This window comes from Antechinus flavipes, chromosome 6, assembly GCF_016432865.1.
Source record: "Antechinus flavipes isolate AdamAnt ecotype Samford, QLD, Australia chromosome 6, AdamAnt_v2, whole genome shotgun sequence".
NCBI classification, from domain to species: Eukaryota; Metazoa; Chordata; class Mammalia; order Dasyuromorphia; family Dasyuridae; genus Antechinus; species Antechinus flavipes.
Window position 1 is genome coordinate 263,263,739 of NC_067403.1, and position 69,996 is coordinate 263,333,734.

The 69,996-nt window shown below is 53.9% G+C and overlaps 1 protein-coding gene across 1 annotated transcript; it reads right to left on the reverse strand.

Annotated features, from left to right (window-relative positions):
• Positions 1–17,390: 17,390 nt before the first annotated feature.
• Positions 17,391–58,323, reverse strand: MUC2 (mucin 2, oligomeric mucus/gel-forming). Its single transcript, XM_051967100.1, is given in 51 exon segments — positions 17,391–17,767; positions 18,009–18,135; positions 18,634–18,673; positions 19,164–19,292; positions 19,750–19,845; positions 20,027–20,149; positions 20,434–20,474; positions 21,075–21,179; positions 21,678–21,855; positions 22,436–22,467; positions 22,556–22,656; positions 22,958–23,027; positions 23,279–23,457; positions 23,964–24,186; positions 24,841–25,024; positions 25,529–25,776; positions 26,192–26,366; positions 27,243–27,469; positions 27,711–27,869; positions 29,735–29,819; positions 29,922–30,041; positions 32,718–34,156; positions 34,159–35,715; positions 36,209–36,418; positions 37,027–37,070; positions 38,402–38,549; positions 38,870–39,001; positions 39,215–39,371; positions 40,119–40,358; positions 40,890–41,069; positions 41,480–41,590; positions 41,853–41,991; positions 42,591–42,742; positions 43,183–43,283; positions 43,820–43,872; positions 44,229–44,484; positions 45,153–45,279; positions 45,639–45,733; positions 46,428–46,592; positions 46,694–46,831; positions 47,073–47,142; positions 47,754–47,864; positions 49,524–49,662; positions 49,787–49,904; positions 50,410–50,535; positions 52,293–52,506; positions 53,050–53,156; positions 53,266–53,356; positions 53,635–53,749; positions 55,743–56,007; positions 58,232–58,323. Coding segments are annotated over 51 exon segments (9,750 nt in total). The 5' UTR covers positions 58,308–58,323; the 3' UTR covers positions 17,391–17,535.
• Positions 58,324–69,996: the final 11,673 nt, after the last annotated feature.

The following is a 69,996-nucleotide window of genomic DNA, read 5'->3' on the forward strand; positions in this document are numbered from 1 at the left end:
ATGATCAGATATTCAGACTAGAATACAGCATTGTCCAGAAAACCACACAAAGAGTGATTGTGGAGGACAAGAGAGTGACCAAGAGTGTTGAATGCAGCACATAGGTTCAGAAGGCTGAAGACAGAGAAAGACTATCGGATTCAGCAATTAGATCACTGGCAACACTGAAGAAGACAATGATAGCTGCATGGGAAGGTCAGATGCTATATAACAAAGGGTTGAAGAATGAGTGAGAGAAACAGAAGTAGAGAAAGCAAACGTAAACAGATTTTTCAAGTTTGTCTGAGATATTAAGGAGAGATATCAGGTGATACATTGACAGGGGAAAGACAAAATTGGAGCAAGGGACAGAAGAAGGATAGTAGCCCATGTATGGAAGCTGTATGAAAATCCAGGCATCTCAATGATACCCTATTCCCTGGAAGCAAAAGATTCCAAGATGCCTTGGAAAATGTGGTTGCTGGCTTGAGCACCTATTGATTTAGGGTGACTCAGAACTCAGAATTTCCCAAAGACGTCTTACTCATTGTTCCTAAATCTCAATATCAGGTCAATGTTTGGATGCCCTTCCGATGGGAACCGGATAGAAAGCAGTTGCCAAGGTGGGTGGTGTTCTGATAATTAGCTCAGTTTCCCAACTCCACCAGGCTATGGCTTAAAGGCTGCCCACTGCCTGCTTCCCAGCCTTGCCATATTTCCTCTCCCCTTCTCCAATACACACACCTGGTTTTCAACTTTACAGCCTCCGGTGGCACATCTTATGTAATGATTCTGTGGCCCTAGTCAGACTTGAGCAAATGTTTCCCCAGATGGAGGAATATCAGAGGCCAAAATAACCTGCTTTGCATCCTTGTTAGCTGGGTTGAATGGCATGGCCTGGAACTATAGAAGAACTAGATGTTTCAGAATCATTGTTTCCAGAGACTCCTGTAATCCTTCAGTTTACTGCTACCTTTTCTGATACAGAGCACATGCAACGAAGTTAGTTATGAAAGGGTTTGAACACCAGGAGACTTTATATGTGATCATGAAGGTCATAGGGATCACAGACGTTGATTGAATGAGGGACTGACAAAGTCAGATCTGCACTTCCGAATAAATCACTCAGGCAGAGAGACCAATGAAAAAGCCATTGAAATAGGTTACATTGTGAGGTGATGAGAGCCTACATCAGGGTGGGAGCAGTGTCAGAATAGAGGAGGGGACAGATTTGAGAGATGCTGCAGAGGTGAAATCGACCAGAGAAGTTGCAGAGGTAAAAGACCAGAAATGCTGCAGAGGTGAAATTAATCAGAGAAGCTGCAGAGGTAAAACTGACCAGAAATACTATAGAGGTGAAATTGACCAGAGAAGTTGCAAAGTTGAAATCATCCAGAGACACTGCAGAAGTGAAACAGACCAGAGATGCTGCACAAGTGACCTGAATCAGAAATGTCATAGGGAGGGAATAGAAGAGAGATGCTACAGAGGTGAAATCGACCAGAAATGCTGCAGAGGTGAAATTTACCGGAGAAGCTGCAGAAGTGGATATGGAGGAAGTAAGACTGGGAGCCTGAAAGATTGAAGATGATAATTCCCAATTATACTAAGCTCTCTAGGGGTCATCTATACTTGAATCAAAGGCATTTTATTGAGACCATATCAGCAGGGAATAGTGGGTTTTTACAAGTGATATTCTGGTGCTGTGTAGCCTGCAGATATTCTTGGACAACAAGGTGGTGAAGAACAGTAATACAGGACTGGGACAGACAGTCCCCCAAGGTTAGGGCTATAGATTCAGAGTCTCAAAATCAAAACCACATATCTCAAGTCAAAAGGAATTCAGTGGATTCCCCAGCTCACACAGTAAGCTAATCAAAATCACCTGATAACTCTAAAAGGGTCTCACATTCATGATGGCAGCTTCATTTGACTCAACTTTGATAGTGTCAGTATTTGATCAGAATCCTGACATTGGTAGGACCTACTTTGATAGAAAATCATGACCATTCTCAGGTGAACAGAGTGACAAGAACAAAATCGGGTGTTGTTTGGAACTTCTTAAAGAAAGGTTCCTTGAGTGAGTTCCTCCTCCTATTTGTGACTGTAGAAATAATAATAATAACTAGTATATATATATATATATCAGGCACTGTGCTAAGAGCTTTGCAATTATTTCATTTAATTCTCACAGCAACCATGGATGGAACATAGGCACTATCATTATCCTTATTTTACAGAGGAGGAAACTGAAGCAAACAGGATGACTTGCCCAGGAAAACACAGATAGTGCCTGATGCCAGATTTGAATTAAAATTTACCTGATTCTATCCACTGTGTCATCTAGCTGCCCACATGGGGTCTGCCTCCTCATCCATCCCACCATTTCAGCTGCTTCTTTGCTGGGTCCTAAGCAAAACTGGCATCCCTGAAAGTGGGCATGGGAAATAGAACTTTCCACAGGTGACCCATGATCAGGAGCATGGCTAGACAGCTGAATTTTCTTGATTACTGGAGAAGCCATGGGACAAACTTGATGGTTAGGACAGGACTGAGAGGATAGGAATGATTTCAGGGTTGATTGCAGAAGGCTAGAGCAATTGGGATTATTTATCTGGAGAAGAAAAGCCACTCTTTTGGTTAAGGCGAGAATACTTTCAACAGAGTTATTGCTTGGTTTGACTAAGAAAGATATGAGCTGATACCCATTAAATCTCCTTTTCACAGTACACAAAGCAGGGCTATTAAATAGAAGATAACCACTAAGCTCAGAACAAAAGACTTCTGTTGAATTCATCCAACGTTTATTGAGCACTTGCCATATCAGGCACTTACCCAGTGCAAGGTCCTGGGAATGGGAGGACACATATAGTAACCTTGATCTGGGCTTATCTTCTGATAATGAGTCAAGGCTTCCCTTCTCTCCCCTGATCTTAAACCTCTTGCTGTCTTGTTCTTCATCAGTCATACCTCACTAAATCCTACCCTTTAATTAGCTCTATCATCTGCCTGAAGCAGCTGGAGTGTGGGGGCACAAAGTAAGGGTTATAGACTAGGAGAACAGAGAGGGATAGAAAGAAGGCAGGCCACAATCCTTGACTGAGCTTTCCCTTACTCATGTTTTCCTCTCCTTGGTTTCATTCTCAGATACCCTTGGTAGGATTTTTCCCTAGTCATGTCTCTTGGGAAGTTTTTTGAAAACTTATTTTCCCACTTGTACTTCTTCAACACTTTGCCAAAAATTGTGCATGAGAGGTGATGTGGAGGGCAACATCAGAAAAGTATATCATCAAAAAAGATTAACTGGTCATAGTGAAAGGAAGGAACAACCAGAATCAGCATTCAGACTCCATCAATTCTTTCTCTGGACGTGGATTGCTTTTTTTCATTATGAGTTCTTTGGAATTGTCTTGGATCTTTGTGTTTCTGAGAATAGCTAAGTCATTCACAATTGATCACTATATAGTACTGCTGTTACTTGTGTACAATATTCAATTCACTTTGCATCAGTTCATATAAGTCTTTCCAGGTTTTTCTGAAATCAGCCTGCTCATCATTTCTTAAAATACAATAATATCCCATTACAATCATATACCACAACTTGTTTAGTTATTATCTAATGGATAGTCAATCTCTCAATTTGCATTTCTCAAATCAATCATGATTTAGAATATCTTCATATGATTATAGATAATGTTGATTTCTTCTTCTGAAAACTGTCTGTTCACATCTTTTGACCATTTATGCATTAGGGAATGACTTCTATTCTTATAAATTTTTATAAATCTGATTTCCCCACATGTTTGAGAAATGAGGCCTTTATCAGACACACTGGCTCTAAAAATGGTTTCCTAGCTTTCTGTTTCCCTTTCAATCTTGATTGTATTGATTTTGTTTGTGTAAAACTTTTAAATTTAATATAATCAAAATTGTCTTTTTAAAATCTAATAATATCTTTTTTTTCTTCTTTTGTCATAAATTCTTCCCTTCTTCATAGAGCTAAAGATAAACTATTCCTTGCTCTCCTAGTTTTCTTTTGGTATTATTCTTTTTTATAGCTTTTTATTTACAAGATATATGCATAGGTAATTTTTCAGCATTGACCCTTGCAAAACCTTTTGTTCCAATTTTTCCCCTCCTTCCCCCCACTCTCTCCCCCAGATGACAGGTAGACCAATACATGTTAAATATGTTAAAGTAGATGTTAAATACAACATATGTATACAGTCCATACAGTTATTTGGACTTTGAAATAATATGCAATTAATCTGTGAAGGAAATCAAAAATGTAAGCGGACAAAAACAGAGGGATTGGAAATGCTTTGTAGTGATTCACACTCATTTTCCAGAGTTCTTTCACTAGGTGTAGCTGGTTCTATTCATTATTGTACAAATGGAACTGATTTGGTTCATCTCATTGTTGAAGAGAGCCATGTCCCTCAGAATTGATCATCATATAGTATTTTTTTTAAGTATATAATGATCTCCTGGTCCTGCTCATTTCATTCAGCATCAGTCCAAGTAAGTTTCTCCAGGTCTTTCTGAAATCATCCTGTTGGTCATTTCTTACAAAACAATAATATTTCATAATATTCATATACCACAATTTATTCAGCCATTCTCCAAATGATGGGCATCCACTCAGTTTCTAGTCACTACAAAGAGACCTGCCACAAACATTTTTACACATACAGGTTCTTTTCCCTTCTTTAAAATCACTTTGGGATATAAGCTCAATAGAAACACTGCTGAGTCAAAGGGTATGCATAGTTTGATAACTTTTTGAGCATAGTTCCAACTCGTTCTCCAGAATGGCTGGATATATTCACAATTCCACCAACAATGTACCAGTATCCCACATCCCCTCCAACATTCACCATTATCTTTCCCTGTCATCCTAGCCAATCTGAGAGGTATGTGGTGGTATCTCAGAGTTGTTTTAATTTGCATTTTTCTGATTAATAATGACTTGGAGCATCTTTTCATATGGCTAGAAATAGTTTCAATTTCTTCATCTGAAAATTGTCTGTTCATATCCTTTGACCATTTATCAATTGGAGAATGGTTTGATTTCTTATAAATTGGAGTCAATTCTCTCTATATTTTGAAAAATGAGGCCTTTATCAGAACCTTTAACTATAAAAGATGTTTTCCCAGTTTATTGTTTCCCTTCTAATCTTGTCTGCATTCGTTTTGTTTGTACAAAAGCTTTGCAATTTGATATAATCAAAATTTTCTATTTTGTGATCAATAATGCTCTCTAAACCTTCTTTGGTCACAAATTCCTTCCTCCTCCACAGGTCCGAGAGGCAAACCATCCTATGTTCTTCTAATTTGTTTATAATATTCTTTATGCCTAGATCATGAACCCATTTTGAACTTATCTTGGTGTATGATGTTAAGTGTGGGTCAATGCCTAGTTTCTGCCATACTCATTTTATGGTATCATTCTTTATGCTTAATTCATATACCCATTTTGAGTTTATCTTGGTAGACTATGTAAGATTTTAATCTATACCTAATTTCCATTTTCCAGCTTTCCCAGCAGTTTTTGCTAAATAGTGAGTTCTTGTCCCAAAAGTTGGGCTCTTTGAGTTTATCAAATATTGGATTACTATGGTCATTTTCTACTGACTCTTATGTATCTAATCTAGTGCACTGATCTACCACTCTATTTCTTAGTACCAAATAGTTTTGATGATGGCCACTTTATAATTCAGTTAAAGATCTGATGTGGCTTGGTCACCTTCCTTCACATTTGGTTACATTAATTTCCTTGATATTCTTGATCTTTTGTTCTTCCAGATAAATTTTATTATGATTTTTTCTAGCTCTATAAAATAATTTTTGATATTTTGGTTGGTATGACGCTGAACAAGTAAGTTAATTTAGGTAGTATTGTCATCTTTATTACATTGACTTAACTTATCCCACCTTGCCTTCATCATCTTAGCTCCCAGACCTGGGAGTTGTATTTTTAACAACAGACCTGTATTTTTAACAAAATCATTGTCCTGTGATTACTGCATGGCTTTGAGACATAGAGTATAACAATATGGAAATTCAGAGATGAATAATGAGAAGCTATGTAATGAGGAGGCACACAAAAGGTGTGATCAAACTATCATATTAGCAACAAGGAACTGCAAGGAACAAGAGTCAAAGATGTCATCCAGGAATTTTGTGGCACAAAATTGTTAATTGGTCACATGGCAATGACCAGGGAAGACAGGCGGCTGGTGGTCAATCCTCTGTGCCCTATTCCAAGCTACCCCTTGCCTCTTAAACCCTTGTAATCTGGCTTCTGACCTGACCATTCACCTGAAACTGCTCTCTCTCATGTTATCAGTGATCTCTTAATTGTTAAATCTGATGGCCTTTTCTCATTCACAATACTCTTGGGGAAAAAACTTTTTCTGCAGCTTTTACACTGTCAACCACCTACTCTTTCATATGCCTTCCTCCCTCAGCTTCCATGACCCTCTCTCCTGCTCTTCTTCAGTCTCCTTTGCTGAATCATAGCCTGTCTTCCACTCATTAAACATGTATATCCCCCAAGATCTGCTCTATGCCTTCTTCTCTTAACTCTCTTAACACCATTTCAGCAGCTCCCTCATCTTTCTGTCTCCTCCTTCTTTCTCCTTATGAACTCTTAGAAGGTAAAGGCTGTCTTTTGCTTCTTTTTGCATCCCTAACACTTAGCATAGTGCCTGGCACAGAGTAAGCACTCAAATGTTTATTGACTCCCTTCTCCCTTTCTTTTCTCTCCTCTACCCTCTTCTCCTTTCTCCCTCTTTCTTCCTCTCCCCTTTTCCCTCTCCATTTTTTATTCTCTTCTCCCCTCTCCTCTAACTTGACCTGTATCATTCATATATCCAACTCTAATATTTCTCCTGAACTCCAGTCTAGCATCCCCACTGAACAACTGGATATTTCTGATGTCTCAGCTCCTCACATCTAACACGAGCTCGTGCTCTTCCCCTCCTCCAAGCTTGCCTATTTCTGCTAAGCCACTGACAACTCTCCATTCACCCCAGTTCACTCCCTTGGAATCCTGCTCATCCCTTCTCTCTCCCTCATTCCCCTCTCCCCTACCTCCCCTCCTTAAAGCCCAGTGAATGGTGGGCTTGATCAATTCTATCTCTGCAGCATCTTGCCTGCCCTTCTTCTCCCTCACCCCATTCCAGTGTCATGGGATCATGGCTCTAGAATTGGAAAACATTTCAGAGGCCATCTAACTCAACCACTGTATTTCACAGAAGAGGAAGCTGGGGTACAGGGAGGCAATGGGGTCCACAAATAATAAGCACCCAAGGTAGAATTTGAACTCAAATCCTGTGCCTCGAGTCTTTTCACCATGCTACATCTTAAGTCATCACATCTGTCTTTAGCCATTATAAAAATGGACGTCCTTTTCCCAGTTTCCCCCTCTCTTCGTTCCATCCTTTACACAAGGGGCAAAATAAGTGTTTAAAATACAAGTCTCCCCACTTAAAACTCTTCACTGGCACTTTATTGGTGCTGGGATAAAATTCTAACTCCTTATTCAAGAGCTTCAATTCCCGTTACAATGTGATTCTAGCCAACCTTTCCAGTCTTGGAGTGCCCTGCACATGATTGCCCTTCTCCATAGGCTTGATGGCCCATGCAAACTGGCCAGGAAGCTCTTCCTCAGACTCTTCCATCTTGGTGTTCTTGCACAAGCCTGGACTTCACTCCATCCCCAAAAGCCTTGTCTTCTTTTGAGTCTCAGTTCATGTGCTGCTCCATACAGAAAGCTTTGCCTGATTCTGCCCTCATTCAATCAAATTACTCTGCATTTACTTATCTCTTGCATATTCAATTCTTCCCTCTTTCACAGAAGATTTTCAGGGGAAGGAACTTTGTCTCATCTTTGTGTTCCCGCCATTCCCAACATGCCTTGCGCAGAGTAGGCACTAAAAGAATGATTGTGGAACGGAATGGAAGTGAATTATTTTCTATCGCTCTAAGAGATTTCCCAAGCAAGATTATATCCTAAAGCAGTCCTGCCCTTGGCTGCCCTATCTTTCCCCTTGGCAAAGAGAAGAGGTATTGCTGACTCAGGCGGCTTCTCGGTCCTTTTGGTCTCCTTGTTATGCCAACATATTTATATCTGTTAAACATCCTTCGGAAATGAAGATAATTGGTTCTTTGGTCCTTTGACTACTTCTGACATCAATAACTTATGTAAATAGATCAGATTTGAATTGTTTCATTGCACACCCTATTTCTCCATTTTAATCTTCTAACTTGGCATTAAGCTCTGTCTTTGCTCTGAGTCAGTGGTACCAAATGGCTCCCCCATCAACAGCCTCCAAGTCGCTGGCTTCCTTGATTTCTTGGACCTAAGCAGTACTTTCTAAGATGTTTTTTCATGTTGTTAGTTTTCAAGAATGTTTGAATTTCTTTTGGAGTCCTTCATACAGAATGTTTTTTTTCATTCTCTCCAGTAATTTGGCAATAAGATGGCTTTATCTTCCTGGTGGACTTTTGATGTATTTTCATCATGAGTTCTGCAGATGAAGTCACCAAATATCCCATGAAAATGCTTTGGATGTTGTACAACATCCAGTTTTGCCAAAAAGGACCTGGGAGACATCTTCCTTTTTAACTGAAGCCTCTCTATACCTTCTGATTTGCTTCACTGGGATAATTTCAAGATTGGAAGTAAAATTATTTTCATTGAAAAGAAAATCTGGTGTCTCATTGATGTTCAAAAATTCAGCTTTGCTATGATTCAGTTCTTTAGTAGGATATTCTGTCACTGGTAATTGAACAAGGACCTCACAGATAAAAAACATCAGTAGTTTAAAGTATTCTAAGAGCTGCATGACATCTTTCACCCCTTTTCTACCACCATCACTGAAGGAGAAAGGATCAACGGCCATTTGGCATTTATTTCGTAGGTTGTCATGGACATAGATCCTAAGACATGGAGGTAAATTTGACCCTGTGGGTGCTGGTCACACTTTGTAGGATGAGACTCAAATCTGGTCTGCCTGAAGAATCATGGAATCGCAGGGACTGAAATCTACTTCTCTCAGTATCTATCCTCAGTTCCAATCCCTCTGGAACCAAACATAATGTCTCCGACATGACTGCACTTCAAATATTTCTTTCATCTATCATGTTCTGTCCCCTTTCCCACACATATTCACAATTTCTTCAGACTAAATAGCCTCAGTGTTTTCAACAAGCCCTAACACAGCATGTGTTCTAAGCTCATAGGACTAATTTTCCAAGTCTAGAAAGGTTTTTTGCTTTCTTCTGTTTGTTTTCTACCATTTAACAGTAAATGCTCTCTATGTGGATGGTTATAGAATGTCTGCCAACGAGAGAGGAGTGAAAAGGTAACTTCCACACGATCTTACACAGCCTAATGGGGTTTACTGAAGGATATAAGCACAGTCTCCTGGGGCTCAGAAAAAAGAAAGAGAGCTGAAAACACAGCTACTTTGTTCCTGCCAGATGTGATCATCTGAGAGACATATTTTTGTCTAGTCCTAGAACCCCAGTACATGAAGGACCAATGAGTGGTCCTGCGGTTTCTGCTTGAAGGTCACAAGGGAAGGGGATCCAATGGGCATCTCCTAAGGCAGGCTCCTTCCCGGTCTCCAGCCCTCAATCTGCCTCTTTGCACCTTCAGTTGCCCAAATCACAACTGAAAAATTGAAAAGTTATTAACAACCACCAAAAGCAGAAATGAACCCTAGAGATTGTCAAGTAAAGGAGTGATCAGTCTCATTTTATTTAGCCCAAGAGGACAGAACTAGCCATTGTCAAGGACAGTGAGACTGCTACTTTTCCCAGGTCTCAGTTTCCTCCTTTGTAAAATGAAGGGACCGGGCTAGAGGAACACTAAAACCTCTCCCATATTAATACATTGTTGGTGAAGTTATGAACTGATTCGACCATCTGGAGACCAATTTTAAACTCTGCCCAAAGGGCTCTCAAAGTGTATCTTTGACCCAGCAGTGTCACTACTAGGCTTGTATCCCAAAGAGATCTTAAAAGAGGGAAAGGGACCCACAAGTACAAAAATGTTTGTGGCAGCAAGGAACTGGAAGCTGAGTAGATGCCCATCAGCTGGAGAATGGCTGCATAAATTGTGGTATATGAATGTTATGGAATATTGTTGTTCTGTAAGAAACGACCAGAGGGACGATTTCAGAGAGACCTGGAGAGACTGGCAGGAACTGATGCTGAGGGAAATGAGCAGAACCAGATCATTGTACACGGCAACAGCAAGACTATCCAATGAGCAATTCTGAGGGACGTGGCTCTCTTCAACAATGAGCTGATTCAGCCACTTCCAATGATCTTGTGATGAAGAGAGAGGATTGCGGAAGCTAAATGTGGATCACAACATAGCATTTTCACTCTTTTTGTTGTCGTTTGCTTTCAATTTGTTTTCCTTCTCATTTTTCCCCATCTTCATCTGATTTTTCTTGTGCAGCGTGATATTTGTAGAAATAATATAGAGGAATTGCACATGTTTAACAAATATTAGACACTTGCCAGCTTGGGGAAAGGTGGGAGGAAGGGAGGGGGGAAATTAGAACATAGGGTTTTGTAGGGGTGAATGTTGCAAGTTATTCATGTGAAAATAAAGAGCTATAATTAAAAGAAAATCTCTCACTCTTAAATTTATGTTCTCCTATTCTTAAGGGGAGACATCAGAAAACTGGAAGTGTGGTTGGTCTGATGCTAGTCTGTGGGCTGGCTGCGGGGAGTCTGGTGATAATCCACACTCGTTTTCTCCTTTTTTCTCTCTCTTGGTTTATTGGCAGACTGACATCAACTCTCAGGACTTTATTAGAAGGTAACTGGGGGGAAGGGAGACCAGATAGTGCCATAGTGGACAGAGGGCTAAGCCTGGAGCCAGGAAGACTCACTGTCCTGAGTTCAAATCTGACCTCAGATGCTTCCTGGCTGGATGGCATTTAATCCTGTTTGCCTTAGTTTCTTCATGTATAAACTGAACAGAAGAAGGAAATGGCCAACACTCCAGTAGCTTTGCCGAGAATCCCGAATGGGGTCACAAAGAATCAAACATGAGCGAAAATGACACAACAGCAGTGTTTTGCTTTTAATTTTTGGTCTTGTTGTCACTCAGGAAATTGCTCTGCACAAAGGAAGTACTTAATAAACTACACTAATCGTAGACAACTTCCCTATTTCCTCCTTCTCAAAGTTGTTTCTATTTGAGCCCTCAGAAGGTGATTTCAGGAGCTCTTCATCTTACCTCAACTGATCTCCCCTGTAGGATTTTCATCCTTTCTATGAACCCATTAAAATCTGCCCTTCCCAGATCTGGGCCATGTGTCATATTGTGCACAATTTCTTCTCATGAACTTCAAAGTGTAACAGCTGTTTCCACATCATTTCTGTACCAGCAGCGAAGTCCTCGATCTTCATGAGAATCAGATCCATAACAGAATATTCTCTCGCTGATTTCTTAGTGTTGGAAGAAAAGTTACTGTTAAAGGAATCAAGAAATTATTAGCTGCTCTGCTTTTTAAAAAGCGCTGCTTTGTAATCACTTAAACTTCCCAACTGTCCCAGAGAACCATTCCATGTTTTTTAACTTTTTTTTTAATTTATGGGAAAAACCCCAAGCATTTCCTTAACATTGTAGTACAACAAAAAATGATTGCATGTGAAACTGAAAATTTACCGTGCACAGCTTGCTATTCATTTTTGATTTTTAAGAAGATTGGGAAAAATAGAGTTTGGCAAAACTAGCTACAATATGAACGCAGTTCAACATCAGGAGGGGTTCCGTTTCTGCCATCCAGCCCCCCACTTCTGCTTAAAAGGGTGGGGGGAGTACGCTTCTGATTCAGGAGCCAACCCCCTGGGGGCCTGTCCACGAAGGGCGCCACTGCCCCGAAGACGGCGGCTCCTCTGCACCCAAGCAGAGGGATCGGTGCCGGGGGCTTGCCTTTTAGGTCTCCCTTCACCGAACAGCAGCAATATGAAGGAGAATTCAAATAGCCATGAGATCTCCTGAAGGTTCGGCTCCCAGGCAGCCCCCACTGGGGCTCCCTGGCTCTCCTGCGGAACCCGGACCCCCGGCCCTCAGGCCTCCCCTTCCTCAGGATGCCAGCCTCTTGAGAGCAGGGGCCACCACACTGGCTCTGTGCGTGTCCCTGGCGCCTCGCACAGTGCCCAATACACGTGGGAGCCTGATGGTCCTGGTCTCCTTGGCCAAAGACTGCCCCGACTCTGCAATTCCTGTCGTGGGCTCAGAGCTTCCTATTACTCCTCCTCCCTCCCCTCTGAGGTTCCGTCCGGGCTCAGGGGGCCTCCCTCTCCAGGTCCCCCCTCTCCTTCCCTGGTGACAGGTCTGTCTGTCCTGGCAGCCCCGAACCCCCTCAATCTGTACAGCCCCCGGACCTACCCCCCGGCCTGGGATGGAGGCCACAGATTCAGTGACCAGGGCTCTGCCATTCTTCTGGGCCCACCTGCTCCAAAGGCCTGGGTCTGGGGCCCTGTCTGTTCTGTGCTGGGGGACCGGCCCTCCCAGGGTGGGATGCCCCCACCCTCCCCTCCCCATTCCAGTTCTTCCACCTCGTCAGCCATGCTTTGGACCCTGGGAGCCAACGGCTCTCGCCCAGCCTTCCTGCCAGGCTGGCCCCGAAAGTGGGGGGATTACAAGCCCTCATCGTTGTCACAAGGGACAGGGCCAGCGGCTCCCACCTGGGAGCTCCTCCCAGAGGCCACCTGTGCATTCCCAGGGGGCCGAGTGTTTGTCACCAGGTCCCTGCCCTAATCCCCATTGTTGTGTGATTAAGCCCTGAAGCAGGATTCCAGGAAGGCTTAACAACAGGGGGAAAGGCCCCGGGTCCGGCTGCCAGGGGAAGGGCCGGCTCTGGCAGCCCAGCCTCTGAGCTCGCACATTTAGACAAGGGAAGCCCCAGGTCCCTGGCTTCCTGGGATAAAAAAGGCCATTTACTGCTTCCTCTCTCCCCATAGGAGAGGTTTCTGAGTGCAGAGTCAGGAGGAAATACAGACATGGGGGTGCAGACCCAGGGGGTGGGCCCTTGGAGTCGGTGCCGAGTTCCAGTCCTGCCTCAAGCTGCAAGTGTGATCTTGGCCCAGTCACTTAACATCAATCAGTTGTTAAAAAAAAAATGGGGGCAATAAGGGCAAGTCCCCAACTGAGAACCAGAAGGGGCCCATCCCGTGCTAGCTGATGCTGCTGTTATTGCCAGGAAGGCCTCGGGGACTGACAAAACCCACCCAAACCAGAAGCCCCGTATCCCCCCCAACCCTGTGGGAGCCCCCTCAGCCTCGCCCACTCCGTGGAACCTTCCTCCTGGCTTATGTGGGCAGAGGGAGGGTCAGGGGGCACCTGCGGGCCGAGGGCCGCAATGAGAAATGTGGCTCCTCCCGTTGTCCTGAGACCCCGCCCCATTCAGGGAACTTTTCCCAGGGGATCACCCCCCCCAGCCCTGCCCTCCCCTCCTGCAGAGAATAAGCAACTGCTTCTGCTTCCCAGAAGAGCAGCCTCTCCCCTGCTTCTGATCTCACCTTCCTGCGCCCAGGCTTGCTTTGTCTTTTCTCTGCCCAGACCAGATGATGGACAGTCAGGACTGTCCTGTGATAGCCCAGACCCTATAGAGCAGAGGCCGTCTGTGGCAGCAGAGCGGAGGCTGTCCATGGCACTATGGCTCTAGAACGGAGGCTGTCCGTGGCACCAGAGCGGAGGCTGTCCATGGCACTATAGCTCTAGAACGGAGGCTGTCCATGGTACCAGAGCGGAGGCTGTCCATGGCACTATAGCTCTAGAACGGAGGCTGTCCATGGCACTATAGCTCTAGAACAGAGGCTGTCCATGGCACTATAGCTCTAGAACGGAGGCTGTCCGTGGCACCAGAGCGGAGGCTGTCCATGGCACTATAGCTCTAGAACGGAGGCTGTCCATGGCACTAAAGCTCTAGAACAGAGGCTGTCCATGGCATCAGAGCGGAGGCTGTCCGTGGTACCATGGCTCTAGAATGGAGGCCATTTGTGGCACCAGAGCGGAGGCTGCCTCTGGCTCCAGAGCAGAGGCCGTCCAAGAAGCTGCTTGGACAGATGTAGGGGGACAACTTGCTCTTTCTTCACCAGGCACTAATTAAGCCCTTTTATATTCAGAGCCTAATGCTAGGACTGGGGGTACCAAAGTCAGTCCCCCTTTGTGCCCTCAGTAACTGCCGGGGGCTGATGCTGAGATGGGGAGCAGTGAAAGGGGCTGCTCTGGCCGGGGACCCAGAAGGCTTGAGGAGCAGCAGCTCCCTCTGCCCCGGAGGGCGGAGGCTCCCGGGCCATGGCCAGGAAAGCTCTGCAGGGAGTGAGGCTCTGGGACTCCCAGTGTTGCAGGCGTCGGGGTGGCCGATGACATGGAGTGGGGGGCGGTGACTGACCCAGTCCCTGCTAAAAAGGAACGGCTCCTTCTTGGGGGGAGAGCCTGCAGCCCTCGTGTTCCCCCGGCCCGGCCCCCACTTCCCAGGCCCTCTGGGTCCGAGCACGGGCTGCCAGGGTTGGAACCCACGGCGCACACGCCCCAGGACTTTCTGCTCCTTGCAGCTGCTCGGCCCGGCCCTTTTCCACAGGACAAACAGGGCCCGGGCAGCCGCTGTCCCGGACTCCCAGGGCCGGCCCAGCATTGTTTGCCTTTGAGATTTGTGGGTGTTTGCCCCCGGGAAGGCTAGAAAGCAGAAGGCACGGGAGCGAGCAGGATGCCCACGGACGAGGGCTCCGCCGGGCAGGCCCCCCTGGGGTCAGCTCAGAGAGGGAGCCAGGGGGCTTCCCAACACCCCCCAGGCCCCTGCTGTGGGCAAGCCAGGCCTGGAGCCTCTGACAGCCTTTCCTGCACCAGGGATGGGCAAGACCTTGTGGGGAGGCAGTTAGCAGGGGCCAGCCAAGAGTCTGAAGGCACATGTGGAGAAGACGAGGAGGCCGGGCCAGAGGAGGCCAGAGGAGGCCAGGGGAGGTGGGATCACGTCCAGTCCAAAAACCCTACTCCCGGCCTACCCAGCCTGCCCGGCCCTGATGGGAATCTGGTCAAGGAGATGGATGGACTTTTTCTCTTATATCTCTCTGTCTCTGTTTCTGTCTCTCTTTCTCTGTCTCTTATTTTCTCTCTTTCTCTCCCTTTTCTTCCCTCCCTCCTCCCCTCCCTCCTCCCTTCTCCTCTGTCTCTCTCTCTCTCCCTCCCTCTCCTATCTCTCCCTCCCTCCTCCCTTCCCTCCTCCCCTCTCCTCTCTGTCTATGTCTCTCTCCCTCCCTCCCTCCTCCCCTCCCTCTCCCTTCTCCTTTCTGCCCCTCGCATATGAACATCCTGTAGACTCCTCTCCCCATGATCTTTCTTGGCCTTTCCCTGCCACGGCTACACGAAGTCTCCTTTGCTCTCCAGCAGCTGAATTTGTCCTCGCCCGCCCCAAACCTGCCTGGCATCTGCCAAGCCGCAGCGGGCACTGCCCCAAAGGTGGGGGGAGACGGTCTGACTCGCCCAGCTCTGCCCTGCGTCCTCCCCTTTCCCTCGGTCCCGCGGCCTCATCCCCCATCTCATTTCTTGGGTTCCAATTCACAGCCTCGAAGGTGAAGCTCTCCCAGAGGGCAACGGGAGGCGCACGGCGAAGGTGGGGCAGCCTTCCAGAAGAGGGGGCTCCGGGCAGGAGAAGACTCGGAAGGCCTCTGACCTCCTGGCTGGTGGGTCCCACGGGAGGGGTTGCCCTCCACCCCAAAGGAGAGTTTTTTGAGAAGCTTGGCAAGGGCGCAGCTCCTTCCTGCCCACTCCCCAGCCCTGGGGGATGGACGGTGCCCTCCCTCTCTTTGCGTCCCCAGGCCTGGCAAACAGTAGGCATTTAATAAGTGCTTTCCGAATTGGGTTGGGCCCTGGGTGAGGGCCCTCTAGTGGCAGCAGGTAGGAAGCTCCTCCTCTGGCCGTCAGGGACCAAGGCCTGGTGGCCGGGAGATCCTGGGCCAAGGAGAGAGTGGTCGGAGACGTCACCTGAGCTTGCTCCTCCCCAAGGGTAAGAGATACAAAAACCAGGCGCTGAGAGTGTCCAGAAGGGTCTGTGTCTCCCCTGGATGCCCTGACATCTTTTCTTCCCCGTGGAGCCCCTTGGATGCCCGCTGAGGGCACAGGCAGGCACCTCCTCAAAGCTGGGAGCAGCCCGGCACAGGGGGACGCTGCAGGGGCTCCTCGTGCCGGAGGCCGAGTCCGCACAGGACCCCACGCCCAAGGCCCACAGTGAAAGGGACAGACGTCGGCCAGTCCCCCCGCAGCCCCTTGGGCCCTGTCTTCCCCATATGTGGGGGACATAGCGACCTCGAGGAAACGTGCCCTCGGCCTGAGGGCCGGGCATGGGGCGTGGCACCGAGTCCTTGCCCAGAGACCCTGGAGACCCCGGGCCCCGCGCCTGGCCAGACCAGGGGGCAGCGCCGGGCCGCCCGTTTTAGGGATGCCCCGGGGGGCGCTGCATCTGACTGGCATCTTTGCCTCTCTCTCAACAGGAGGGGTCCAGGAGCTGGCACTCAACGGGTGCCCCAAAGGGCTGAGGGGCCGTAGGGCTCCAGGGCGCTGAGCAAGCACTTACTGGGAACACGTGAGGAGGAAAAGCCGGCGTTCTTGGGGGGAAGATGAGTAAAGGGGAGCTGCAAGGGGGCAGCCCGGGGTGAGGGAAGAGAATCCCCGAGATGCCAGTGCCTGCTCTCCTCAGGAGCTGGATTCTGCCACGGGCCCCCTCAGGATTTCAGGAGCATCTGGGCTAGGAGCCGCAGGATACAGGGGGCACGAGATGCGGGGGGACATGAGATGCAGGGGGGGCCGCGAGATGCAGGGGGGGCCGTGAGATGCAGGGGGGCACGGGATGCAGGGGGGCACGAGATGCGGGGGGGCACGAGATGCGGGGGGGCCGCGAGATGCAGGGGGGCACGAGATGCAGGGGGGGCCGCGAGATGCAGGGGGGGAACGAGATGCAGGGGGGCCACGAGATGCAGGGGGGGCCGTGAGATGCAGGGGGGCACGAGATGCAGGGGGGGCCGCGAGATGCAGAGGGGGCACGAGATGCAGGGGGGGCCGTGAGATGCAGGGGGGCACGAGATGCAGGGGGGGCCGTGGGATGCAGGGGGGGCACGAGATGCAGGGGGGGCCGTGGGATGCAGGGGGGCCCTTCCCTTAGGGAGCCACGGGAGAGTGATCCCACAGGCCAGCACAGAGCCCACGACCAGCCAGAGCAAGGTGCAGCCCCGGCAGGATTCCGGCCCGGAGCCTTGGGGGCCCTGGGCGAGGCTGCTCTGGGCCGTCCTGTCCCTGGGGGAGAGGGGACAGCGTGGTTGGGCTCGCGCCACCCCTGGCCCTGCCCCCGATACCCCGACACAAAGAGTCCGACACCGTCTCTCTGCACAGTTTTATTAATCAAGAGTAAAAAGAGTTGGACAAGATCAGTCTCCACAGAAAATAAATATCTCTTGTAAGCAGTGGAAGGGACAGCTGAGAGAGCCCGAGATTCGGGGCCGGCAGAGGGCGGGGGTGGGCGGCGCTCAGCTCCTGGACCGCGGCAGGGCCCGGCGCGAGCGGCTCTGGGGGCCCTTCTTGCCCCTCGTCAGGGGGACGTCGCAGACGGTGTCCTGGCACCCGCAGCTCTCGATGTAGGTGAACTCGTGGGCCAGCGAGCCCCCTCCCTCGCAGTCCAGGTCCACCACCCTCCGGCTGGTCTTCATCTCCTTGCAGCAGGAGCAGCGGTGGTCCATGCTCTGCGCCTCTTCCGAGTACCTGGGGGGGAGACGCCGAGGGGGGAGATGCCGAGGGGGGGAGACGCCGAGGGGGAGAGACGCCGAGGGGGGGAGACCAAAGGCTGGTCCCTTTCCCTTCCCGGGTGGGGGCAGGGGGCTGGTGGCCCCCTCTCCGGGCCAGCCCTGGCCCACCAAAGCCCCCCCACCAAAGGGCTCTCACAGAGGGAGCCCACCAGCTGGGCCCAAGGCTGCCCCCCCCAATCCGCAGTCCCGCCACTGACCTGGCAAACGTTCCACAGGCTCCGGCGCAGTGATTGATCAGCATTTCCTTCCTACATTTCCCCACAGAAATCACCTCCCGGCTGGGCACGGTGGAGCAGGGCATCCTGGTCTCGTTGCGGTACGTGCCTTGTGGGGAGGGGAGGAGGAAGGAGAGAGGAGCACTCAGAAAGGTGGAACGTGTGGCTTCTCCATCCTCCCCGAGCACCAGCATCTCCCCGGCACCGAGATCCGGGTCCCTGCTTCTGAACGGCCCCAGCTAAACCCTGGCCCGAAGCGGGCCCCCTGCACATGGGGCCTAGGCCCACGGAAGTTCCTTTAATGTTTGTGGGAGAGAGGCAGGGAGGGAAGAAGGGAGAGACAGAGGGAGGGAGGGAGAGAAGGAGGGAGGGAGGAATAAAATAGGAGATGGTGGCTTCCAAGGGTGAGAGACTCATTTGGTCCCCAGAGGAAGGACATGGAGTCCCGGTCCCCTCCTGTCCCGGGTCCCCTCCGATCGCTTTCTCTACAATTCCTCCAAGTGGCTCCGGAATAGAGGGGTACAAGAGCCCCTCTCAGCCCCCCCTTGTGCCCCCGGCCACTCTGGCAGGGGCAGGCTCCTTGAGACAAACAGGAGCTGGTACTCACATGTCTTGCAACAGCCGTTATCCATCAGCTTAATTGTGCCCTAGGAAAGAGAGAAGCCCTCCCTGAGTCTCCAAAGAACTGGGATAGGGGCCCCATTTCTGTGCCTTAAGCAGTCAGAGGATGGCAGGGGTTCTTTACCCGGGGGGGAAGGAACATGGGAGCCACGGCATGTAAAGGAAGAATGAGGCTCATTCTGCTCGACCCTAGAGGACAGTGCAGGAGCAGGGGGGCGGCAGCCTGACCGTCCTCCTCCTAGAGCCATCCCTGCCCGCAGGGGCCTCCGAGACTAGTGGCGCCCCTCGGGGCCATTTCTGGGGCAGGGGCTGACTGGGCCCAAGGCCCCCAAGGCCCTTCTGGTGCCGAGATTCTGAGAGGGTTCAGTGAGGGCGAGACCGAGCAGAGCAGGGTCAGCTCCTCCGAGCCGGGATTCTCCCGCGAGCATCCCCAGCTGGGCTGAGGCTCCTGCGGCCTCCCTGCGGCCTCCCTCCTGCCCGCCCGCCAAAGCGAGCCCCGGGGAAGGGGCCACTCACAGGCTGGCAGGAGCCCAAGTCCAGGTCAGGACAAGTGATTTCGGAGACAGAGGAGATGAACTGGTCCTGGAGCTTCACACAGCTATAGATGGTGCAGTTGTCCTGAGGGTCCTTCTTCATCTCACCAGGCTGTACGGGCAGAAAGCGGGAGGAAAAGGGAGGAGAGAAGGAAAGGGGGAGGGGGGATGGGAGAAATGGAGGGGGAGGGGAGAGGGGAGGGGGGATGGGAGAAATGGAGGGAAAGGGGGAGGGACAGAGGGAAGGGGAGGGATATAGAGCCGGGGAGAGAAGGGACAGGAGGTGGAAGGAAAGAAGGGGAGGGGACAAAGAAGGGACAGGAGAGGGACAGAGAAACAGGGGAGAAGGAAAGGAGAGAAGGGAGAGGAGGATAGGGTGGGATGGGAGGAAAAAGGAAGGGAAGAAATAGAAGGGAGGGAAAGGGGGACGGGCAGAGGGGAGGAGAGGAGGTTAGGGCAGAGATCCAGTCTGTCCCAAGCTTTGTCTCTCAGCATCCCCCTCTACTTCGGAGTTTTCCTCGCCCGTTTTCCAAGCCCACGACAACGGGTTCCGGGGCGTCCACACTGACCTTGAGAAGCATGAGGCTGCCAGTCTGGTGCATCACACAGTGGGTCTGCTCGCACTTGGGGCAGCATTGGCCTGGCACCTTCACGAGTTCAAAGCCCTAGGAAAGGCCCAACACAGAGCGTGGGGATGTGGCCCCCCAGCCTGGCGCGGGCCCCCCTAAGTCCAGGCTCCCAGGGCAAGCAGAGGCACAGGGCCAGGCCTGCTCCCCCAGAAAGGCCCCGGGACACGGCAGGAGAGCCCCGCAGGGCGGGCAGCCCCCCTCCCCCGCAGGCACTCACGGGCTTGCAGGAGATGTTGCAGGGCACGTGGTTGCAGGAGATGATGTTCAGCTGAGTGGAGGAGTTGACCCTCTCTGTGCAAACACACTCCTGGCATTTATCGGAGTACACTGGAGAGCCGGGCTGTGAGGGCAAGAAGGAAAGAGGGAGGCAGGGAGGGAGGAGACAGAGACAGAGAGAGGGGGCTGTGAGTGGCTGGGAGGGGGCAGAATGCCCGGGGCCCATCCAGAGGCTGGGGGACGGTCAGAAGCTGGGCCCCACCTGGAACCACACCTGGCCCACTCAAGCCAAGGCCGGGGCTCCAGGGAACTCGCCTCTCCTGCTAAGCTCACAGGCCCCACTCCCCCGCGCCCTGCTCCCCTCCCAGTGCCCCCCCCCGCCATGTTCCGGGAGACTGCAGAGCTCACCTTGTATTCAGCTCCATCCAGGACGCAAACGCCCTTGGCCTCTGGGAAGAAGGAAGGAAAAGAGGCGTTGGGCACCTTCAGAATGCGGGCTTCCGGGCCCCTGCCCCCCATGGGCCCCCCATGCCCCTCCTCGTAGCCAAGAACTCCTCCCAATCAGGTCTAGAAAGAACCTGCCCCCAGGTTCTGGGAAGGGCTGTTGGGACTCAGGCAGCTCCCAGTCCTTTGTCTCCAAACCAGTGCCCAGTGGGTGCCGCTGGCCCGGAGGCCTCTGTCCGGAGCATCTGGCCTGGACCTCCCCTCTGCCTCCCCAGGGCCAAGCTCTCACAGGTTTTTGTCTCCAGGTCACTAGCAGGGAGCCCAGCCCAGCAAGTATCAGGGAGCGTTGTGTGGAAATACCCCAAAAGTCCAGTTGTTACAAGAGGGGAAGGAGAGGGGTCACCGGGCCGCCCCCTGCAGCCTTGGGTCATTGGGCAGCTCCCCACAGGGGCCACGGCCCCCCACGGACCACCAGGTGCCCCAGCTCCCGCCCGGCCCTTCCCTGGAGGCCGAGCCCACCCCGCCTGGCCTCGGGCAGCTGCTATGGCCAGCCCGGCAGTGAAGCAGCCCAGGGGGGTCCCCGGGTCCTGGAGGGCGGGACTTACCGCAGGTGTGGACGGGGCAGCACTTGCCAGGGACGATCTGGGTCTTTAACTCGAATCCCAGCTTACACTCGGGCAGCTCGGTTCTGCACAGGCTCGTGTTGCACTCTGTGAGAACAAAGGAGGACACGGTCTGGGTAGGCAGGGGCAGGGAGCTGGCCTGGGGCCGCTGACCTCCGCCCGGCAGAACCACAGGGCTGAGCTGGTCCTAAGGGGAGCCTCGGGCTGAGCCTGGCTCAGGACAAGCCGCCTGACATCGGGGAGCCAGTGGGCACAGAGTGGGGGCCACGAGGTTTGGGTCTGAGTGAGGCTCATGGCCTCTCCCCTCCGGCCCTTGGCTCAGCCAGGCACTTCTGGGGGTCCGAGAGCAGGGGAATCACATGAATGTGCCACCAGCAGCCCTGGAGGAAGGTGCCAGGTTCAAGTCCTGACCGAGAGCCTTTCCCCTGTGAGCCCAGCATCCTTCTCTGTAGAATGGGGACAAGGCTAGGCGGGTTTGCAGAACAAGCTTTTATTGGGGGCTCCCCCGGGAAGGGTTCCAGGAAGTGGAGCCCATCCCCAGGACCCGAGGGAGGGACCACAGCCACCCGGCCCAGCCCCCCTTACTGCAGTAGGTCCGGTTGCAGCAGGTGTCGATGGGGTCCACCTCGATGACCGGGTACGTGCCCTCCTCTAGGCACTGCTGAGGCTCTGTCTGGGCACAGTGTTTCTCCTCGCACACAATGCCGCTGCCTCCCTCCAGGCAGATACAGTTCTTGCAGTCAAACTCGAAGCGCTCCCCAAACTAGCAGGGCAAAAAAGGCAGAGGGGATGAGAGAGGGGGAAGGTGGGGGGGGGGACCCGGGGGTGAGGAGAGATCCTGGCAGGGTTCCCCACTTCCCTGGGGGCACAGAGCCTGCCAATCGGCTCCTGCAGCCAGGAGGCTGACTGCTCTATGGGCAAGGGGCCCCATTGCCAGCCTGAGCCTGCCAGCCAAATCAAAGCCAGCTTTGATCTCCTCAATGGAAAACCACCTCCAGCTCAGCCTCCCAAGATCCCTCTGACCAGAGAGAAGGGAAGAAGCAGGAGAAGACCCCTGGCCCACCCGCTCCGGCTGTGGGCTTCCTCTGCCCGCAGACCCCAAGACCTAGTGCCAGGCCACAGGAGACAGCCGGGGCTCAGCACTCTCAGAAAAGAGACATCTCTTCCCCTTTAAGAGGATGAGATGCCAGGTTTGCCCAAGAGACTGAGTGCCAATGCCCCAGCGTGGCCAAAGACTCTGGTTTCTGTGGCCTTTCCCAGACTTCTGGGGGTCCCAGCTGCCCCACTGTGCCCACACCCCAAGCCTTCCACAAGAGCACCCAGGACACGGAGTTCAGACAGACCTCTCTGGGCACGTTGTCCGGTCCCACACAGCCTGGGGAGAAAGAAAAAGGTCATAGGAGTGGGGACATTCAGGGTCGCGGCCCCCGCAAGCCTGCCCCTCGAAAGCCAGTCCAACCTACCACAGGTCTGCACACAGACGTCGACGCCGGGGGCAAAGGTGATGGTGCCCTCAGGACAGAAGCAGCCTTCCATGGTCCGGTTGTCCGAGGGCTCATCCGGGCTGCAAGAAGAGGGACGGAGAGGTCAGACTGGGCTCCCTGCCTTTGGCCTTCTCTCCGCAGACTTCCTGCCTTCCAGGGCAGCATCCTGAGAGGTCCGGCCATGAGCACAAGCTTGGCGGGTATTGGAGCTTTCAGAGAGGCTTTTGGGGAGCCGGTGGAGGCGGGAGCCGGCAGAGGTGGGGAGCCAGCAGCCCCGGGCAGGTGGGCCTGGGAGCCGAGCTCTGGCTGCTGGCACCGGTACCAGAAGGAAGGAAGGAAGGTCAGAGGGCAGGGAGGTGAGGCCGAGGAGGGACCCCTCACCTGGACTGGCAGGTTGGCTCCTTGGCAGGTCCACAAGCCTTGTACTCCCGGTGGGCTGGACACGTCACCGCTGGGGACAGAAACAAACCCAGTGAGAGTGATGTCCCAAAGCGGGACAGCCTCTGATGGGGGAGCCCTAGTGGGGGAGCCTCAGCACAAGTCCCAGTGGGAGCCTCAGCAGGACCCTCAGCAGGAGCCCCAGTGGGAGCCTCAGCAGGACCCTCAGCAGGAGCCCCAGAGGGAGCCTCAGCAGGACCCTCAGCAGGAGCCTCAGCAGGAGCCCCAGAGCTCAGCCCCGACTGCGGCCGTAGCCCTACTCACCGCAGAGCCCGCCGGTGTGCTCTCGCCAGTTAACGCAGACGCCCTCGTGCGCGCAGAGGGCTGCGTAGGTCTGCAGACTGGCACACTCCATGCCAGAGTCAGGCACGAAGCAGCTGTCAAAGATGCAGGCATCGTAGTAGTGCTGGGGTGGGGCATATTTGTGGCACTCAGCAAACAGACTGGAGGGAGAAACAGAGGCAGCTCATCAGTGTGCCCGCTCTGCCTCGGGCACATCCACCAGCTACCCCAAGGCCACACCCAAGTGTGGTCCTCCGGGCACAGGTGCCCACCCCAGACTGGCACTGCCGGGCACATCATGCTCAGGGCTCTAGGGGGCCAGCAGACAGCCTGGTGGACTCGCCTCCCCGAGGAATGAGGACACCTTTGGGACACCCCAGGTGAATGAGCTGGACCTGGGGGAAAGTGATACTGGAAGAGAGGGGGAAAGGAGATCTGACAGGGAAGAGCCTGGGACTTCTTCCCTGACTGAGGCTGCCGAGCAGCTGGGAGGGTCCCCAGGGCATGTGGGCCTGTGCCAGCCCTTTGCTGGCTCCCTGGCTGACCACCTACAGCTGCGCCCACACTGACGCTGAGGCCTCGAGCCCCCGACATTGATGGTTGGTCCTCAGAGGGAGAGAAGGGAGAAGGTGGGCCTGGGCGTCATAGGGTCGGGGTGTCAGGGTACCTGCCCTTGATGAGCTCACAGAGAGGCGAGGGGTTACAGCCTGGGAGAGGGGTCGCCATGCCGGGCTTGGTAACGGAGGGAGCTTTGGTGGTGAAGCTGGAGTGGGGGCAGTGCGGTTTCGAGGGGTCATTGACCACCCACTCATCGGCCATGATCTCGCAGTCGGAGATGACCTCTCCACTGGGCAGCATGCAGTCATCGGCTGTGTTGTTGGTGCAGGTGCCTGGGAGAGAGGAAGGTCCTTCAGGACTTCGGAGCCAGGGCCCAGGGCCTGCAGCTCCTCCCCAGGTGCCCCCTGGTCCTTTGGGGATCCCCTGGGGCCCAGAGCCTGAGTCCTGGCCATCCCAAGGTTCTGCTCAGCGAACGTCTGCACAGGTCTATGGTGGGGACCACTTGGAGGCAGCGGGATGTGAAGCAGCTCTTGGGGCACAGGGCAGAGCACTGGGATCTGGGGTGTCCACCGGGCAAGACACAAGCTGTCGGCCCGCTGGCTCAAGTCTCCACGGGGAGTGTTTGTCCCTGAGCCTGCCTCCCTACAGAATCCCAACAGGTTCGCACCAAAGGCTGGGCAGGGACTGAGGCTGACCCGAGACCTTGGAGTAGAAAGCAAGAGTGATCTCTCTCTCTCTCTCACACACACACACACTCACAATCACACACACTCACTCACACACACATACATACATACATACACACACTCACACACACATTCACGTGAGCACAAGTGCACACGTACACACACACAGACCCAGACTGCACTCTTGGGGCTGGGAGAGAACGCAGAAGTTCAGCCCTACTGAGAGGAGGAGGAACCCAGTCCTCCCCAACAGCCGCTTCCACCCCGGGGGGCTCCCGAGGCTCAGGACAGAATCCTTACCACACTGGCCTTTGGTGTTGTTGCCAAATTTGTTGAAAGGCATCTTGATGGAAAAGGAAAGGCCGTTGTAGGACACCAGGACGCCGAGCTCCCGGATTTCCACCACGTAATTAATGCCGGCCTCATAGACCTCGAGGCCGTACTTCCGATAAGGCAGTGCTACGGCCTGCTTGTTCACCAGCACCTGCAGCGCAGAGAGGGGTCGGTCGGGGGGCTGAACTCCCCGAGCAGCTGGGGGCAGGGGGCAGGGGGAGGCGGGACACCTCCACTTCTTAGAACCCCGAATTCCTTTGGGACTCAGCTCAAAATCCCCCCTCCTGTGCCGCCATCCCCATAGCCTAGTGCCTTCGCTCCCCTAGGACACTCTGTCTCCACTCTGTGTGAATCTTGCATATATTGTTTCATACGGACCTTGTGTGGATGTGCTGTCGTGGATCTCATGTATACCTAGTTATTGTATGTTTTCTTCCCCAGTAAAATGTGAGTTCTCGAGGACGGGGCTCACCTTCCTCTCTCTAAGCATCCCTGACACTCGGCACAATGCCTGGCTCGTGCCAAGTCCCTCCTGAATGTTTGCTGATCGATCGAGAGTCCCTTGCTCAGTGCCCCCCCCCCGCCCCTTGCTTTGGGCAGTGCCCTGTGGTTCAAAGCGCCAGACATAGGCAAGCTGAGCCACTCGACAGCGCACCTGGACCTTCATGGGGGCCATGTTGATGGTCTTGATGAGAACCTCCTGGGTCTCGTGCCTCACGATGAGGGTGCGTGGGCAGGACACCTTGTCATTGACGTCACAGTGGTAGTTGTCGATGTAAATGCCAAAATTGTCCACAGTGGGAGAGATCTCTTCCACAAGCACATAGGTGCAGTTTCCCTGGTAGCTGTAGTACAGCCCGTCAAAGGTGGTGTAGTGGGGGTCTCCCCAGCCGGTACAGTAACCTGGAAGAGCAGCACTTACCCTGAGCTGGGCCCTGGGTGGGGATCCCCAAATCCCCCCTTGGAGAAGGGGGAAGGAGGTCCCCAAATCCCGCCTTGGAGAAGAGGCATTAGGCGCCATTTGCATATGAGGTGGCTGGCTTAGGCCCCTGTCCTGAGAATTCCGGTGCCCAAATTTCCCAAAGGAGCTGCCCGGTCACCTAAGCTCCCGAGGGACCCTCGAGATTTCACTTTCTTTCTTTTAGTCCAGCACCTGGGACAGTTCCCGACACTCTTTGTCAATGGCTGCTGAATTGAATGAGACTCTCCCTGCCCTGCAGCAGCCCCCATCACTCTCTTCTGGGTCACAAGAGGTGAAAGCCCCCCCCCCAGAAGAAGCAGAGGGTACAGTGGATGCAGGAAGGGGCCGGCTACTTACAGTCACACTCCCAGTGGCCACAGCAGCCATCGGGGTCCAGGACCCACACGGGGTTGAGGCCGTTGCTGCACACTGGCTTGGGGGGTGGGTCGCACACCTTCTCAAAAATCTCCACTGTGTTGTCATGCTTGCACACGGCCATGGTACAGTTACACAGCCACCAGGTCTCGTTCTCCTACGACCACAGGAGTGGCAAGGAAAGAAAAGATCAGCTAAGCTATAGCTGCCACCAGCCTAGTTCTGTCCCTGACACGCCACGAGACTTAGAAAATGATCCCTTCTCCTCTCTGGGCACCTTGTACAATGTGGAAGAAATGGCCCTGACCATGAGAACAGTACTGAGCCGGAGTCCCTTTCTGCCCCTTCATTTTCCCATCTGCCAAATGGCACTAACAATCCTAATAACTAGTATCACTGATCCTTAGGGATGTGGTAAGACAACTATGGTCTTCCTGTGCTTGTTAGCAGTGATCGCCCAGCACCAGGGTGAATTCCAGGCAGTGCAGCCAGGCCTGGTGGCCCAGAGCTCTGGACCCAGAAGCCCCACACACGTGATAGAAAATTAAAACGCCCTTGGGTACAGGACACAGCACTGTGTATACCCCATAGTCTGAGGGAAGGAGGGGGAGGGATCCTTTCCATAGAATGGAGCCACATGTCTCTTTCACTGAGTAAATGAGCCTGACTCCTGAGCTTGGGCCTTTTCTGGGCCAGTTAGCTTGGAAGTGACTTGGTCACAGGCTATACCTGAGCACTCTTGTAAAAAAAATGTAAAGGCTTAATCTCACAGGTATAGATCTTACTAGTTCTACTTCTTTATGTTACAGATGGGCAAACTGAGGCCCAGAGGAAGAGACTAGTTGAACTCGCTCATGAAGGAACTGGGAGACCCAAATCTATTCCCATGCCCAGAGGAAACAGGACTTAGTTGGTGAAGCAGGGGCTTTATCTTTGGATATAGAGACGACAAGTCTCCAGGAACTCTTCCAGGGGCTGGGAGCAGTAGTCGTGTGGGCAAGTGGACTGGTCCTTAGCAAGGGCAGCCACAGACCTGCCGTGGTGGCACAAAGTCGGGGCAGCCTGGAGAGGGTGTTGTCTTAGGTGGGGTCGGCTCCGATGGGGTTGGCTTCGATGGGGTTGCTGGGGAGGTTGGCCTGGGGCTCTGTGTGGGCTGAGGTGTTGAAGGGCAGGACCAGTTGAAGATTTCAAACTTGCAGTCCAGGGAGCAGTTGACAAGATAGCAGTAGTCTCCATGTGTGCTATTGTACACTACGTCACCTGTCAAGGAAGAGAATCCTCTCCAGTGACCATGTTAAGTGGCGCAGTGGATGTGCCCAATATACAGATGGGCATAGTCACTGCACTGCACCAGAGCAGCTCCTCACCCCCACCACAGGGGCTGGCCCTTGGGGTGAGCTACCAGGGTCAAGGCTGCACAGATGCCAAACTGGTTACCAAGCAACACCTAGCATCCTCCCAAGAAGCCTTGGGGAATGAATCTGCTGTCATCGCATCTTACCTGGTCCATAATAGGTGTCATTCAAGATACAGCAGCTTATCTGGGTGGCCGTTGACATGCCGGTGCTGGTACTGATGCTCCAGGAGGGAGATGTGAGCGGGCTGGAGGTAGAGTTGGTGGAGAGCCCAGTGGTGGGGGTGGGGGTGGGGGTGGTACGGACTGTGATGGGGACGCTCACGCTGGGAGTGCTGGGGACAGGCTGGATGGGCGTCGTGATCTTGGAAAAGGTGGGCGTGGCAGTGGAAGTGGAAGGAGATGGGGTCTTGCTCGTTGTGGTCGTGGTGGTCTCTGCTACCACTGGAGTGGTGGGACCTGTGCCTAGAAACAGAGGGTTGAGAGGGCATACATTAATTCCACTGCTAAAGTCCGACCAAGGTAGGGCAGAGTTGGACTGGTTGCTGAATCTGACCAGGAGCTGGGAAGCATCAGGACATTAACTAACTGAAGGTTTTCAGCTCTGTAATTTCCTCCAATTAGCACAGGCGTGCCCCATCCTGGCCATCACGTAGAGAGCATGATCTTGGGTCTGCCTGTGTTGATCTCCCTTCCCATACATGTACACACATTACCAGCTGGAGTTTTGCGGGGCTCAGGACAGAGAGGGGCAAAGGCTTTCAAAGCAGCCATCCTCCAATGCTAAGGGCCCTAAGTATCCTCCCAAACCACCAGAGGTCCCCAAATTTCTCTGGGCCCCAAGGATTTGGATCCAGAGATTGCAGCAGATATTGGGGTCCCAAATGGCCCCAGGGAGAAGGTAACCTTTTCAGTTACCTTCCCAATACAAACATATCCCATGTTTCAAGAAAGTTTCCCTTCATAGCCACTGTGTTATGACGCAGCAGTCCCAGCTCTGTTCCCATTGGGGAAGAATAGAGCACTTCATGTGATGATCTCTCAATTAGTGGGGAATGCTTGGGGTGGTAGGCTTTTGGATCTAGGGAATGAGCTAAGGATTTGGAATTCTGACTTGAAATCTTGGCTCTTCTATTTAATACAGGTGTGAGCTTGGACAAATAAATAGCCAAAGCTCCTTGAGCCCTTTAATTTATTTTTCTCTGAGGTATTTTAAAGGAGGGGACTTGACCTTTTTTAAAGGTTGGGGGTTTGAGTTTTTATGGTGTCACCCTTCTCTAAGTTCTATAAACCTAGAATTTTTTGTCATAATAAAGGAATTCACTCGGAGGGAAGTTCAGAAACTAGTGATGAATAAATAGCTTTCCTTTGTTCTCGGAAAGTTTTGAGGATGACACTTGGCAAAGGAAGAAAAGAATCCAGTGGCCAGAAAAGAGATGAATAAGATGAAAGTAGGGTGACCTTTGAAAGAAGTCAAGTTACAGGACATAGCAATCCCTAACAGAAGACTTCACGAGAGCCTCATACTCCCAGGATTCTCCTTCCCAACTTCCTAACACTTGGCCATCCAGCCTCTACTAAAGGATCATCAATGAAGAAGAGCTCATCTCCTTTTGAAGCAGCTTATTCTACTAACTCTAATTGTTAGGAAGTTCTTCCTTATATCAAAAGTAAACGTTTGTTTGAGGCTGTATCCCCCACCCTACCTTGCTCCTGATTCTTCCTTCAAGGGTCAAATGAAATTGAGTTGATCTCTCTTCCACAGGACAATCCTTTCAATTTTGGAAGACAGTTCTCAGGTGCCCATCAAATCATTTTTCTCTCAAACTAAATCTCTCCTGAACATCCCCCAACACCTCAACTTTAATACTTTGATAGGTAGTGAATCTCATTTAAAAGCAGTGAGATAGAAATGGTGATCTGGGAAATATGATGCCTTCAACTATCAGGAATCCCAGGGCTTTTGTGTTACAAGATTTTTTTCTCTATTAAGTGAAAAATGGGGTTATTTATCCTAGAAGAACTAAAGGAAAGTCTTCTTTCCTTTATGGCTCATTTTTACCTGGAATGGGAACTGAAGTCACGATGATAGGAATGGCAGGTATAATACTTAGCATTAAGTTTTAAGATTGAGACATGGAAAAGAAAAAGGCCTGAGGAAGGTGCCTCACCTGTAGTAGTTGTTCTTGTTGGAGTTGGAGTCTCTGTTGTAGTTGTGGGAGGTGTTGGAGTCCCTACTGAAGTTGTGGATGGTGTCTCTGGGGTGGTCCGAGTTGATACTGGAACTGTGATTGTTGTCGTTGGTGTCTCTTTTGTGGTTGTGGATAAAATTGAGGTTGGAGTCTCTGACACAGTAACAGTTGGAGTTGGAGTCTTTGGGGTAGTTGTAGTTGGTGTAGCAGTGGGTATCTCTGTGATGGTGGTGGTGGTAGGGGAGGAGGATGGTGGGATCTCTGGAGGAGGGGTGGTAGTTGTGGAGTGTGGAGGGGTCTCGGTGGTGGTGGTGATGGTGGTGGTGGTGGGGGAGTAGGGTGGTGGGGTCTCTGGAGGAGGGGTGGTAGTTGTGGAGTGTGGAGGGGTCTCGGTGGTGGTGATGATGGTGGTGGTGGGGGGAGGAGGATGGTGGGATCTCCGGAGGAGGGGTGGTAGTTGTGGAGTGTGGAGGGGTCTGGTGGTGGTGGTGATGGTGGTGGTGGTGGGGGGAGGAGGATGGTGGGATCTCCGGAGGAGGGGTGGTAGTTGTGGAGTGTGGAGGGGTCTGGTGGTGGTGGTGATGGTGGTGGTGGTGGGGGAGGAGGATGGTGGGATCTCCGGAGGAGGGGTGGTAGTTGTGGAGTGTGGAGGGGTCTGGTGGTGGTGGTGATGGTGGTGGTGGTGGGGGAGGAGGATGGTGGGATCTCTGGAGGAGGGGTGGTAGTTGTGGAGTGTGGAGGGGTCTGGGTGGTGGTGGTGATGGTGGTGGTGGTGGGGGAGGAGGATGGTGGGATCTCCGGAGGAGGGGTGGTAGTTGTGGAGTGTGGAGGGGTCTGGGTGGTGGTGGTGATGGTGGTGGTGGTGGGGGAGGAGGATGGTGGGATCTCCGGAGGAGGGGTGGTAGTTGTGGAGTGTGGAGGGGTCTGGGTGGTGGTGGTGATGGTGGTGGTGGTGGGGGAGGAGGATGGTGGGATCTCTGGAGGAGGGGTGTAGTTGTGGAGTGTGGAGGGGTCTCGGTGGTGGGGGAGGAGGATGGTGGGATCTCCGGAGGAGGGGTGGTAGTTGTGGAGTGTGGAGGGGTCTGGTGGTGGTGGTGTGGTGATGGTGGTGGTGGTGGGGGAGGAGGATGGTGGGATCTCCGGAGGAGGGGTGGTAGTTGTGGAGTGTGGAGGGGTCTCGGTGGTGGTGGTGATGGTGGTGGTGGTGGGGGAGGAGGATGGTGGGATCTCTGGAGGAGGGGTGGTAGTTGTGGAGTGTGGAGGGGTCTGGGTGGTGGTGGTGATGGTGGTGGTGGTGGGGGAGGAGGATGGTGGGATCTCCGGAGGAGGGGTGGTAGTTGTGGAGTGTGGAGGGGTCTGGGTGGTGGTGGTGATGGTGGTGGTGGTGGGGGAGGAGGATGGTGGGATCTCGGAGGAGGGGTGGTAGTTGTGGAGTGTGGAGGGGTCTGGGTGGTGGTGGTGATGGTGGTGGTGGTGGGGGAGGAGGATGGTGGGATCTCCGGAGGAGGGGTGGTAGTTGTGGAGTGTGGAGGGGTCTGGGTGGTGGTGGTGATGGTGGTGGTGGTGGGGGAGGAGGATGGTGGGATCTCTGGAGGAGGGGTGGTAGTTGTGGAGTGTGGAGGGGTCTGGGTGGTGGTGGTGATGGTGGTGGTGGTGGGGGAGGAGGATGGTGGGATCTCGGAGGAGGGGTGGTAGTTGTGGAGTGTGGAGGGGTCTCGGTGGTGGTGGTGGGGGAGGAGGATGGTGGGATCTCGGAGGAGGGGTGGTAGTTGTGGAGTGTGGAGGGGTCTCGGTGGTGGTGGTGATGGTGGTGGTGGTGGGGGAGGAGGATGGTGGGATCTCTGGAGGAGGGGTGGTAGTTGTGGAGTGTGGAGGGGTCTGGGTGGTGGTGGTGATGGTGGTGGTGGTGGGGGAGGAGGATGGTGGGATCTCTGGAGGAGGGGTGGTAGTTGTGGAGTGTGGAGGGGTCTGGGTGGTGGTGGTGATGGTGGTGGTGGTGGGGGAGGAGGATGGTGGGATCTCTGGAGGAGGGGTGATAGTTGTGGAGTGTGGAGGGGTCTCGGTGGTGGTGGTGATGGTGGTGGTGGTGGGAGAGGAGGATGGTGGGATCTCCGGAGGAGGGGTGGTAGTTGTGGAGTGTGGAGGGGTCTGGGTGGTGGTGGTGATGGTGGTGGTGGTGGTGGGGGGGAGGAGGATGGTGGGATCTCCGGAGGAGGGGTGGTAGTTGTGGAGTGTGGAGGGGTCTGGGTGGTGGTGGTGATGGTGGTGGTGGTGGGGGAGGAGGATGGTGGGATCTCTGGAGGAGGGGTGGTAGTTGTGGAGTGTGGAGGGGTCTCAGGGGTGGTGGTGATGGTGGTGGTGGTGGGGGAGGAGGATGGTGGGATCTCTGGAGGAGGGGTGGTAGTTGTGGAGTGTGGAGGGGTCTGGGTGGTGGTGGTGATGGTGGTGGTGGGGGGGAGGAGGATGGTGGGATCTCTGGAGGAGGGGTGGTAGTTGTGGAGTGTGGAGGGGTCTGGGTGGTGGTGGTGATGGTGGTGGTGGTGGGGGAGGAGGATGGTGGGATCTCTGGAGGAGGGGTGGTAGTTGTGGAGTGTGCAGGGGTCTCGGTGGTGGTGGTGATGGTGGTGGTGGTGGGGGAGGAGGATGGTGGGATCTCTGGAGGAGGGGTGGTAGTTGTGAAGTGTGGAGGGGTCTCGGTGGTGGTGGTGATGGTGGTGGTGGTGGGGGAGTAGGGTGGTGGGGTCTCTGGAGGAGGGGTGGTAGTTGTGGAGTGTGGAGGGGTCTCGGTGGTGGTGGTAGGGGAGTAGGGTGGTGGGGTCTCTGGAGGAGGGGTGGTAGTTGTGGAGTGTGGAGGGGTCTCAGGGGTGGTGGTGATGGTGGTGGTGGGGGAGGAGGGTGGTGGGGTCTCTGGAGGAGGGGTGGTAGTTGTGGAGTGTGGAGGGGTCTCAGGGGTGGTGGTGATGGTGGTGGTGGTGGGGGAGGAGGGTGGTGGGGTCTTTGGGGTGGTAGGTGTAGGTGTTGGCGTTTCAGTCGTGGTGGTTGTAGGTGTAGATGTTGGAGTTTTGGTTGTTGTGGTAGTTGGTGAAGGTGTTGGTGTTGGAGTCTCGGTGGTGGTGGTGGTAGAAGGTGGTGGAGTCTCTGGAGAAGAAGTGGTAGTGGGTAAAGGTGTTGGAGTAGGAGTCTCTGTGGTGGTAGTGGTAGGTGTAGGTGTTGGGATCTCAGTGGTGGTAGTTGTAGGTGTAGGTATTGGAGTTTCAGTTGTGGTGGTAGTTGGTGAAGGTGTTGGTGTTGGAGTCTCGGTGGTGGTGGTGGTGGTGGTGGTGGTGGTGGTGGTAGAAGGTGGTGGAGTCTCTGGGGGAGGGGTGGCTGAAGGTGTTGGAGTTGCAGTCTCAATCGTGGGCGTGGGTGTCTCTGGGGTGGTTGTTGTGCCAGTTGTGGACACCGTTGTGGTACAGTGGACCGAAGGCTCACAGCAATAAACCTTGATTTCGTAATTGAGACAGAAAGGCATAGGGATTATTCCTCCTGGCTTTTGATCTTCATTTTTACACACCAGTCCCTCTGAAACATCACACACTACAACTTGTCCCAGTTCTTCCAGTGACTTGTCTGGATACATGCTGGCTCTGCATGTGATGTTGGTTACCCAGCCTTCATCCTGGCAAATATCTTTAACTGGTTCGAAGTCACCACCTGGTTTGTTGAAGTTTGGCTTTCCTGAATCAATCCAATCAGTCCAGTTACAGACAGGCTCACAGGGTGTTGGGGTTGGAGTCTCTGTGATGGTGGTCGTGGTTGGAGTGGGAGGGGTCTCAGTAGTGGTGGTGGTGGTGGGAGTCTTGGTGGTGGAAGTGAGTATAATTGTTGGAGTGGGATTCTCTGTGGTGGTTGTTATAGGTGTAGATGTTGGAGTCTCAATGGTAGTGGTGGTAGTGATGGTGGTGGTGGTAGAAGGTGGTGGAGTTTCAGTTGTTGTGGTAGTTGGTGAAGGTGTTGGTGTTGGAGTCTCGGTGGTGGTGGTGGTAGAAGGTGGTGGAGTCTCTGGAGAAGTGGTAGTGGGTAAAGGTGTTGGAGTAGGAGTCTCTGTGGTGGTGGTTGTAGGTGTAGATGTTGGAGTTTCTGTGGTTGTGGTGGTACTGATTATAGGGGGTGTTGGGGTCTCTGGGGTGTGGGTGGTAATTTTTGGTGTTGAAGTGGGAGTCTCTGTGGTGGTGGTTGTAGGTGTAGATGTTGGAGTTTCTGTGGTTGTGGTGGTACTGATTATAGGGGGTGTTGGGGTCTCTGGGGTGTGGGTGGTAATTTTTGGTGTTGAAGTGGGAGTCTCTGTGGTAGTGGTCATAGGTGTAGGTGTTGGAGTTTCTGTTATTGTGGTAGTTGGAGAAGGTGTTGGTGTTGGAGTCTCGTGGTGGTGGTGGTAGAAGGTGGTGGAGTCTCTGGGGAAGAAGTGGTAGTGGGTAAAGGTGTTGGAGTAGGAGTCTCTGTGGTGGTGGTTGTAGGTGTAGATGTTGGAGTTTCTGTGGTTGTGGTGGTACTGATTATAGGGGGTGTTGGGGTCTCTGGGGTGTAGGTGGTAAATTTTGGTGTTGAAGTGGGAGTCTCTGTGGTGGTGGTTGTAGGTGTAGATGTTGGAGTTTCTGTGGTTGTGGTGGTACTGATTATAGGGGGTGTTGGGGTCTCTGGGGTGTGGGTGGTAATTTTTGGTGTTGAAGTGGGAGTCTCTGTGGTAGTGGTCATAGGTGTAGGTGTTGGAGTTTCTGTTATTGTGGTAGTTGGAGAAGGTGTTGGTGTTGGAGTCTCGGTGGTGGTGGTGGTAGAAGGTGGTGGAGTCTCTGGGGAAGAAGTGGTAGTGGGTAAAGGTGTTGGAGTAGGAGTCTCTGTGGTGGTGGTCGTAGATGTAGGTGTTGGGGTCTCTGTGGTGATGGTTGTAGGCGTAGGTGTTGGGGTCTCTGTGGTGATGGTGGTGGTGGTAGTGGTAGTAGAAGGTGGTGGAGTCTCTGGGGGGGTGGTGGCTGAAGGTGTTGGAGTTGCAGTCTCAATCGTGGGCGTGGGTGTCTCTGGGGTGGTTGTTGTGCCAGTTGTGGACACCGTTGTGGTACAGTGGACCGAAGGCTCACAGCAATAAACCTTGATTTCGTAATTGAGACAGAAAGGCATAGGGATCATTCCTCCTGGCTTCTGATCTTCATTTTTACACACCAGTCCCTCTGAAACATCACACACTACAACTTGTCCCAGTTCTTCCAGTGACTTGTCTGGATACATGCTGGCTCTGCATGTGATGTTGGTTACCCAGCTTTCATCCTGGCAAATATCTTTAACTGGTTCGAAGTCACCACCTGGTTTGTTGAAGTTTGGCTTTCCTGAATCAATCCAATCAGTCCAGTTACAGACAGGCTCACAGGGTGTTGGGGTTGGAGTCTCTGTGATGGTGGTCGTGGTTGGAGTGGGGGGGGCCTCAGTGGTGGTGGGGGTAGTAGGAGTCTTGGTGGTGGTGGGGACCTGGGTGATGGTGATGGTGGTTTCAGTGGTGGTGGGGACCTCAGTGGTAGTGGGGACCTTGATGGTGGAGGTGATTATAATTGGTGGAGTGGGAGTCTCAGTGGTGGTCGTGGTGGTTGGAGTGGTGGTTGTCACTGTGGTTGTTGGACGTGACGGTGTCGTGGTGCTTGGTGGGCATTGGTCCATGGGTAGACAGCAATTGACCCGGATTTCATAGTCATAACAGAGGCCAAATGGTCCATTTCCAAACTGATCTTCATTTCTACAGATGAGTCCAGAAGACGTATCACACTGCATGTTCTGGCCAAGCTGATCCCAGCTGAGATGGGGTTCCTCAGCTGACCTGCACTCGATGTTTTCAGGGGCACTACATACCCCATCAAATCTTTCCCAGTCACCACCATTAGTGCCAGTAGTGGGATTATCCTCATTAATCCAATCAGACCAAAAACAGCATATTTCTAGGAAGGAAAATAAACATCACTATCTGATATTTGTGCCCGGCTGGGGAAGGGGGAGGAAAGAGAGCCCAAAGTGGGGGCACTACCACACTTGGTATTCGGGGGTCTTTGCCGTACCTAGTAAATTAACCTTTCCTAACCTTCCATTGCTCAGACTCCTAGGACCATAGAGGTCATCCAGTGAAAGTCTTTCACCAGACAAATGGGAACAACTACCCCTTAAGGACTCTTAAAACCCAGCTTCTATCCCGGGTCTTTTTCCTGGCACACCCATAGTTCCAGCATCACTTAATTTACTCCTAAGGCAAAGGAGTTAGTTGTGACCCCTAAGTCCTGGGGGAATCACTGCCACTGGGCTAGACCTGCCCTCCCCCCACCCCAACCTCCTTCAAGGCTCGCCCCCGGCCCTTCTCTGCCACGAGAAGTCACCAGACAAAGCAGACACAGTTCTGCTCTCGAAGACCATCCATCAGGTGGGAGCTGGGGACCGTACCTATCCTGGTGCTGGTGATGGTGGTGGAGGTGGTGGTGGGCAGAGTGGTGGTGGGAGAGCTGGTCGTCAGAGACGTGGTTGACATGATCACTGTGGTTGCGGGAGTTGTGCTCGTATTACAGATGTTGAAATATTGGGTCACGGTGCCATTGGGACCACACAGCTCCCAGATGCAGAAGGACCCATTCTGAGTCTGGTTAATTATCAGGCCTGAGAGGAACAAAAAGCAAGAAAGGGACCAATTAAGGGGTTGCCCCCTACAGGACACTCTTCATTCACACACCAGCAACTCCAAAAGCCCCCCAGCAGGTTCTTCCTCTCCTCCCCCAACTGGGTAGACCTTGAGAGCCTGCAGACCATAGGTTTGCATCCTCCCAGAGCAAAAGAAGAGCCAGAGCTCAGGCAAAAGCTTCAGAGCCAGAGGGGAGCGGAGGAGAGGAGCCGAAATAAAGAATGATTGCAAAGAGCTTAGAGGAGGGGGGCTCCCAGGGCCAATCCCTTTGACTCCCTGAGCCCCCACACCCAATCCATGTGGCCAGCCCAGGACTGAGGATCAGGACTGAGACCGGGTTCTCTCCAGGGCTCAGCAGAAAGCTCTACCAAAGGGCTGCAGCCCTCGAAGCCTAGAACCTGCTCCCAGGACTGCCCAGAAACTCTGAGAAGGGGACCTTCCATTGTCCCGTCAGTTTGTGATGGACACATTTAGCTGCTGGTGCCAGGGGGCAGGGGGAGCCCCTTCCCAGGGTATTCCTTCATTCATTCACTCATTCAGCCTACTGTCAGTAACGTCCCCGTGGAAAGATGGAAGAGCACATTACCTATCTCCTCCTTACAGGAGACGTTGGAAGATGATTCGCAAGTACTGCAAAGAAAGCAGAAGGATTCAGAGTCCAGGCACCAGGACCCATGTGCGCCAGCTGCCTCGGGTTTATGCCAGAAGGCTGGGATTCTCCGGGGCACCAGAGTGGGGGAGGTTTCCCACTGTGTCCGGCCTTCTCCTTTCTCACCCCTCACCCATCTCCTGGCACTCTCCTTCCATTCCCTGCCAAGATGCTCATTTTTCCCTCCAGCTATGCAAAGCCTCCATTCCAGCCTTCTCCCCAGACCTGCCTTCACCCAAGTGCCCAAGTTCCAGCACTCCCCTTCTGTCCCCACCCCTACAGCTCTCATTCCACAAATCTGATAATCTGGTCTATTTCACACTAAGTTAATAATAACTGATCATTGTAAGATCCCCCCTCGGGAGGTGTTGGGGAGCAGCTCTTTAAATGGTGGGATATGAAAACATTTTCTCCTTGAGTAGCTAAAATGAAATGGCTAAACCAAAAATGGGTATTTGTATCTTGCTGTAGCGCTTCTAAAGCCCTTGGTCTCACACCTTAAACATAGAGTCCTCCCCCGTGCTCTCAACCTCCACTTGGCGGCTGCTGGCTCCACCTCCACGGAATAAGATGCTCTTCCCATATCAAGCTCATCGCCTCAAAACTAACTCAAGCTTTGATTGACACCTGCTCCCCCAGCCCATCCCCCTCTTCCTTCTGATTGGAGACTGGAGGGGGAACCACCTTCCTTTATAGAGGGCAGGAACTGGACTGTCACTTTGCCCACACTTTGTATCTGCTGCCCCACCTGGTTTCAGCTGCAAGGAACGAGGTGCCGCCATTGCTCTCGTCTCCCACCCCCGCTCTCCTGCCTCCTTGTGTGTGGTACTTCCCTCCTTTCACTAGAGCATGAGTCCTTGGAGGGCAAATGTTAATTGCCCCCCTCCACCCCCTCAGTACTTGGCATAGTGCCTGGAACGGAGTAGGTGCCTCATAGATGTTGATTGGATTGGAATGGAATGATGGAGTCACTGATCGGGTAAGAGCCACATGGCAGGGTGGGCGCCATTTCTACTGCCCTTCCAGAGCTTTGGTCGATGGGTTCGCCCTTGCTGCCCACCCCCACTCCCATGCTCTGCATTGGGAAGCAAGTTTAGTTTTAAAAAGGGGGGGGGGGGCAAGGAAACAACAAGCTTCGATCCATCTACCCCTGAGAACAGATAGCCCTTTTCTCAGATTTCAGGAAACAGCCGGGAGAAAGGGGGGAAGATGGCGAGGGAGTGACGGAGCAGGTGGGGGAGGCTGATTTTTCCCCCAGGATGGACCTCCACGAAGAGCGTGGAGGCCCAACAGGTCCCGGAAGCTCACTTACCAAGACAGGCAAACGTCATCTGTGGGGATCTTCTCCCCGACTTCATAGCGGTCATCATTCACGTAGCAGCCGCACTGGTCAGCTGGCACACACTTTTTCTTGTCTTCATCAAAGATGGGCTTTTCTGGAGGGCATCTGGGATAGCAGCCTGCGGGTGACAGAGGGCAGAGGGAGGCGGGTCTGTAGCTGGCACAGCTCCCCCCGTACCCATTCCCGAACTAGCATTGCCTGAGGGCCACCCTGCGGGGGTTGGGTCACTTCCAAGCTGCCGTCTTCCCAAGACTTCCCGTGGCTGGACATTGCTCCTGGGCGCAGGAGGAGCTGAAGAGCTCCCTCACTGAGCAGGGTCTGCGCCGGCTTTCTGCCCTCCCAGCCCAGGCGGAAGAGGAGGGGGAATGGGAAGGAGGGATGCAACGGCCCCTCCCTGCGGCCCCGGGATCCAGCCCTCGGGCCGGGAGGGGGCCTTACCTTCCAGGTAGGACACCGAGATGTTGGAATGGATGTTGTTGATGGTGCGGCAGGTCTCAAAGCTCCGGTTCCCGCAGGGCTCGTAGTGCCATTCACACTCGTCGGGAGGGTTGTAGTAGTCACAGAATATCGCTGGAAGGGAGCGGAGGGAGACAGGAGCTGGTCACGGACCTGCTGCTCCGCGAGGGAACCGCAGCAAAGGGAGACCCGTGATCCCACGGAAGCTGGGAGAAGGGGAGGGGAGAAGCAAGCGGACCCTGCCCCCACCCCACGTGACGTGCCTGCTCCTTCACTCAACCCCGCCCCCCCCCGGAGCGGTCCCCACCCCCAGGAGCGGTCACTCACGGCACAGGTCGGGGGTCCTCCAAAAGACACAAGCCCCTTCCTTGGTGCACTCCTGGGCGTAGGAGGCCACGGCGGAACAGAAGCATTCACAGTCCCCTCCCGTGTCACAGGAACAGGAGTCATGGACGCAGGCGTCGTAGAAAGGAGTGGGGTCCACCTGTCGGGGAAACCCGCCTGAGTGTCCCTCCAGAGCCCAGGGACCCGGGCTGCCCTCAGGGGCTGCCAAGGCCCCTCCTCCATCTGCCCTCTGTCATTTATGGCTCTGTCTCTTGTATCTCTTTATCTCTTTCTGTCTATGGGGGGAGGGGGTCTGTCTCTCTCTTTCTCCCTCCATCCCCCCCATTTCTTTCTTTATCTATCTCTGTCACACACACACACACTCTCTCTCACACACACACACACACTCACACTCGCACACTCACACACACACTGGTAAGCTCCAGCTGGAAGACTGGAATGCTGCCTCCAGAGCATTCCCCCAGAGTCTGAGCAGTCAGAAGAGCCACCAAGGGGACCGGGAACATTTCTCTGACCCCAACCTGGCCCATGCTCTCCTCTCCCAGGGCAGTCAAGCATGGCCACCAAGAGCCCCTCAGGGTGACTGTCTGTCCCTTACCAATTCAGCATTAAAGGTCTGCTCATGGGGAACAGAGCTCACTGTCCTTGGTGCTAGAATCTCCAGGCCTGGCCCCTGCCCTCTACACCTTAAACCCGATGCCTCTGGTCCTTCCCAGAAGGTCCCCTGGTCTCTGACGGCCTCGGCTCTGGACAAGCTCCCCTCGGACTAAGTCAGCCCCGGGATAGAGGCGATGGGGCAGCCACGTCCCCGTCGGTGAGGGCGGCTCCCTTTGGCCACCCCCCTGGGAAATGGGGCGACGGCCCCCTCCCAGGACTGCCCACCAACCTTGCTGTGACAGACGCTGAACACTTGGCTCTTCAGAATGCTGCACTGTTTCTCTGCCCAGGACTGGCGGTGGGGGTTCACGGCACATGGTTCATAGGTCTTATCCACATCTGGGCAGGTGTGGGCTTCCTTCCAGCTGTTCCCAAAGTCCAGAGGGCTGGTGACAATCATGTGATCCCTCGTGGTGAAGTCATTGCTGGAACGGTCATCGAAGTTGCCACACAGCCCGCACACGGTGCCCTGGAAAGGAAATCCGCGTCGCCTCGGTTCTCGGGAGAGAGAGCCAAGGTGGCCTCGGGCCACGTGCCCCCCGCCGGGCTGGAAAGGCCGGGCTCTCCTTTTGTGGCCGACAGTCTAACACGGCAGCATAGGATTTTTGCTTTTCTTCCCAGGTTATTCCCCTTCCCAGGTGCTGCGCACATATGTTGTATCTAGGATATACGGTGGCATATTTAACATGTATGAGACTGCCTGCCATGGGGGGAGGGGAGGAGGGAGGGAGGGGAAAAGTCGGAACAGAAATAAGTGCAAGAGATAATGGTGTAAAAAATTACCCAGGCATGGGTTCTGTCAATAAAAACTTATAATAATAAAAAATTAAATTAAATTCTTAAAAAAGATGGCAGCATAGGGTGCCCATCGTCCCAAACTGGAGCTTCTCAGATGCAAGACCCCTTCTCCCCCCTCCCCCTATACCTCCCACCTGCGACAGCCAGCTCCCCCGATTGCCTTCCCGAGAGGAAGGGGCTCAGCTGGGCTCGGAACTCTCACCTTGAATGTCGGCGCGAGCTTGATGAAGATGGTCGTCCTCTTGTCCCAGATGACGATGATGCCGTTGCTGGCCTCGATGACCAGGTACTGACCCACCTCCCGCGTGGTGTAGGAGACGTGCTCGCCCACGTCGCGGTGAATCACCCAGCGGTGCTTCTCCTCCAGCTTGAGCTCGGTTCTCTGCGGGCACCAACAGGAAGGGCTCTCAGCGGGGGCTCCCCTCCTTCCCCCGGGCACTCACTCACACACACTCACACACACTCACACTCACACACTCAAACTCACACACATACACACACTCACACTCTCACACACACATACACACACTCACACTCACATACACACACACTCACTCACCCACTCACACTCACATACACATTTACTCACACTCACACACTCACACACACACACACACTCACACTCACACACATACACACACACACTCACACACACACACACACTCACTCACAGACATTCACACACACACACACACACACACACACACACACACACATATGCACGCACAGCACCCCCTAGTGGACAGAACCACCAGGGCCAGCCCCCCTTCTGCACCAGAGCCGAGCACTCACTCCCAGGAAGATCTTGATGGCTTTGGAGCAGGTCACCCCCGTGGTCCCGCAGGGCACGTTTTCTGTGATGATGCTGAAGGACCCCTGAGAGTTTTTCTGGCCACAGTAATCCTGGAGACGGAGGAAGGCAGGAGGGTGTGTGAGTGGAAGCTGCCCCCGCGAGGATCCCAGCTGGGTGGCCGCGGGCACTGCCCGGGCCGGGGGCTTCTCAGCTGGTTAAATGGGCTTGGCATGGGAGCAGACTACACTCCGGGGGGGGGGGGGGCAACAACCCCTTCTTTCTGTTTGCACCCCCCCACACCATATACAGCAGGGGCTTAATGGGTGCTTGTTGGCCTGTCTCCGTCTGCCTGGTCCTGCCTCCTGACCTCACCTGGGCTGCCACATAGGAGCAGTGTCCATCGAAGTCATAGTATTTCCCATCAAAGGTGATGTAATGGCCGCTCCCGTAGATTGAGCACGTGCCGTGGCACTTGGACTTGGTGCACGCCCAGCTCCCTCTGCGGCATGTGCTGGGGGGGGAGAAGAGGCTTCAGGGGTCTGGGGGCCGGTCCGAGCGTCGGCTGGAGGGAGGAGCCGCCGGGAGCCCCCATTTCCAGGGCCCCTCTCTGTTTCCTCTCGGGAAAGAGGCCCTGTCCAAGGTCACCCCGCCAGCCATCGGCAGAGTTCACACCTGGTATCCCTCCAACTCTACAGGAAGCCTGGGTGCAGCCCGAGGGGCCTTCCCGTGGGCAGGTGGGAGGGCATGGGAGCCTCCACCAGAGAGCAAGACCGCTCCACCCCGGCCTGAGAGGGGAGCCGCTCCTAGGAGCCTGCCTTGGGCTAATATAATAATAATAATAATAATACTGAGCCCCGGGGGAAAGGCAGTGAGGAGAGGAGGCTGGGGCCTGACCCAGGAGAAGGGGAGGCAACAGGAGCAGGAACAGGGGGCTCCTCCTTCCTCCCAGCAAAAGCAGGTCTGGGGGGGGCTCCTCTCTCCTCCCAGTGGGATCAGGACTGGGGGGCTCCTCCTTCCTCCCAGCGGGAGGTCCTGACTCCGGCCCACTCCCAGGCTGTGAGCAGAGTCTCTAAGGCAGGGACCTGAGGGCCGGAGCCCTGGCTCTCTCACCATGTGTTACAGTCCACAGTGATCTTCTGTCCAGGTGAATAGAGCTCTTTGTTGTGGACACAGGGGCACTCCTCCTCCGTGACGCAGCCACCCTGGCCATCGTCTATCAGCCCAGGGGGGCACACGCAGCCGCTGACACATTCAGTCTGGTACTAGGGGAGAGACAAAGGCAGCCTGAGTGACAGCCCCCTTCAGGAAGACCACCAAGCTGAGCCCAGGCCCCCAGCTCCAGGAGAGGGCAGACCCACAAAATACCAGCTCTGATGCGCATCACCAAGCTCCAAGAGCCCAGGGGCCTCTTGGGAGGACTGGCCAATAAGATCTGGCTCTGGATAGGGACTGAGGAGCACGCCACCGTGGGGTGGGGGAGCATGTGGACCCCATGAAGGTCTCTGTCAGCCACACATTCCACATGTCAACACTGAGGCTCCTGGCAGCCCAGGACCCCCGGGGAGTTGCCCCCTCCCCACCACCCAGTCTGGGCCTCCAGCCTCCACCAAGACCAGCAAAAGCAGACAAGAGCTGGTTCAAGGAGTGAGAAAAGCCAAACAAAGAAGAAAAAGGCCAGTGTCACAAGAGGAAGTCAACTCACGTAGCCACTGGCCAGGCTCTGGCAGCTGATGGGGTGGGGTTTCTGCATGGTCAAGGCCGTCAGGTTGTCACAGTCTACGTGGATCTTGGGGGCAACACAGCCTGTCATGGGGAGAGAACTCATCAGATGGAACCAGCCTCGAGAGTCAGAGGGCACAGAGAGGAAGAGGAGAGCCAGAGGGCCGGAGGTGTGAGCAGGGAGACATATGGGCACAAGGGCATAAGAAGGAAGGCTCCCAGAGAGGAGAGGGACAACCAGAGGGCAGGTTGGGCATGAGGGCACCAGGCACCAAACATAAGAAGGAAGGCCCCCAGGCTCCTAGAGATGAGAGGGACAACCAAAGGGCAGGTTGGGCATGAGGGCACCAGGGCACCAAACATAAGAACGAAGGCCCCCAGGCTCCCAGAGAGGAGAGGGACAACCAGAGGGCAGGTTGGGCATGAGGGCACCAGGGCACCAAACATAAGAACGAAGGCCCCCAGGCTCCCAGAGAGGAGAGGGACAACCAGAGGGCAGGTTGGGCACAAGGGCACCAGGGCACAGGCATGAGCAGGATGGCCTCAGGGGCCCCAGAGAGAAGAGGAAGCATGAGCAGCCAGGGGAGCCCAATCACTTCCCCAAGTTGAGGGTCACTTACTCTGACCAATAAGCTTCACTTGAATGCAGTGCAGCCTCCCATTGCGACAAACACTGGAAAGAAAAAGGAACCATGGGCAAAGCAGATAAAAGCAGCCCCCCTTCTGTACCCCCAGGCCAGAGAAAGCGGTTGGCGCCTCAGCTTCTCCCCAGCAGGGCCCCTCAATCTGCCCCTGACTCCAGCCCTGCTCGAGGCACTCGCTACAGTGGCTCTTACAGTTCAAAACCAAGATATGCTGGTGCGGCAGAGCAACGTAGAGGGGCTCTCTCTCCCCCCTGCAGCCTCCCCCCGTCAGACCCCCGTCCAATGGCCGCCGCTCAGATCCCCTTCCTTCCGTCTCCACAGCGGAGCCCCTCACAGCCCCACCCCAGGGGAATGCGGCCTGAGCCGAGCCCCGCGGGGCACCCACCAGCGCTCATCCTGCTTCAGGACCACTTCCCCCGCTTCCAGGTACAAGCCTCGGTGGTAGCAGGAGCATTTCGACAGGGGCACACAGCGCCCCTTCTCGTCCATGTAGGTGTGGTCGGGACAGCCGCAGCCATCCACGGGGGCGAAGCCTCTGAGGCAGTGCTTGTCAGCCTCCGAGAGCGAGCGGCAGGTCTGCTGGCAGGTGGTCAGGTTGTACAGGAAAATCTGCGAGTTGGGGCAGGATGTGATGTCCTTGTCTGTGGGAAAATGGGAAAGCGATGAGCGATCCCGAAAGCGATTGCTGCCGGCCTCCAGCCTAAGCCAGGCAGAGCGGTCAGTCCCCTGCCTCTGCCCAACATCTGCATCTGGCAAAGCAAGAGCTCCCCAGGACGCCCCCGGGCTTTTCGGCACTCTTCCCCACAGAGGCTGCGCTCGGAGAGCGGCCCGGGCCTTCCCTGCTCGTCCCAGGGGCCACATCCCCGTGTCCCATAGCGCCAGCCTCCCCGTCAGGGAGCACCATGCTGGCGGGAAGCCACAGGGTGGGGCCGGGCCAGCACTCGGGGCTCTGACGGGGAACCGAAGCCTGCCTCCCATTTCCCACCGCCGCTGGCTACCTCCCTGCTTTCCCCAGAGTGACGCTGAAACAGCCCGTGGGCTGCCTCTCTGGCCATTATATCTGCAGGGCTACTCCGACTCCACCTGGGCTAGTTTGCTTCCCAGGCCATCTTTAGCCAGCCCAGCAAGGCAACATGAAAGTTTGCCCAAGAGCAGGTGGCCCTGGGCTTCCTGGGGCGCTCCCGAGCGTCTTCCCGCCCCCATCCCCGGGGACTGAGCCCAACGGCCGCAGCCACGATGGAGCCCGGCTCCCCAGGGAGCCCTCGGCTGCCAGCATGTCCGGTGCGTGGTGCCGGGACTGAGCACTTACTACAGACTCGCTCCCGCCAGCCCCACAGCATGACCCCTTTGGCAGAGCAGGCTCTGGCATAGGAGGAGAGAGCAGCACACAGGCAGTCCTCGTTGTTCTGACAGTTGCAGGTGTCATATTTGCATCTCTAAGATCACAAAAAAAAGCAAGGATTAGGGACCCCCGGAGGGAGGGGGAGCAAGGGCTAGAAGCAGTGACCCCTTCTCCTTTCCCTTCCTACCAGGCTTCAGTTCCCTGTGGGTACGGAGCAGCCTTGGCTCAAGACAACCCTAGAACCCCAAATGGGCCGACAGACGGGTGGCCTTCCCTGCAGGGAGGAGCTCTCTGAAACCGCCTGCCTCAGCACCTCGGACAGAGCCCCTCCCATCCACTCAGGCTGCAGCTCCAGAGAGGCAAGCCCCAGGGAGCTCCGAGATCCACTAGGGGGAGCCCCTTCCTTGAACAGAGGGAGCCACGGGCAGCGGTCTCTGAACCCGGATCTCTCACCTTGTAATATTCCACGGGATCCACGACTGAGTGACACTTGGCAAAGGGAGTTTCTGTCTTCTTCAGCAGCGAGCACCAGTGCTCCGCATAATTGGCTGAGAGGGAGGAGAGGGGTGGAGGGGGGGGTTACATTTCTCAGGTTCCCAGAGAGACCCCCCTCCTCCCAAGGGGGCCCAGGGGTTCTGCTACTGGGTCAGCACGGCTGTCAGATCCTGGCTCCAAGCTAGAACAGAACAAGGGTAGGGACCGGCCCACCCTGGGATAATCCTTCTCAAATTGGCTCGGGTCCCTGACAGCTTCCTGCAGCAATGACCTTGCCCACTCATCTTCAGAAATGGGAGGAGGGAGAGGGAGGCGGAAAGGAAGAGGAAAGAGGGAGGAAGAGTATTTGTGAAAGTTTACATGAGTGTGAAAGTGTGTGCGACTGTGTAAGTATATGCGGGGGCAAGGGCTGCTAGAGAGCCAAGAAGGGACTGTTTCGGGTGCATCTCCTGCAGGAGAAGGAAAGGTCCATGGGACCAGTCCATGCTCCTCCCCATACTGTGGCCCAGGAAGCTCGCTGCACTGGTCGCCCTGAGTCCTTGTGTTCCCTGGCAGAGCCTCCTCTGGGATGGTCCCACATGTGCCCAAGGAAGCCGATGGCAGACCTCAGGTCTTAATTTCGAATGGAAAACGTGCCCCCCACTTCCCCTGATAAACCCCTTGCCAAACCGAGCAGGGCCCATAGGCTTTGCAGCTGCAACGGTGAAGAAGCTGGAGGAGAGGAGGGGCAGGAGCAGCCAATCTCACCGTTTTCAATGCTGAGAGAGCAGGGGTCATCGAGCCAGTCGAGTTTGTCGTGGCAGCTGGACTGGGCCTTCCAGGTGTTAGCAAAGCCAGAGCCAGTGGCTTCGATGAGACCTCCCGCCGTCTTGAAGTCATCGCTTTCCATTCCATTGAAGTTTCCACAGAGACCTGAGCAGAGGGAAAGGAAGCAAAGGGGCAGTGGGCAATCCAGCAGGGAAGACTCCAAACCCAGGTTGGGGCAGACTACAGAGGGGGCCCCCGGCCCTCACCTTGAACTTTGCCCTGGAAAGCCTGGTCCATGGTCATGAACAGCTGCATGACGGGCACCAGCTGGATCTGCATCTTCAGGCCGTAGGCTGTGTGCACGATGAGGTGATAGGAGGAGGGCTGGAAGATGGAGAAGCTCGCTGCAAGTCAAAGAGGAAGACAAGGGTCACTCTTGCAGAGGCGGTGAACCGCAGGGAAGAAGGCACCGACCTCACGCTGGAGACTCGGGCTGAGTCCTGCTCCTGGGTTCTCTCCCCTGGCCTCAGTGTTCCTGCCTGCTGTCCTTCCCTCCCTTCCCTGCCCGTCTGCCTGCCCTGCTGCCACACTTGGCTAGGCAAGGAGAATGTAGACCCCCCCCCAGCCTTCAGCAGCCGTGCTCACCAGTCACGTGTGGCAGGTGGACTTCCAACTCATTCAGCAGCACGCTGCCATCAGACTTGAATGCCACAATCTGCCAGAAAAGCAGAGGCGTCGGTCAAATCCCAAGAACCCCCCATTCACCATAAGCAGCCCCAGGGGAAGGGGGGTGGCCAGTCTCGGGCCTGTTTCAGGGGCACTTCCTCCGGGGTCTTGGAGGAGGAATAAACATGAGAAGGTCTGCTGGAAAGAGGACAGCCTGGGACTGGGGACAATTCAATAAGTTGAGCCCTCGGCTCTGAGGCGTTTGGAGAGCTGCATAGACCCGGCCCGCCAGGCAGTGCCCACAGGCAGCCTAACGCATGGGCATCCTGAAAACTGAGTTCAGGTGGAAGGCTGGCCACATGAAAGCCTGCCACATCGCCCGTGGGCACACCCGTCCCAGATGATTGCCCAAACCCTGGTAGCCGTACTTCCTCCAGGACAGAGAGCACCCTAATTAAACACTTCCAGAGGTTTTATAGGCCATGTGGCACTGACGAGATCCTGCTGTACTAAAGACGTTCCTGCCCTATCTGAACTGCGTCCCCACCAAGCTCCCGTAACGGTCACTGAGAGGCTGAGCCTCGGCCCCTGGGAGGTAACTTGAGGGAAGCCAGCCAGGAGAACAGGGGGGGTGAGGCAGGGCCAGAGAAGGACACTCACATTTTTCTTCTTGTCAGTCAGCAGCACAACCGTCTTCAAGCAGGTCTGCTTCTCTGTGGAGCCACAAGGGGCCAGCTCTCCCAGGAGAGCATAGGAGTCATTGCTGTCACCCTGCAGAAAAGACGTGAGAAGAGAATGATCCTGAGGGTGGGTGCCACAAGAACCTCTGGATGGACCCAAGATGTGCTCTCTCCCTGGTTCTGACCCACCGAAAGATCCGAAGTTTGGCTAAGACTGGGTCCCTGCCTTAGTGGAGTTCTTGATCATACAGGACTAAGACTCCAACACAACAAGCCATGATCAGTGCTCCCAAGAGAGGCAAGAACATCTTCAAAAATGGGTAAGAATTCAGCAAGTGACCATACAGGGAGGAAGAACAGCCTGAGCAAAGGTAGAGAGGTGGGGTGATGCAAGGGATTCTGGGATAGAATCTTCCTGTTCAGCTAGAATCTAATGCGTGTGGAGGAAGTTTTATAAGGAGAGTCAGTGCCACGCTGTGATGGGCAAGGGATAACAAGCAGAAATCTTAGAATGTGGCTGGAGAACTGGGAGCTCCTGGAGGCTTCTGACAAAAAAAGAGCATTTTTCTGCCAGTGAAGTGCAATTGCACTTTTCTCTCTGGGATTTTTGAATAGACAGAGAGGAAAGATCAACTTTGACCATTGTTACAGGAGTCCCCAGAGGGCATTGATGTGTCCCAGGTGTGGAAGATGAGGAGCAATAAAGCCCAAGGCATGGCTTCCCAACTGCTCTTATAGGAAAGAGAAGGGGAGAGGGCAAAAGCATCTGTTCACTGCCTATTGAATAACCAGCACCATGCTAAGTACTTTTACAAGTATTATCTCTTTTGAGCCTTGCAACAACCCTGGGAAGTAGATGCTATTATTATACTTAGTTTGCACTTAAAGGAACTGAAGGAGACAGGAGTTAGCTTGCCCAAAGTCATACAATTAATAAGTATCTAAGGCAGGGTTTGAAAGTCCTGACTTCAGTGTTCCAGATCCAGTAGTCTGAGCTCCATGGCACCTCATGGTGTGCTTAAGAGCCACAGCATGTCTCCTCTAAGCTCTGTGGTGCCTCGGTGCCTGATAAGGCTTTGGACCCAATGGGTCCCTCATCAAAGTTTCACTGGATGGATGGATGGACAGATGGATGGATGGAGGGATGGGTGGATGGATGGATGGATGGATGAACAGATGGATGGATGGAGGGATGGATGGATGGATGAACAGATGGATGGATGGAGGGATGGATGGATGGATGAACAGATGGATGGATGGAGGGATGGATGGACAGATGGATGGATGGATGGATGGATAGATATTCGGACTGATGGCTGGATGGATGGTTGAATGATTAAAAATGAGGAAGATAGCTAGTCTTTATGTAGCACTGTATGGCTTAAAAAGTGCTTTACATATGTTCTCTCATTGACCTCACATTATTAGTCCGGTTAATTGTGACCCAAACACCTGCCCAAAGACATTGAGAAAGGAAGATGCTGTGTACTACCCCAGAGCCCCAGTCTCAGGAACCCCATGACTCACTCTGAAGGATCCCTGAGACTTACAGTGGCTCGAGGTGGGGGGACCCTAACCTTGTCAACTCCCAGTATTCTAAAGTGGATGCCTGAGGGTCTGAGCAACTGGAAAGGTGGGCAGCCCCCTAAAGGATCTCTCAAGTCCCTGAGCAAGGATGGAGTGTTCAAAGTACTCCTTCAAAGCTCCACTTGCCACAAGACCATCCCAGACCAGGGAACTCCTTCAGTACCTTGGCCAGAATGTAGTAGCAGTCTCCATGAAAAGTATATTTCTTCCCATCAAAAGTGGTGATGTGGGATCCACCTTCCAAGGCACACATGCCAGGACAGGGCAGGTCTTTGCACACCCACCGGCCAGCATTACAGACACTGTGTGGACAGACAGCAGAAAGGAGTCAGCAGCCCGTCCAACCCACAGCCTTGGACTCCCTCTGCCTCCGACCTCTGAGGCCAGGGAACAAGCCCGGGAAGAGCAGCCCACCATTGTACTCACCATTCCTCACAGTTGCCAGTGATCTGCTTCCCGGGAGCATAGAGATGTCCATGTAGTTTGCAGCTGCACTGGCTCACCTGGATACAGCCTTTGCCCGTGATGTCATCATACACAGTGCCTGGGAAAGGGGGAAGAGGACTAAGCTGAGCCTGAAGCCTCCAGCAGGCAGGAGGCCCTTCTGCTGGAGACCCTGCCCCTGGGGGCTGCTGAGAGAGAGCCAGCCTCTGGGCCTGGGCCCCGTGCTGTTCCGGCACCACCAGCTCTAGCATCCAGCTCTGGTTCTGTACACTCCAGGTTTCAGGGAATGGGGCAAAGGAACATCCATCCCTCCTATCTCTGGTTGTCCAGGATTGGCAAGTCGAATGCCCACATGTAAGAGACTGCTGAAGGTGAGTCATTGCTCTCTCTTTTGAACAAGTGGGCGCTCGAGGAAAGGGTCAGTTTAGTGTCCCTCCCGCCTGTCCTCTGGACTTGGGCTTTGCTTCTCGGAGCAGTGTGGATAGACCTGGAAGGAACTCTCCTAACAAACATGGGCCAGGTCTTCCATGCAGCCTCCTCCAAGTAGGACAAGTGTGAAGGAGCTAAGGCCGGGTACTGGGAGCCCACTCACCGGGGCTGCTTACCTTCAGGGCAGAAGCAGCCATCCATGTAGTGTTCTTCACAGAGGTTGCTAACCTCCAGGTGGGAGCAGGTGTCCATGCAGGGGGAGCCACTCTCCAGGTAGACCATGTTACCAGGACAGGTCTTAGCTGGAATACACAGAGACCAGGACTAATGAGTGTGGAAAATTCTGTGGATGTGTTCTCGGGGGGCTTTCTGGGTATGACGGGCTCCTGAAGCACAAGAGCCAGCCTGGACTACGCCAAGGGAAGAACCCCTTGCTGGCGTGGTGTTCAGGTCTCTCTAGCTGAGCCCTAGCCTCATCTGGGGCCTGGGACTTTGGCATCTCCCCTGAAGCTCCAGCCTTGTCTGGGACGGCCCCCTCAGCCGGTTGGGGTGATGCGGATGAGACCAAAGTGAGGAGGAGCATGAGCTCCGGACGAGAATACTAGCTAGCTCTCAGACTGGGGAAAATGCTCCGGCCACAGGCCCGCCTCTTCTCCAGAACCCTTTTCTGCTGGCCCTCCAAGGCCTTTAGCAAGCCCGTCCCCTATAGCCCTGGAGACTCCCCCCACCTGGCCCACTGGCTGCCCACCCACGGGACCATGGACAGCTCCAAGCCTCCCTCCCCTGGGAATTCACCCAAACTGCCCTAGATTACCCACTGAGGCCCTCCCCGTAAAACCTGACTGGTTAAGGAAATGGCCCGATTTACGCAGGCACAAACAAAGGAATACCAGGGAACGTTGCCTCTAAGGAGGCCAAAATCAGGGCTACAATTCCCATCTGCCCATTCCGGTCCCTTTCTCGTGCTTCCCCCAGAGGTATCAGCTTCTCTGGGGGCCAGTTCTAGGCGCACACCCCCCGCCCCAGACCCAGCTTGGAGCTTTAAGCTGCCCTCCAGAGACAAAGGAGAGAGGGAGGAAAAGAATAGTCATCATTCTTCCCACTGGGAAGGAGGGAAATTGATATTTAGGGAGCGGCCAGGGTCAAGGAGCATTCCTGAGAGCAGCAAGGGGCGGGGGGGGGGGGGGTCACCCTCGACCCTCTGCAAAGAACCTTCTCTGCCAGTCCTGTGGGGGCAGGGATCTGGGTGGGGAGAGAGCAAAGGGACCCAAAACCCCAGCAGGGCAGAAATGAAGGGAAGGGTCCAACTGAGCCACAAGGGAAGCTGCTGGGCCCCAGATCCATGGGGTGTCTGAGTCAAATTTGGGACAACTGGAAAAGGTAGAGTAGTCCCATCCCACAACTTTACTGCCAGCTCTTTCTATCACTCTGGCAGCTCTTCGGGACCCAAAGGGGAGTTGTGGGTCAGAAAGAGGAGTTTAACCGTCTGAGACATGAAGACCCTTCCCAGGGAACAGAGAGCTCCCCACCTCGGCCAGCCTGTGCTCCTCACCTCTGCCAGCCTATGCTCCCCACCTCAGCAAGCCTGTGCTCCCCACCTCGGCCAGCCTATGCTCCTCACCTCAGCAAGCCTGTGCTCCCCACCTCTGCCAGCCTATGTTCCCCACCTCAGCAAGCCTGTGCTCCCCACCTCTGCCAGCCTATGCTCCCCACTTCAGCAAGCCTGTGCTCCCCACCTCAGCAAGACTGTGCTCCCCACCTCGGCCAGCCTGTGCTCCTCACCTCTGCCAGCCTGTGCTCCCCACCTCGGCCAGCCCGTGCTCCCCACCTCTGCCAGCCTATGCTCCCCACTTCAGCAAGCCTGTGGTCCCCACCTCAGCAAGCCTGTGCTCCCCACCTCGGCCAGCCTGTGCTCCTCACCTTTGCCAGCCTGTGCTCCCCACTTCAGCAAGTCTGTGCTCCCCACCTCTGCCAGCCTGTGCTTCCCACCTCAGTCATCCTATGCTCCCCACCTCTGCCAGCCCGTGCTCCCCAGCCCTGGCCCTCCAAGAGCACTTACGGCAGAATGCATCAGTCCTCCAGGACCGAGGCCGGCCTCCGGCGTGTGAGCACTGCCGGGAAAACTCTGAGATGGTGCTGCAGAGGCAGAAGGAGGAGTCCTTCTCACACTGACACAGGTCCTGCATGCAGGCCTGGATGTACATCTCCACCGGCACCTTAGCCTGGCAGTCCTCAAAGGCTGCTGACATCAGGATCTCCTCACACCGGGCTCGCTGCAGGGAAAGGGGCGAGGGTCACACCCATGAGACCCTCCCCAAGCTGCCCCTAACACCTTCCTGGTCCTACCGAGGCAGAGCCTTCAGCAGGCTACGTCCACCTCAGAGTTAAAGCCTTCAGCTATTCCTCTTTGGGTGTTTTGTAGAAGATGGAGGAACAGGAAGGAAGGAGGGAAGGAAGGAAAGAAGGGAGGGAAGGAGGGAGGAAGCAAGCGAGGAAGGAAAAAGGAAGGAAGGAAGGAAGGAAGAGAGGAGGGAAACACCCAGAGGTGTACTTGAGACATATCCAACCAGCTCCCCACAGCCTATTGTTAAATTTTCAATATGAGCATTTACAATCAGAAATCGGCAAACACCCTAAATCAGGACTTTGGTGTTCAACTAGATTTCAGGAAGTGAACAAGATAATTATATAGACTCATCCACAGTTTTTTTTTTTCTTTTGGAGAGCTGGTTGTTAAACATTTGCCCCCTCCTCTGCTCACATCTTGGCCTTGGGGGAGTCCCGACTCCCAGACTCCTCTGCTAGGAATTGCTTACATGTTCTGAGCAGGATTTGGGGGCCTTCTCTTCTGGGTCCTCACACACAACATCTGGCTTGTTAATCTTCTGCATGTTCCCAAATTCAATGGGGCTGAAGGTAATTCCTGGAGGAGAGAGCACAGTGCCACGTGTAGCTGGGTCCTCAGCTCCAAAACAGACCCTCCCTCCCCCTCCTGCCCTGCCAAGCCACTGGGTGGGAGAGGGGCCACCTACCCTGGTCGCTGAACTCGGAGTACGTCCGCTGGCCATTGTAGTCCCCGCAGAGTCCACAGGTGTGATTGCGGAACTTGCCATCCAGCTCCAGCTGAGCAGAGCAAAGGGGAGAGCAGGAGGGGGGAAGGAGGGAGGCGTTGAGACCGGCAGCTCACAAAGGAGGCCCAGCTGGCTGGGGCAGGCTGGGCCACAGGGTCTCCTCCTCAGGAAGAGTGAGGGGGACGCCCCCCACCCCGCAGGAACCTCCCTCTCTCCAGGCCCCAGTGCCATGTTCCGGGTCCCCTCCCGCTCTCCTGCAGTGCTCGGAGGCACCACCTGTCCTGGGCACCCTGGGGCAGGGCTGGAGGAGACCAGAGGGAGTGCACTCACCATGAGGGAATCCTGGAGGTTCCACATGAGGGCAAAGCCCGTTCGGGCGTAAATCTTGGTGTAGACGTCGTTCTTCTCGATGAGGAGCCCAGAGCTGTAGTAGGGCACCCGGACTCTGCAGGAGAGCAAGCGAGAAGGCATCACGCCGGATCGGGACTGAGCCCCAGGAGCTCCCAGAGACTCGGGGCCCCCACCCGTGGCCAGGACCCCGGCACCTCCCAGGAGCTGGGGGGCCACGGCGAAGGCCGTGCTCTGGGCTGCTGAGCTTGGAGACTCACCAGCTGGGGAACTAACCAGTTACTGCCTCGGGGGAGATGCTGCTCTCCCATCGCCAAGGGGAAAGTCTGCTGTTCCTCCCCTTCACTGAGCTCTCACTGGGGCCACAAGCCCTCCAACTTCCTCTCCAGCCTTTTGAGTGCCTCCCAACCTTTAGCCTGCTGTGCTCCCCATCCCAACACTTTATCCTGATCTCTCTGTCTCTGTCTCTCTGTCTCTCTGTCTCTCTCTCTCTCTCTCTCTCTGTCTCTCTCTGTCTCTCTCTCTGTCTCTCTCTCTCTGTCTCTCTCTCTCTGTCTCTCTCTCTCTCTGTCTCTCTCTCTCTCTCTCTCTCTCTCTCTCTCTGTCTCTCTCTCTCTCTCTCTCTCTCTCTTCTCTCTCTCTCTCTCTCTCTCTCTTCTCTCTCTCTCTCTCTGTGTCTCTGTCTTTCTCTCTCTTTCTCCCTCTGTGTGTGTGTGTGTGTGTGTATGTGTGTGTCTGTGTGTCTGTGTCTGTGTGTCTGTGTCTGCCACTAAGCCCAAGGCTTGGGGAAACTCAGCCAGGATAGCCCAAGATCTTTGGGAAACAGGACAGGGCAGAGCCAGGTTCCCAGGGCTCCATTCTGTCCTTTGCTGTTGCTTTTCTCTGGGCCCTGGCTCCCTCAGGCACCTCCATGCTCTTGGCTCTGGGCAATGGGAGAGCTGCCCCTCGGACCTGCTCATCTCTGTGCTCTGAACCTCGGACTGAGCCCGAGCTTCCACTGTCCCGACCACGCCCCCACTACCAACACCTGGAGCGGGTGCAGGGTAAGGGGGGTCCTTTCCTTTTCCCATCCTGGCCATCCCACCCCCTCCCCCCATTGGCTGGGACTTGACTCCTCCATCAGAAAGCTCGGCCTTTTTGGCTAAGGACGGCAAGGACGAGCGTCAGAGGAGACCGATCGTTCTGGAAAGCGCCGGCCCCAGTCCCTGAGCCCTGCCCGCGGCTCTGGGGCCATGCCCCGGCTGGAGATGGAAAGGGGGCCCGGGAGCTGGGGCTGGCAGCTGCCGGGGCCAGACGACGGCCCCCTTGGGACAGACCCCAGCACAGGTGCCCAGGGCCCCGAGGGGGAGGCAAGGAGAGGCAAGGCAGTGAAATCCTAGGAAAGAGACTCCTCCTCCAGCCAACCAGCCCAACGGGTCGCATTCAAGTCTTTGTCTCGGGAACAAAGGAGTGAGAACAATCCCAGCGAGGAGGGGGGCCCGTCCTCTGCTCCTTTGTCCCTCTAAGCGGGACACTTCCTAGGTAACTTTAACCCCCGGGGGCGAATTACACCCAGCCCTTGGTCCTTTGCAAACAGCCCTGGCCCAGGCCAGGTCCCAGAGCAGCGGCAGAGTCCCGGCACTGGCTCAGCCCCGACCCTCTTCTTCACCTACTCCTGAGCCCCCTCCCCCACCCCAGGCCGGGGACCCAACTTTGTGCCAAGACACCCCTCCCAGCCTCGGCAAGGAGAGATGCAGCCGACGGACAGGCTGATAGACCCCCTCCCCAAACCGGCTGCCACCAGGCTGTGCCGGCTTGTCCAGCCTCCTTCCGGAGGCTCCATTTGCCGCTCTGCCATCTAAAGAACCCAGGACCTGCTCATCCTGGCCTGGGACAGGGCCCGGCTTTGGGAGCTGTGTCCCCCCCCCCCAGATGCAGAGGGAGAGGATGGAGGCGCTGGCCAGCAGCACAAGGTCACTTCCAGAGGCCAGGGCCAGGGGCGGGTCCTCATGCCCACGGGCCCCAGGTGCTGGTGCGGCCTCAGGCCGGATATGGGGGACCAGGAGCTGAGCATCCCGACTCCCTCCGCCCCGTCCCCGCCCATGACTCACATGGCCCCATTCACGACCACCAGCTGATGGGTGAGGTAGATGGTGACATCCTTGATTGTGACCAGGACGTAGGTGATCTGGGGGTGGCCAGCCCGGCTCAGGCCCCTCTGGACGTGGACGGCAAACTCCTTGTACGTGTCGCGGCAGTCCGAGGCGAAGTTGTAGTCACAGAGGCCGGGGAACTGATAGACGTCCCCGTCGAAGGTCTTGTAGTGATTGTTGCCCCAAGTGCTGCAGACGTCATGGCCGTGGTTGAGGCTCCTGCCTGCGGTGAGGAGAGAGGCTTGGAGTCAGTGCGAGGCCGTGAGCAGGAGGGTCCTCAGAGGGCCCCGGGCCGGTCACTGCCCCGCAGGTGTGTCCGTGGCCACCCTGAAAGCCAGAGTCTGAGGGAGCCCTGAAGGGCGACAACAAATGCTGGGGTTCCCCGAGGAAGGGCAAGGGAGTTCCAAAGTGACCTGTCAGGCGGCAGGGTCTGAAGCACAGGGCACGTTCTGTGGCCCCCAAAGGCCTGTGCTTCCCGCAGGAAGGGAGCAATCCAAATAGGGCCCTGAGGCCCCCCATCCCTGCTCCCAGCCAGCAGGGAGGATCCCCAGTTCAGGCTGAAAAGCCAATGGCAACTGGGGGCCCCCTGACCTGCCTGCCTCAGGGTCTCACTGGGGGCCCTCCGACCTGCCTGCATCGGGGTCTCACTGGGGGCCCCCCGACCTGCCTGCATCAGGGTCTCAGCTGGGGGTCCCCCGACCTCCTGCCTTGGGGTCTCAGCCGGGGGCCCTCAGACCTGCCTGCATTGGGGTCTCACTGGGGGCCCCCCAACTTGCCTGCCTCGGGGTCTCAGCCAGGGACCCTCAGACCTGCCTGCATTAGGGTCTCAGCTGGGGGCCCTCAGACCTGCCTGCCTCAGGGTCTCAGCTGGGGGCCCCCGACCTGCCTGCCTCGGGGTCTCAGACCATCTCTGCCAGAACAGAGGTCCCAACAAATGGCTTATAAATGAGCATGAAAAAAGCAGTGACCCGCCAGCCTGTCTCCACACTGAGCTTGTTCAGCTCCCCTTAAGAAGAGACTCCTGGGGAGTTTCCAGCATGTCAGCCCCCCTCACTCCCCCAGTTCCCTGGTCTATGCACTGCTGCTGCCCCCAGTCAGGTGGCGGAAGCCTGGGGCAGCAGGCAAACGGGAGCCCTTCTGCCAAAGTCACTGCCCTGCTAACTGCCGGGCACCCAGCAGGGTCCCCACCAGTCCTGCCATCCCACTCCCCTCCTCATTGGCAGAGGAGAGGCCATGAGGGGCCTGAGCCCGAGGTCAGAGCCGTAAGAGACTTAAGGCTGTCTGCTCTAGCCCCCCACACCCCTTAATTTTATAAGGAGGGAATGGGAGCCAGAGAGAGGGGTCTCCCAGGCTCACGGAAGGACCAGGATTTAGAGTCAGCTTCATCAGGAGCCTTTGCTGGGGTCCCCACACAAGCTCAGCCACAAGTGGGACTTGGCTCTTTGAAGGCCACGGGCTTCAGGGTCCAGCAGGACGTGCTGGGGCCACGGGGGAGCCAGCGGTGCCTCTGATCGAGCAGGACTGGCAGCAGGGCCCTAGACCACCTCTCGCCTCCGCAGCGGGCAGGACTGGCAGCTGGCGCGTCACCGGGGGATGGTCACAGAATGCTGACCATGGCTGAACCCACCACCCCCACCGCCCTCTGGCTGGGTTTTAAGACCCCAGGACCTAACAGTGAAGTAGTCCCTTAGTGGAGACCTGGTCCAACCCCCCTTCAGCATGTGATGGGGATGGGGCTGCTCGCCCCCAAGGACCTCGCCGCGGTCCTGCCACTTTTCTGAGGCAGCCTCCATGGGCTTGGGGCAGGAGGAGGGGACGGGAGCCTCTGGTCGGCTCACCCCCCACCACGTATTGGTGCTTCCTCTGGTCAGCCCTGAATGTCCCTGCGGCTCTGGGGCACCTCGTGGGAGCCTTAGCTGGGGATCCCCTGAGCTCCACTGAGCAAGGACAGAAGGGAAGCCCCCGACTTGGTCTCCATCGTCATTTTAAGCTTTCCACTGCTCCTGCCTCGTCTTCTCCCTCGGCTGTGCTTCCCAGAGGACCAGCTGCCCCCAACTCCTCGTGGCTGCTGCCCCTGCCCCATTTCTGATGGAGAAGCTGACAGGTCACGAGGTGAGTGTTGGGCCCGAGGCCCTGGAGGGAAGGGGGACACCCCTTCGGGCTACATCTCGCCTTTTCTGGGCGTGACTGCCCCCTTCCCCTCTGCCCTCCCCCGCTCCCGACTCATGCAGCTCTCCAAGGTGGCGATGACCGCGGGCCAAAGGACCGTGAGGGCACCGAAGCGTCGCCCGGCCCGCTGCCCAGGGGTGGCTGGGGCAGCGAGCATAGCCCTGGCACTGCCAGCCGCAGCCCCCCGCAGGAGAGCGCCGGCTCTCTCGCCTCTCGGTGGGCGGCTGTGGCTCGGCTTCCCTTGCCGTGGGACCCTCCGGCGCCCTTGGAGGCCTTACCTTTCTGAAGGTCCGCTGTCCCCACTGAGCACAGAGCCAGCCAGACTGCCAGGAGACTGGCAAGGCTCAGCCCCATGGCGGCTCGCTGGACGACTCGTTGGAGGACGGGCTCGTGGAGGGGCAGGGGCTTTATATGCAGGCTGCTGGTCGGCCAGGTGTCACCTCGGAGGGAGGGGAAGGGGAAGAGGAGGGGTCAGGAATGGGTGTAACATTTGCCAGATTAACAAGCAAACAGCAGCACAGCCCCTGGCTCAGGTGCTCGCTTGGCTCTCCTGGGCCACGGTGGGGAAATATTGATTCAGTTATCAGGCAATCATCTTTTACAGCTCTCGGTAAACCAAGTCATTCTGCAGAACGCCGTGGGCCCAATTGCTCCAATTCCAGCACACACCCAAGGAGAACCTGCCCCTCTCCTCCCAGCAACTAGCGGGCACGCAGCTGGTGCCACAATGACCTGGGCAGGGCCCCTGAAGGAAGTCGGGCACCTTGGCTCTGTCCGGCTCCTCCTGGTCGGAACAGGAGCGTCCCTCGGCTAACGCCACCTGGGGCCATCACCCATCAGCTCCCACTGAGACCCCAAAGGGGCGGCCTCTGGCCCAGCCTCTCCGTAGCCCCAACTGTCACATGCCCACCCACCCCCCGGCCCGGGGGCCTTCGGAGCCCCTCTCTGCCTCCTCTTCTCTTGGAGAGGATCCTGGTGATTGCCCCACCCCTCTGTCCAGGCTGATGGACAATCCTCCCGTGATCAGGTCAAACAGTCTTGGGCCTTTGTCTTCTCGGACAATGTGGGTGAAGGGGGGGCAGGCAGGGCCCTCCTGTCACTGCCCAGACCCGCAGGTTTGTGTGGGTGTGTGGGGGCCTTCTGGCCTCTCCCCTCTGACCCCTCCAGAATTACCTGTGATCAGTGGGCAAAGATCCCAGCTCGGGGACGCGGCTGCCCGCCAGGGCGCAGGATTCACAGGCATGTCAAGGATGTCCCCCCTTGGGGGCAGCCAGCCTAGAGTCGGGCCCAGACTCATCCTGAGCTTTCTCTGACAGTCGGGAGACCTCAAGGTGAAGAAAACTCTTCAGCCAAAGCCTCCCTCATCCCACCACCCGGAACCAGGAGGAGGGACACGGCTTGCCTGGCTCACACAGATCATGGACAATAATCAGTGTCAGGGAGAGGCCTGAATGTGATGTGAGGCCGGCCCCCCAAGCCCTCAGACCCCGGCTCCCAAGCAGGCCCGACTTCCAGGGCTTCCAGGCCAGAGATGGAGTAATCCCGGACTGACCTGGGACTCTGGGGCTCAAGCACGGCACGTGCCGCTGACCAGCCAGGCCCAGACTTGGGGCCAGCAAGCTCCCCTTTCTGGGCCCATTTCCCGCCCTGTCCCTGGGACCTTCCTCCCAGGGCCGTTGGGATGATGGGATAATGCAGGGCAACGAGGCCCCAATGAGACGGCCACTTCCTGGCCCTCATCTCCCTCCTCTTGGCTCTCAATTTCCTGCCTGTCACGGACCTCGCCTGGAGGCAGGGAGCTAAGGAGGCTCCCACAGAGTCGGAGCGGGCGCCCCAAGGATCTGCTGCTCAGCCCGAGGCTTCCGTGCCCAGCTCCCTGGGTGGGGGAATTCTGCACCTCTTCTAGGGAAATGGGGAGGAGGCTCCCGGGACTTCCCTGCTGAATCCATCGAGAGTCACTACACAGCCCCCCTTGGGGACACCTGTGACCTGGCAAGGGGAGGAGCAGGCTCTGCAGCCAGCCTGATGGTCCCACCCCACGGGGTCCCTCTCAGAAGGGAAAGTGGGACTCTGGGGGTGCAGGAGAGCAGCGCCTCAGGAGGACTCAGAGTGTAAGTCCACCTGAGCACTTCAAGGAGGTCTCCAAGTCTCAGAGGAGATCAAGAGGCAGCCCCTCCTCGCACCATCTTCTCCCCAGGGGAAAACACCAGTGAGCCCAGGAAAGACGCCATCTATCAAGGGGACCTCAGGTCCCCAAGGACATGGTGCGATTTAACAGCCAAAGTGGGAGGGGGGCAAAGCCTTGGTTTTAGAGAATCTGACTTCAGCTTGCACTCTTGCTGCCGACTCCCTGTGAGGTCATTCTTCTTGGGGGATGCCCTTTGTGGACACAAAACCAAACTCTGCTGAGGGCCCTGTGTGGGGCCAGCGTGGGGGCTGAGAAGCAGGGCAGAGGGGCCACTGAACCTTCCCAGGCAGGATCCGGCCAAGGATTAGGGGACCCAGGGCAAGGAGATTCCTGTGGCTGCTGACCTTTCACCTGTGGAAAATCCCAGCCCTTTAGGGGCCCTGGGGGAGCCCAAGGAATCGGCATCCTCAGGTTTCCTGCCTCTGAAGGGCTGGGAGGGGGAAAGGACATAATAGGTTGGGAGCCCTGCTCATGTTTCTGCCTGGAATTCGGATCCCAATTTCCTCCTCGGCCCTGAAAGTGTTTGCCTTTGTGTAGGTGCTGCCCTCACGACCCAGGTGAGCTCCAAATGATGGCGCTTCTGAACCAGAAGGCTGCATCACGGGCGCGGACCTGAGGGTGAAAAGGTTAAGAGACTGCCCGGTGCAACCCTCTTTTTACAAAGGGGAAAACAGTGGTACAGAGAAGGAAGGAAGGGAGATGGGAAGGAAAGAATGAAAGGAGGGAGGGAAGAAGGTGGGAAAGGAGAAAAGAAAGGAGGGGAGGAAGGAAGGAAGGAAGGAAGGAAGGAAGAAGGGAGGGAAGAAGGAAAGAAGGGAGGGAGGGAGGGAGGGAGGAAGAGAAGGAGGGAGAGAAGGAGGGAGGAAGGAAGGAGGGAGGGAGAGAAGGAAGGAGGGAGGAGGGGAGGAAGGAAGGAAGGAAGGGAGGAAGGAAGGGAGGAAGGAGGGAAGAAGGAAGGAAAGAAGGGAGGGAGGGAGGAGGAAGGAAGGAAGGAAGGAAAGAAGGGAGGGAAGAAGGAAAGAAGGGAGGGAGGGAGGGAGGGAGGAAGAGAAGGAGGGAGAGAAGGAGGGAGGAAGGAAGGAGGGAGGGAGAGAAGGAAGGAGGGAGGGAGGGAGGAAGGAAGGAAGGGAGGAAGGAGGGAAAGAAGGAAGGAAAGAAGGAAGGGAGGGAGGGAGAGGGAAGGGAGGAAGGAAGGAAGGAGGGAAAGAAGAAAAGAAAGAAGGAAGGGGGAAGGAAGAAAAAGGTCTTAGGCTAAACATTTAACAAATATCTCATTTGATCCTCAGAACAACTGTGCAAGTTAAATGCTATTATGGTCCCGATTTTACAGATGAGGTACAGAAGCTCAGTGACTTGCCCGGTGTCACACAGCTGGTAGATGCCTGTCAGAATTTGAATTCCTGCCTGCCTAACTCCAGACCCCGCCCTCTGCGCGCTCTGGCACCCCCTCGTAGCTCTGAATGATTGAAAGCGTGAGCAGAGAGGAGGGGGCTCAGTCGTATAAGCCCCCGGAGCCAGAAGCCCTTGCTTCCCCAGGATAAGACAGTTGGGACACGCCTTGGACAGGTGGCCTCTCAAGCCCTTGCCCACCCTCCCACAGCCTCCTTGCCAGCTACAAGTGAGGGGCTTTTCTGGGACAAAACAGTCAGGTTTCCGGGCTACTTTCTTTAGTCCTGCTCTGCTCCTTACTGTATGACCCCGGGCAGGTCACTTCATCTGTCTGAGCTTCAGTTTCTGAATCTATAGTAAAGGGTGATAATTGCCTCATAATTGCAGTGAGACCCAAGTGAACTCATGTGGGGGGGTGGCTTTGAAAGCGTTGAGAACTGGCCAGGACCCCTGCACAAGCTGATCATGGGCTGACCCAGGACCGGGCGGGGGGCTTCCTCCTCCCCCCAAGGAGTCTCCCAGTCGCATCTGCTCAGACAGGGTGTCTGCGGGCAGTGATTTTGAGGAAGGGCAGGCGTGGAGTCACAGTCATCAGAAATAAGCATCCGGCTGCCCCCCGAATGATGACTGCTAGAACCTTGGCTCATCAGGAAATGATCAGCCAAGTCCAGTAGCAGGGAAGAGAGCCGGCCTCGTGGTGGAAAGAACACAGGGCTTTGTAGACAGTAGGTGCTTAATGAATGAACTGAATTTAGTTGATCCCATTCCTCTTGGAGCTGGAAAAGACTCCCAGTGTAGAGAAAGGTTTTCCACTCTCTGAGAGGAGACATGGGGAGGGGGAGAAAAGGCCTCCTGGTCTGTCCATCAGTGAGAAAGGAGGAGAAAGGAGGCTGGGCTCACAACGCACCCACGTGCAGGACAGATCTGGGATTAATGGCATCCTGGGGCGGCCAAATGGAAGAGATGCAAGTCTCTAAGACCATGGGTCTTAGCCCCTGGCCCTCCTCGGACACCCCAATGCCATGTCTGTCCTCTGCTCAATGGCAGGAAGGACCAAAACTCACTCCTACTTAAATAACTCTCATGTCCCAGCACATCATCTCTCCAGAACATCTCAGGGCCAGTTCCCTCTCACCCCTGACCTGGCCACCTTCCTCACCTTTCCCCTGGACTGTCAGAATAGGCTTCCAATTAGTCCCCCAGGTTCCAGGCTTACTCCTCTCCGACCCCAGAAAACCCCATGCCATTTCCTCCCTTCAAGAATCTTCTATGACTCCCCAGTGCCTCTAGTCAAAAGTTTTACTGTCTGACTTCCTGTTTAAAACCCTTCACTCTCTGGCTCCAATCTACCTGGAAACAGGTTTGTTGTAGACCTGCGATGTTCCTTCACACATGCTACGCTGTGACCCAAATCCCCGACCTGTCCTTGGCCTTCCGTCTCTGGACTCTGTTTCCTCCAGGCTGCCAGCCGGACCTCCCCGCCTCCACCCATCAGGATCCAGTGGGTCCTTCAAGCACAGGTGCTCCCTTCTAAATAAGAGCCCTCAGACTTCCCCTATCTCCAACTCCTAGGTCCGCAGGCTTTCTCCTCCTTCCAATGATCTTGTAGTCTTATATGGATGCCTGTTGTATACCTCTCCCCTAGAATATAAACCCCTTGAGGACCTGGACTATGTTTCTGGTTGGAACACAGGACTCTGTGTACAGTAGGTGCTTAATGAATGTATACTGGATTCAATTGATCCCAGTCTCTCTAAGCTGGAAATAGCTTCAAACTTCAGGTTCCGATGCATATGACCAAGAACTCCTTATCTCCAAGCAAGTGGGCATCCAGTCCCTGGCTGCAGACCTGGGGTGGGCTTGACTGCTAGGTTTTCCTTCCATCATGTTAAAACCTGCCGGTTCATGGCTCTCCCCGTCTCTCCTCCTCGCAACGACTTCCAGCTCTGCCTTCCAGGGCTGAACAAAACAAACCTAATCCCTCTTCCATGTGACAGTCCTCCCAATGCCAAGCCACCTTGTGCAGGTGCGTCAAGGTTTGAAGAGCACTTTCCTTACTCTTAGCTGCTGTGATTTTACAAATAAAGGGGAAATGACTTGCCCAGAGTCACCCAGTTAATAGGTGGCAGTATCATCAGTGCTCCCAATACAGAACCTTTCTCCTGGCTCCTTCCCCACTGCCACAGATTTGTCCCTCTCTCCTACATCCTTAAAAAAAACTTTCAGGCTATTATTATTATTTAGCTGCCCTCCACTTCACTGCCAAAATGCTGGGAAAAGCTCTCTGCACTCACTTCTACTTTCTCACACACATAATCTATTCACTCGTCAACTCCCAATGTTTGACCTCAGCTGGAAACGCTCCCCTCAAGGAGCCTTCTAACTGCTAAGTCCTGTGGTGTTTCTTTAGTCCTTGTCCTTCTGGACTTCACCTCTGCAGCCTGCTCAGTCAGTCAGTCAGTCAGTCAATAAGCTCTTTTTTTTGGATCACCTCCCCTTCATCAGACTTCCAGAGAGGGGCTGATCAACTCCTCCTTAAACTTCTTTTCTGGCTCATCATCCAGGTCCTGCCTCCTTCCCATGGGGATCCCTTCACACCTTAGTCCAGGGCCCCCCCTTCTCTCCTCATTCCAATACTTACAAGCTTCCATGGCTTCAAGCATTTCTCTCATGAGTTATAATGTCCCTTCCCCAGTCCCAAAACATTTCATTGTCTTCTCCCCCACCCTTTTCCTCCTTTCCTTAGTTCTCTCCTGGAAGCCATCATTCTTCCAGGCCCCAGGTTAACCATCTTTAAATGGGCCTCTGTTCCTCACTCCCCTCCCCTCCCTTGCTCAATCAGGCACCAAAGATAGTCATACCACCTCTCCAGCTGGCCACTGCTCTAGTTCAGCCCATTCTCACCTCTCTCCTGAGCTATTGTAATCATCTCACTGGCCTCCCTGCCTCCAGTCTCTCTCCACTCCAGTCCATCCTCCATTTGGCTACTCTCATGACTCTCCTAAAGCATGGGTTTTACAGCAACAAGATTATGCGATGATCGATTCTGATGGACATGGCTCTCTTCAACAATGAGATGGGTCAAACCAGTTCCAAATGTTCAGTGGTGAGAGACTCATCTGCACCCAGAGAGAGGACTATGGGAACTGAGAGTGGTTCACAATGTTTCCCCCTTTTTTGTTGTTGTTTCCTTGCATTTTATTTTGCTTCTCTTTTTTTTTCTTGCACAGCATGATAATTACATAAATATGTATACATATGTTGGATTTAACATATATTTCTACTATGTTTAACATATATTAGATTACTTGCCATGTAGGGGAGGGCATGGGGGAAGGGAGGGAAATTAGAACACGGGTTTTGCAAGGGCTAATGTTGAAGAATTGTCCATGCATATGCTTTGAAAAATAAAAAGCTTTAATTTTAAAAAACATGAGTTTTTCATATCCCACTTCTCAAGAAGTTCTAATGTCTCTCTATTACTACTAGAGAAAACAAACTTTTATCAGTTACATAGAGCTCTTCCCAGGCTGGCTCCAGTCCAACTTCACACCTGTTTACACATTACTCCACCTCAATCACTCTGCATTTCAGCTCAACTTGCCTCACTACAGTCCTTCTCTCCCTGCTCTCTGTCTTTGCATTGTCTGTACCCTGTGGCTAAAAATGCCTTCCCTCTTCACCTCTACTGCCTGGAACCTCTGGATTTCTTCAAGCTACAACTCAAGAACTACTTTCTACACAAGGCTTTTTCTGCCATGCCCAATCTCCCTTCACAGTCTCCCCATCCCCTCAGAGTGACCTTATATTTACTCTGAATGTTCATCGGATCTGATTATCTGTGTACCTGCTGCTTCCCTGAATGTAAACTTCCTGAGGACGTGGGGATATTCATATTGGTTGGTGTTTAGCATCTCTAGGAAGAGAGATTCCTTCACAACACACCCTTCAGAGTATTTTATCTTTTTATTTTTTAATTAAAATGTTTTTATTTTAATTTTTTTTTATTTTTAGTTAAAGTTTTGAGTTCCAAATTCTATCCCTCCTTCCTTGAGACAGCAATCAGATATAGATTATTCTTGTCTAATTATGTAAAACATTTCTATATTATTCATCTTTCCAAGAAGGCTCAAAATTTTAAAAATGAAAGAATGTAAAAAATAGCATCCTTTAGTCTGTTTTCAGAAGATATCAATTCTTTCTCTGGAGGCAGATAGCCTGTTTCATCATTAGTCCTCCAGGGATGTCTTAGATGATTATATTGTTGAGAACAGCTAAGTCATTCACATTCTTCATTATACAATATTGCTGTTACTTATAGACTGTAGTCCTGGTTCTATTCACTTCTCTTCAGGTAAGTCTTTCAAGAGTTTTCTGAAATCATCATTTTTCTAGCACAGAAATATATAGCCACAATCACATACTTGTTTAACACATAACTTGTTTAACCATCCCGCAATTGATGGGCATCCCTTCGATTTTCGATTCTTAGCCACCACGAAAAGAGCTATAAATATTTTTATACAGATAAGTCCCTTTCTCTTTTTTGGATGTCTTTGGGATATAACTCTAGAGTTGACGTTGCTGGATCAAAAGATATACACCATTTTTTAATTCTTTGGGCATTCAGAACAGTTTCTAAGATTTGGGAGCTTATTCTCTGAGAGGTTCCTAGCAATCCCTAGCAATCCCTTGGGGGGGAAAAAAACCTAGCCTGGTGCATGAGAGTCCATGGGATCTAAAATGTTCTGTGAACCTCAGCAATGGAGGAATAGCTGCCCAATAGCCCTTACATTGGCCCTTGACTAGAAAGCTATGCCCAGTTTGGAGATGTGCTCAGAACCAGGGACAGCACTCTGCTAACTCACATGGGTCTACCACAGAGATTTTGACAGGGGTAGAATGGAACTCAGACCAGCCCAGGCAAACTAATCATCAGGCAAAGGCACCAAGACTGAAGGGGAAGAATGAAGGCTCACGGAGCTTGTCCATCCAGCTCCTTCATTTTACAAGTGAGAGGACTAAGACTCAGAAAGGAGAGAAGCTTTTTCTCCACTGCAGAGCAGTGCTGCAAAGCTAAGATGCTAATTCAGGTCATCCTCTGGGTCTTTCTGATAAGCTCCTTCCTTAACCCTTCAGGGCTCAGTAAAGGAAGCCATCTAATGACCAAGAAGCCAAGAGCCACAGGACTCTGGATTTTGGGCTTGGAGAGATCTAAGCTTCCTGTCAAGCGGGGTTGTGTGGCAGGGCCAATACCCAGGGAGCAGTAGGAAGAGAGTCTGGGGCTTCCTGTCCCCTATCAAAGCCCACTTCTGGATTTCTCAGGATCCAAGGGGTGGGAATATTATGGTATAGAGTATGTATGGCTGGACACAAGAGAAAGGCTGCATCCTACTGTGAGGACTTAGACAGGGCCCTCCTCCCCTGGGGCAAAGAGTAGGAGAGATCTGGTCTTCTTAGTGACCCTACATGGATGACAGAGATGACAATAAAAAGCTCCTCCCTGGGACCCAAAGAAATCCTGACTGGGCAGTCCTCCTTGAGTCTCACTTTCTTCTGTAAACTGGAAGACATAATCTTTGCCCTACCTACCACTCAAGGGAGTTTCAAGAAAGGAGCTTTGTCACTTAAGTGCTATTATTTCTATTTTTACAGATGAGGAAGTTGTGGCAAAAAGAGGCTGAGTGACTTTACCCTAGATCATGGAGTGGAAGCTGGGAATAGTCCTGAGGAAATACAATCTCCCACACTGGGAGCCCCCACAGCAAATGGTTGAGGTGGATCCCTCCAAATACCACCCCAAACCAACACCATGATTTCATGCCCTCAAGGAGCCAGTAAATCTGACCCCAGAATTTCAACCCATTTAGGGGACAAAAGACAATGCCAAAATCCTGGAGCAATCTGCCTGGTGTTGGGCTGGGGTACCCTTTCCAGTCCCCTTCCCAAATTTCCCAGCATCCTCCAGTGCATATCTCATCTGAGAAAAAATACAAAAACACCTACCCAGGAGCCCCCACTCCAGGCATGGTCTGTGCTAGGGACAAAAAAGGCGGGAAGGGTTCCTGCCATAATGACTCTCAAGAGTGTCAGGGAGGCTTCTTGGGATACAGTGGACTCCTGCAGAGCCTTATGCTTTGGGGCATGGATATCTAGCCAGGTATCCTGGTGCCATTATCAGATCTGGATGCAAAATGAAATGAGAAAGAAGCAGAAGTATGGATGTGTTCAGGAAGGTTCCCAGTCCAACCTGTCCCCAGTCTTGCCCTGAGGGATAAGTGGCCTGAAACTATAGCCCCGAAATGAGCAGAACCAGGAGATCATTATACACTTCGACAACGATATTGTATGAGGACATATTTTGATGGAAGTGGATTTCTTTGACAAAGAGACCTAACTAAGTTTCAATTGATAAATGACGGACAAAAGCAGCTACACCCAAAGAAAGAACACTGGGAAATGAATGTGAACTATCTGCATTTTTGTTTTTCTTCCCGGGTTATTTATACCTTCTGAATCCAATTCTCCCTATGCAACAAGAGAACTGTTCGGTTCTGCAAACATATATTGTATCTAGGATATACTGCAACATATCCAACATATAAAGAACTGCTTGCCATCTAGGGGAGGGGGTGGAGGGAGGGGAAAAAAATCGGAAAAGAAACGAGTGCAAGGGATAATGTTGTCAATATAAAGTAATCATTAAATAAAAAAAATTTTTTTAAATGATATTTTTAAAAAAAGAAAGAAACTATAGCCCCACACTCAATAATGGAACCCAAGCATCCTGATTCTTCAGCCCATGATCCTGATCAATCCAGTCGATCTACCCCCTCTCCCCGAGATAGGACATAGACTTCCTATCTTCCCAACCATGGACCTCTGGAGGATCCAGGTTTCCTAGGCCCCGTCTCCAATTTGAATTTTTTAGCATGAGAAGTGAATCTCAGAAATTTAAAGGACTTTAGAACACAAAGCAACAGGTCTGGAAAAAGACTTTTAGAAAGACCATATACTTCATTTTTTTACAAATGGAGAAACTGACCGGTTTAAGCGCATCCTAATGTTACATTGTGAAGATATCACAGAGCCAGATTCAAGACTAGTGTTCTTTCCCTGATTCTAGGGTCTGCAGGCACAGATCTAGCCCCCACCTCCTAGGTATCTGAGCCCCTTATATGAGCTCACTACTCAGGTGTCCAGAGAAGCAGATAAACTGATCTGGTTTCTCTGGGTTACCCTCCTACAACACTCTTAGATCAATAGAAAACCTACAAAACATGAAAAAAAGAAATTATGGTAAATAATATGCACATCATTTCTTCCGCTATCTTGTATTTTGTTATTAACAACTTGTTAAGTATGTTCTGATTGGAGTTATTTTAATAGTATCTTTCTCTTCTTTTTATTCTTTCTTCTAGACTTGTATTGGTGATCTGACTAGACTCAAAGAAAAGCTTCAAGAATTGTTCCTACACCAGTAAAGTCATGTCCTATTCAAATATAATGTTTCCCTTTTGATAATGTCATTTGGTGCTCAGAAGTAGTAGGATAGAGTGGACAAAGACATTACCTTGAAATCAGGAAAACTTGGGAAAGCCCACCTTTAGCATACATAAGCCTTGTGACCTGGACATCGAGTTACCTTTTGGTGACCTGAGCACCTCTTTAAAAAGCTGCTGACCTGTGCTGGGAGAGAAAATTCCCAATACCAAAAAGTCTCAGGAGCAGTCTCTATCTTCTGTTCCAATTGTCTTCATGAGGAAAAAGCTTCTGTGAATTCCACAAGTCTGTGCCCACTTATTCCTTATCCCTGAGCCCTATTTTCCAGTGTATTTTTTGCCATCCTCACCTATTGCCGTATTGTCTCTGGATGTCCATCAAAATGTGTTGTTGTTGAGTCGAGTCCAACACTTCATGACCCCATGAATCACACAGGCCATTTCTCTCTCTGGTGAATTAAAGCAAAGAGTAGTCAAGTGAATTTCCCAGAGTCACACAGTTAGTGTCTTCCTTCTTCAGACCCAGTGCTCTATACATTGACACCTCATTCCCTTCATTGCTAGCCCTCAAAATCACCCAGGCAGATAATACATTTCCCTCCTGTTCCTCTCCCTGCTTTAATGTACAGGCTTACTTCTGAGGTTATTTTGGAGGTTACAAATGGACCACCACAATAAAGAAAATATTGAAATAAAGCAAGTCGCATGAATGTTGGTTTCTCGGTGCATATCAAAGTTCTGTTTATTCCATGCTATAGTCTATTAAGTGTACAATAGTGCCATATTTTTTCAAGTACACATCCTAATTTTAAATACTTTATTGCTAAAAATATGTTAACCATCATCTGAGCTTTCAATGAGTCATCTTTTTGTAGCCAGCTGCCTCCAGATCAGGGTCATGGTTGCTGAAGGCTGGGGTGACTGGCAATTTCTTCATATAAGACAACAGCAAAGTTTGTCACAA